Here is a 71465-nt window from a genome sequence, read left to right as displayed (position 1 = left end):
AAACATTCAGTTCATCAATGTTATCCTATATCCTTTTCTACAAAACTTAGCAAATTTTCAGCAGAAATTCTACAGATTTCTGTGAAATTTCTGCAGAAACTGCATATTTGCTACAAAAATCTTCCAACACAATGTAGGATTTTGCACAAATTCTACAGCTTTCTTAAAATTAGAAAAAAATCTAAAATTCTCGCAAATTACGATAATTGGGCAGAACGCTGGCGAAAAATGTTGAATTGGATACGTAATCTGCAGGAGCTTTAGATATACAGTAAAACCTGTAAAGTTGACCACCTTTGTAAGTTGACCACTTGTCTAAGTTGACCGCTTTTGTCAGATACGGAATTAGTCCCATGTTATATAATGAAGGAAAACCTCTGTAACTTGACCACCTCTCTATCTTGACCACCTGTCTATCTTGACCACTAATGAACACCAAATTTGGTTTGGAGCATTGTAAAAAACCCTTTGTAAGTTGACCACTTGGTTTATTTTTTAAAATTTTACTTAGCAAATTGTTTTATTTTATTATTTTTTTTATAGCTTTCCAAGAACATTTTTGATACCAGACCAGCGTTTTACTAATTAAATGAAACAGTAGCATAACTAAACCTCCTTTTGAGTTTAACCACATGGGAAAACTATTAAGAACCCTTTTATTCTCCAAACTTGTTTTTCTTTATGAAAACATGTGTCAATAGGAAAGTACAAAGTATTTTTTTTCCAGTTGTAAAAATTTTGTGACAACAATGGAATTGTGCTAAAGAGTAAAGTTACTTGCATTGCAGTATTTCTGGTGCAAGGGATTAAGAGATACGAAATTTTCATTCTCAACTGCTTTTTTGAACTATGAGAGTCCAGCTTGTTGCTCTTTGTGTTATAGTTTTACATAAAATGGCTTCAAAAAGAAAGTTAGTTGAACTCGAGATTGATAAAAAGTATGAAATATTAAAACTAAGTGAAAAGGGAGAAAGCGAGAGAAAATTAGCTGACACATATGGAATTTCTAAAACTAGTTTCTAGTAAGTGCGCCAAATTCAATAAGGAGTTATTTTGTTGAAAAGTAGATCATCATGGAGTTATAAATGTATATGAGAAAAAATTTGCAATTTTTGAGAAGCTATGCATATTTAGGAACTATTAATATCAAATGAGTAACTTTTCATAAACAATAAGATTTTTTTTTTGATCAATTTACTGAAATTTTAAATTTGCATGACACATTATACGTCATTCTGGGAAAATAATCTCTAAAAATATTTGAATAACATTTTAAAATATTGTTTCAAAGTAATGCTAAACAATGAAAGTGAGTTAAACAGAAAGAGTAAGTGTCAATCAATCAAAAACTGAATAGATGGTGCAAGAAATGACAAAAAAAAAATCATTACCCTCTCCATAAGTTGACCACCTGTCTAAGTTGACCACCAAAGGACTGCACCGCAAGTGGTCAACTTACACAGGTTTCACTGTACTTTGAACTTAAAGAAATCTGCAGAATTAGTGCAAATTTCTATCTTGAGTTGAATGATATTTGTAGCAAATCTGCAGGTTTTTGCAGAAATTTCATATTCTAAATCTGAAAAGATTCTGATTTTTCTAGCGTTTTTGGTTCCCTTTTTCCTTATTTTACCAATGGATCTTTATCCACTGCAATTTCCTCCATAAACGTATGTTTTGGAAACATGCCAGCATTGAAACACGTCCATCGCCGAAAATTGCGTATCTTGTTTGAGATTTCAATCCTTTTACAGCCTGAAAATATTTCAAATAATTAGGAAGTTTTGAAGTGTTTTCTTATATGTTACTCTAACTCGACTCATTTTATTTATTATTTCAGTAATTTATTTATTTATTAACATTATTTTTATTAGTCCTTCATGCCAAGTAAAAATGAACCGAAAAATGTGGTTTGACACCTAGGTTCCGATTTTTATAAAATTTTGTATCTTTGTTTTTTCTATGTATTTTAGAAAGCATATGAAGCACATATTTTTGGAGAATCACAATCGGTTTAGGTTCCACAGAAAAGCATAGCAACACAAAGTTTTAAAACTGAAAGAAAAAAAAACCCTGCTGTATGAAACAATTTTGATTTAGGGCCCCCGATTTGTGCAAAATGTCACGTCGGTAAGATAAATAAATACCTTTGTGCTGAACAGTAAAGTAAAAAAAACAATGTCAGAAAAGCACAAATTCGCAGATTATTGCAGACACGTGTTTCGGTGTTACAGGGAACGCCTTTTTCAATGCAAAAAGGAATGAACTTATGGATGCTTTTCTCGGATGTCTTTTCATTCATAAGCTCATTCCTTTTTTCATTGAAAAAGGCATTCCCTGTAACACTGAAACACGTGTCTGCAGTAATCTGCGAATTTGTGCTTTTTGTCAACTCTTGTTCCATTTATACGCGAAACCTAATATGCACCTTTCACTTATGCGCGATAAAAAAATTCAAGTTTTAGTTAAATTGCATATTCACGCTTTGCTTATCGGAAGATTTGTAACCTTCTTTTTGTGTCTCTTGGAATGCATTCACACGCCTTTATTCCATTGTTCAGATTCTTCCAAGAACGCGTTTTGTTTCGCACATGTGTGCAATTGAGAGTGGAATCAGTCTTGTGATTGACATCAAGAGGGTTACATAAGAACGGGTTATATACGAAAAGGTTGACGTCACTAAAAGTTCTGGTCAATCAATGAGCATTTACGAGGATCAAGGACCTTTTGCATCCTCGTAGACTACAGCTTTAATCACGTGACATTTATTAGGTTTTAAGGAATTCGCTTACGTACTGTACAATGTATAAAAATGACAAATGTACAATTTCAAATTTTACATTTTTATTAAATTACAATACATAAATGGAAATTATGTGCGTATTTATTCATTAGTATTACTAGTGTACTATTAGTATTACTATAACCGATGTTAACTGATTTAAGCTTATGTTTAGGTTTTTCACTTATTCACAAATCTCACTTGTGCGCGAAAATTTCGTTGGCACCTTTAGTCACGCATAAGTGAAAGGTCACTGTACCTGCAGAACAATTTTGGTCAAATGATTTTACTTTGCAGAACATTGTCAAGTGTTCTGCTTTGGGGCACACGATGTTTTTCACCTTTAGTTTAACCCTCATGTACCCAGCAATTGACAAGAATTTTTTTGTAGTTCCATCTCATTAACTCTTTTGCTGAAGCCATTGAAAAGAGTGTTTCAAATCAGGCCCTAGCAAATCAATCGACCCTCTTTAATGCCCTATCGTTGGTCGTGTTTTACAGACGACAAGTTCATTTCTAACGAACTGTCCACAAGGCGAGGTTGTCTTAAAACATTTCAAAGTACTTTAGCTTTAATGACCGGTATTGCTTATTGCACAGGTTGATACAAGGGCGCCCATATAGTGGGCAAGGGGGGGCTCAAGCCCCCCCCCTTAGAAATTAGTGTTCATAATGAAAATATGGTCAACTTAGTGCAAAAATAAGTCAGAAACTTGTGATTTTTTTTCCTGGAGCATGTTATCAGTTGGCATTGTAACGAGCTGGAGCCTTAACCGATAGATTACATTAAAATTCCTTATGGAAAATGTTTAGACCCAATTATGGCGGTATAAGGGGAATGGCACTTTAAAGGGTGGGCACTAAATCGGGGTTTGACTGTAGTTATAACTGTAACTGTTTTAATTCTAATCTTTCAGAATTTGACTTTCTTCAAAAGTAGAATTACTGTCCAATAAAAAATACTTTAACCCTTTCTGCTTTAATTATGAAATAACAAAAATGTATGACGGTTTGAATGCAATACTTATGCATGAAAATGTCCTTCCCAAACATTTTCAGCCTCACAGAACTATACTAGGCTGAAACCTAGCAAAAAAAGTACTTCCCAGCGTAATGTCTGAATTTAGGGTAAAATTCAACATTTTGCTTTAAAAATTGGATAAGTTTATCCATGTTAACTTTTTTTTGTCATAATTTCTGTAAATTGTTAAATACTTTCAATTTTACAAACGTCGCAGCTTGAAGTATTACTTTCATTTGAGTCAAGCGTGCCAACCAATAAGAGCTCACAGAAATTTGATGATTGATTGCTAATTTGTCAAGTATGTAGCTAGAAAGTGCAGGAGCTCCCTGATGGGAAGTCACTGTTGCAAATTACTGAAAGCTTAAAGTATCATATCAGTTTCACGAAAATGTTAACAAAATATTTTATTCCTATGTATCTTAAGCTTCTATTGCAAAAACTTTTGTGGTTCTTCAAGTATCTATTTCTGGATTAATAACTATTTTAATATGATGCTAGCTCATATGTTCTGAAACCTGTCATTCTAATTTTTTAGGATTTGTAATGCTCGTCTCCCATTGCAATAGAGGCAAGCTTTCAGTTGCAACTTTTGATTTTTGAAAAAAATTTATTCATATAAATAACATAAAGCCTAGATGGCATTAGTTTCTGAATTTAAAATTTTTTATTATTGACACAGAAAATGAAATTGGTAGCCTCATTTTTAAAAAGTGTGATTTGCTTTTATTTATAAACAATGCCTGTTAAATATAAGAAAATTTCTAAAAGTATATTTTACTACATTTTATTTGTCTGAAAAGTTTCACACAGCTGCATTGCTATACAAACATTTTGTCTACCACTTACACTTTTACAATTAGAAACATTATTGCAGTACTTTATTCAACTTCTCATTGCAATTTCAATACATTTAATACACATCACAGTAGAAAAATACTAATATTTTGGAAGATATTTTTTTACTTAAAATTTACACATAAAAAGCTTAATTACAATTTTTATACATCTAACCAGATACTGCTGAAAATAATTGCAGCAATTTGCAATACTGAATGCATAGTTGATAACATTTTCGTGCTAATTACTTCTATTGTTACTTTTTGAATTAGAAATATCTATCAATTCACTTTGAAATGCTATTTTTTATTCATTTCAAGAAGTATATTTTATCTTGATCAAAACATGTAAGATAATATAAAAGTATCACACAAGATTTCTATATAAATATTCTGTTCTAAGTTTTTTGTTTTCCAGATCTAAAGTTTTTCTTAGTGAATTATGGCTATTTAAATCAATTCATAGTAAAAATTTCAAAAGCTCAAATTTTTACGGTGTCCCTGAATCAGAAACATTGAAAGATATTAAAATCACACTAACTTGAAACTTCTGTTGTCAACTCACGCTAACCCCCAAGACTTTGGTTCAGCTTTCTGAGAAGTTTCATGTTTCAATTCTGAAGCTTATAACAGGTTGAATACATTCAATTAGTATAAATATTTATCTTAACAATCAAAATTTCCTTTTTTTAAACCTAATTTTATTTTATAAATTATTGGGACATTTTCAAAAATTCACATTTTTACGGATTTTTCAGGAAATAAAAGACTAATTGCTTTGTAACTTTTCTCACATAAAAGGTATGACCAGCTGTCATTTTCCAATAAAAATTATATCACCCTTGCATTTCAGGGATCAGTTGCATATTGCGGAAAACAAAACAGTTTTTTGATCATCATTCATCATAAATAGCTGAGAATAAGCTCTAAAATTTCAGAACATAGTTAGCTTACTAGGTACAATTATTTTACAAACTTTCGAGACAGTACCACTGATATTCACGAAGATATGAGCAGACGAAAACATGAGAGAATGTTTTCGGCTCATAACACGCAATGTTTTTCATCAAAGCGTACCAAACTTTCAGAAAACTTGACAGCATACAAGAGAAGTGTAATACTAAAATTTGAAATTAAAATGTTCAAAATTTGATATAACATGGACATATAAAGCATTTAATTTTTCATTGTGCATAAGCGAAAGCTAGCAATTTACCACTTTCATAATCTAAAACCAAACTAGATTCCTCAACTTAAAAAAGAAATCCAGTCCAATACCTTAAAAATTCAGAAAGTTATCAGCGATCTAATGAGGCGAATTTCAACAATTCTTGGACAGGCAACGAGTCATGAGGGATTGTTCGCAAATAATCTGTTTCTATCATGAATCACACTGAACGGTTGGAAGCAAATGTTGCAAACTTGTGAGTGACCTTCAAGACTCATCGCCTATCCAAGAATTGTTGAAATTCGGCTCATTAGACCGCTGATAACTTTCTGAATTTTTAAGATATTGAACAGAAGTTTTTTTTGTAAGTTGAGGAATCTAGTTAGGATTTAGATTCTCAGCTATTTACAATGAATGATGATCAAAAAACTTTGTTTTCTTCAATTTGTTACTGACTCCCGAAACACGAGCGTGCTGTAACTTTTATTGGAAAAAGACAGCTGGATCAAACTTCTTATGCGACAAATATTACAAAGCAATCGGTCTTTTATTTCCTGAAAAATCCTTAAAAATGTGAATTTTTGAAAGTGTCCTAATACTTTTGGTCATATAGTGTAAAATTAACCCTGAAGTCATTTTCAGTACAACAGAGATTTAGTGCAGTCGTTTCTTTTTCTTTTTTTTTCATTCATGATTGATTAAACAAAATTTCATGTTATGAAAGCATTTTTATTGGCAACACAACCAGTAGCGTAACTAGGGGTTGGCAGGAGTGGCTCTTGCCAGGGGCGCAACAGCCAGGGGAGTGGCATTTTGACTGATTAAAAAAAAATTTTAAAAGTTTTTTTTTTTTTTGATCATATAGAATTTGAAAAATGCTTTAAAAAATTTTTTTAAACTCGCAAGAAAAGAGCTGGAGGGGGTATTACACATTCATAACATCTACTGAGAAGGAACATTAGGCATCAATGAAAACAATTCTAAAAAAGAAAATAAGCAAAAAAAAATTACAATGCTGCCTCCTATTTGTCAAATCGATTAATCAAAATGTTCCAAAAAAAATTTTTTTTTTTTTTTGAGGTCACAGTGACCTATGGTGACTTCCCATGTGGGCAAACCTGGGGTAGGAGGGGGTGCAATTTCTTCAGTTCGCCAGGGGCGCTAGACCCCATAGTTACGCTACTGAACACGACTGAACATAAAAACTTTTTGCCAATAATTTTGAAGTTTTGCATCCTACTAAAGATTAAAATTGCAATTAATGTTAACAATGACCAACTTTCACAGTAATCTGTACTTCAGTTTAGCATGCAAAAGTAGATTCTAGAGAATTGTGAATGACAGGTTTGTGGATTTGAGATAGTTGACTGTACAATAACTTGATATGAAGTTTAAAAAAAAAAAAAAAAAAAAAAAAAAACACACAAAGCTGAAAATAATTTTCTCAAATTCACCATTTGTCACATTGAACTTCATTCACTAAGCTTCTTTAATTATGAAAATGAAGTTGTTTTTGAGAATCAAATGCTTGTAGTCGGCTGTGCCACTATCTGTAACTTTCTATGCATTTTTTTTTCTTCTTTCAATCTCTTGCTTTATTTAATTATTATGGAATAATAAATAAGCTCATTATTATTTTTGCAAAACAGTATAGTAAATGCCATACGCCACCAAAAGTAATAAGCTCAAAATAACAACTGAATTGAAAATATCGAAAAGCTGCAGCTCTAAGCCCGCTAAAATACAATCAATTGTCAGTGTATTTTCTTAGCATAATTTTTTAACAAGTTAAGCAATAAGACCACTTTTCAAAAGAGTTGTGTAACATCATCACCTAAAATTTTTATTTTCAAATTTTCCAGTTTTGTGCAATGAGACCTATGGTTATAAACCTATTTTGTTCGACCGTCTTGCCAACATGTGTAAATAAGGTTTGGTTGAAAACCCCGCAAAAAGCATTAAAATATTTACTCAACCAGACCTACAAACTATAACAAAAGTCTGAATTTAATATATACGTTGAAGTACATCTGATGTCCGTCTTTTTGATCTTGATGATTAGACCGTCTTTAAGCTTAACATGTTAGTGTAAATACAGTCAGAACAATTACATGAACTAAATTCTTAGCCTACCGAGTTACAAGCTGCTTCAAATTTTTTTCACACTGAGAAGTAATATACATAATGCAAACATGTTTCAATGTAACACTGAAAGAATTGCCTCCCCCCCCCCCCAAAGGAGAAAATAGATTGCACAAATTGACAAATTAATCCAACCTATACTGCCTCCCTAAGCAAGACAGATGCATCTTAAAATTGTTAACTTTTGCCTAGGATGATCTTGCTTAGAAGTTCTTTCATATCCTTTTAATAACTAAAGCTCTTAAATATAGTAGTTGACTTTTACATCAGAAATATTGTTCTTCAGCTAGATCTAATATGTCAGGATTGAAACTCTTTCCCGGACTATCCTGGAATTCTAGGTTGCTTTACTGGACAAATCCCAGATTTTTTCTTTGACGAACCCCATAACCAAGGTTACCAGATTTAAGAGCAGTAAATACGGGACAGGCTTCTAGAAGTGAAAAGGGGGGGGGGGGATATTTTTGAGACGTCGCTGTAAATTCAATCTCTACAAAGCAAAATTTAGCCTCTCAAAGTATAAAAAATCGTTTTCATTGCGAATGACAATGCATGCGCAGAGATATATTTCCAATATTAGTCAATGAGCAAAGAAGAAGCAACCATTTAGCTCCTCATGGTCCTCTGCAAAAACAAAAACATACAAACGAAATCAAAACGAAAACAATTTTTGCGTTTGCTGCCACATAATTTTATTATTGCTCATTATATTTTATTTTCTGTTTTACTTTATTTTTTCCCTTAAAATAATGTCTCGTTCTGTAAAATATTGTTATCAGTTAGAATACGGGACTTTAGCCGTCCCGTAAGGAAGTTCCCCGGGACGCGGGACAATTTTTCAAAATACGGGACTGTCCCTTGAAATCCGGGACGTCTGGCAACCCTGCCCATAACTGTTGTAAAAAAAAAAACTTCTAAATATTTTGCCATAACTTGTTAACAGATATCCAAAGTGGGCATACTTTCAATAAAGCAACATATAACGTATTATTCTTTTCCAGTAGTAACTGATCAGAATGTTTTCTACTTTAGTTCAAAACATGAATAACCAAATACTCTATTTTAGAAGGTAGTGAGAAACAACTGTTTTCTTGGACACTTTCAAATATGGCCTTGTTCTCACTTTTCAAGGTTTTGGAGCATAGTTAAGTTCTACCCCAGAATTTGTATATTGTAAGCCTTATATCCTTAGGTATAAGTAAAGTTTTAAGAAAAATTGAGATATGCCCTTCTTGCTTAAAGAGGCAGTATAATAATCTTTTTGTAAAGTGGATATGCCTTGAAACCCTCTAAATTATTACTCTAATATAAATAATGCACAGCTTACATGAATTTATTTCATTAGTTGAAAAAATTGCTGATCAGCTGACGAAAAGTACAATTGCATCAAAACTGTACACAATGTTTTCTCTTAATCTGTCGACATTCTTTTCTTTTTTTACACTGCAATAAAAATACATTGACACTCTGTCATCTTTTTTTCTTGAAAAAATAAAATGAATAACTAATTAAAAATAAATATCACACTTAACTTCGTTTCTGTGCTTCTTTTTTTGTTCATCGAGCTCCAAGCTGTTGATCGTAGTTAATTTATTAATGTCAGATAAAAATCAGCTTTGAATCCAGAATTGAAGCTTAAGGCAAAATACTAAACTATCTACTCACAAGAGTAAAAAAAACTCTGGAAAACTCATGCTTGCTACAAAAAATGTTTTCCAGGTTGGCATCTCTTTATATAGAAGTTCAACTACGAAGGACTCAAGAATTTAGTACAATACCTTATAAAGCACTGGAATGAAAGATTGCATTTCATAGATCACAATATTACAGAGCATTTCATAAATCAATTTTAAAATGTAAAAAGTTTCAAAGCCTAAATTGTGCAACTTAATAATACTTATCACTGAACAATGAATACATTATCAAACGCAAATCCCATTATCCTGTGCTTTCTTTTTGTCCCTAATGTGTAATATATAGTTAGAGTGATTTACTATATAAGAATTTGCAGTTTCTGGAGAATTTTGCTTCACAAATATCCTACTATATTAATTTGCAATGATTCAATATATAGGGTCTAAGTTGGCCTCCATCCCTGTTAAATAGGACAATGACTGACCTTTCATGCAATATCAATAACGTAAAACCTTTGAATTGCATTTAACATTTCACACTATTCTTAAGAAATCAAATTTTGATATTGTGCCATGGGTGCAAGTTGTAAGCTCAGTTCAAGACTGGAAATATCCTAAATAATGCATTTGATGAAAATAATCTGCAATGCTTTGCTAAAAACAGCGAGTGAGAGTTCATCCTAACATCTTGATGGACCTTTTTTTTTTTTCATTTATTTTTGCAATTGCCTGAAGATAGCCGTCAAGCGTTGACATGCTTCGGAATGCAGTCATTTTTGGGCAGCCATCAAATCAATCCTCTGACCATGTGATTGATTTACCTTGGAAAAAATATTTAGTCCTGCTTTTGCCTTCCAACTAGAGATGGTCGGGGTAATTCTGGGTCAGTATATTTTCTAGTATTTTAGATGCTTTTCATATTTATTTTTACGTGAATAGTATACTGCCGTGCTAAGCGCAAAAGTCGTATCTGCAGCTGAGGTCAAACCGAAAAACTGCTATTTAAAGTTTTACGCCTCCATGTATTTGATCCAGATTTCACTTTTTTAGATTTTTTTAAAAAATAGTTCCAATTCACAAATGACAATAAAACATTGCATAGGGGTAAAACATGTTATAAAAAACCACCTCATGACAATAACTCAATTTTGACAAAAAGTGTGGATACCACTTTTGTGCTTAGCACGGCAGTATAAGTATTAACTTCAATTTATCCTTTTCTATGACAAACTCTCTCTTAAAAAAAAATTTTAATGCTTCAAGTGCAACATTAGATATTTTATCATCTTCAATCGCTGCTTAAGTATCATGCCCTTTTGGCTAGCAAATCAATTTCAGCTTTGAAGATAATTTATGTCAGCATGCAAGTATGGCACACATCAAGAAGCAAAATAAGCAACAAATTAATGCAAATCTCTTTAGTACCAAATAAGGAGACAAATTCGATAGTTATAACGAATCAGACTTGCTTGTCTATCTTGTAACTGCAAGAGAAATCAAATTCACAAATGTAGTCAATGTCTATCTTGTAACTGCAAGAGAAATCAAATTCATAAATGTAGTCAGTGAGAAAAACCCTGTCTGTAAAAAAATAAAAGTACCTGAACAAGGTGATATAGACACAGCATTTAAATGCAAAATGAGCTTATTTTATATTTGTTTATGACAACAACAAAAAGAGGGAAGAATTTGCAATAACACAATTGCAAAAGCAATCCTGTTTTAAAAAAGTTAAAAAATGTGCTATAAACGAATTCATTTTGTACTTGAAAATCAGATGTACAGGTAGTTATCAAAATAATGGAAACACTCTGTGACAAGTGAATTGGGAATCGCTACTCTGCCGTAAATGTTTTGTTAATAAAGGTGCCTTTTGGCTGTAATCACTCACACTGGTGAATCCAGATGGTGATTGAGTTCTATGGTCACCTTTGCTGCAGTTGTTCGATTTTTAGACATTACAATCCGCCTCAATACCCGTCGGTTTCTTTAACTGAGCATCTCTTTCATTCCACTATTTTTCTTTGCTGAGCTTGTCTTATCGCGCTAAGTGTAGGCTGTCATGACTTAATATACTATACCTCTAGAAACGCTAAAAAGTTGAGATGTTTCAGTTACACTTGCTCCAGCTAGACGCGCTCCAACAATTTGTCCTCTTTTAAAATTTGAGAGGTCCGACATTTCAGGTGCTGTCCACCCTGTACTACCAGAATATGTATATTCCTATTCATGAAAAAACCAGATATCTAGTTTCATTCTTTATTACTTACGAAGCACATTCAAAAACGTCACTTTTATTCACAGGCATTTCCATTATTTTGATAACTACCTGTACTTTGTTGTGTATGATGATAAGCAACATATTCTACAATGGGAAAGTAACTTAAATTTTGGACAAAGAAAAAGCAGAAATGAATTTTCGGGAACAAAGTGTCGGAAATTTTAATTTTGTTCAAGCGAGACATTTCTAGAAGTAATTTGAAAATAAGTGCACTTTTTCCAGTCTAGTTAATTGAAATTGAAAAGAAAATTTCTTGCAGTTGATAGAAACATGAATGATGAAGGTAGCATACAACTATTAAAGAAATTTCTTCATCAAATTGTGGGCTTAGAGCAAAAAGGAATAGCCAATTGTAGTCGACTAGTAAGAGTAACATCAAATTATTTCAAGTATAATGTGTTATTTCTTAAACATAAAACTTTTTGTCATTAAAAAGTCTCTTAGTGGGCTAAGAAATGATAATTTAGAATAGTTAGTTACTTTTGACATGGATTACTTTTAAAAAAAGGGCTGACCCATATATGCCCCATTTGAGACCCATAATTGTCCCGATACGGGGTAATTCCTGGTCATTCATTTCATTTAAATAAAATGAATAATAATGTAATTTTAGGTAAAGGGATTCGGATTATTTGAATAATTTCTGAATTGTGTAAGCTTACTCCATGCCAAATTAAATCATTTTACTTTTATACTTAAGAAAATATTAAGATGTTATAGTATTTTGACCCATAATTGCCCCATCTGACCTATTAATAAATTTTATTTCTGTACTATCATGTACCACATGCTGGTTTTTTAATGATGAATTTCTGAAAATGAAATTGTGCTTAAGGATGCATTTACTGATCACACTACCCTACTTTCATGGCAACTTAAATGACTAATTTTGTGCTCTCATATTTTGTTAAAAAGGCCAAACATAAAATATCTGTGTGTATTGGAGAAGGACCTTCTGTGCAAAGTAATATTGAAACCACTAGGTGGAAATGCTAAACCAATCAGTTCGTCCTGTGCCTTTGGGGGGGATCAGAACCAATTCTTCAAATAAAGTTATCAAAATTTTATATTCCACATGGAATTTTTTTACAAGCTCTTACACCAGAAAACATGTTGTGTTACTCGTGTAGCTGGTGATTTACCAGTGTAGTAAATAAGTTAATTTCTAGCTCACACCATTAAAATGCCATATTGAAATGTACTTACAGTGCCATCAAGATCTTAAACAATTATGTCAGTTGATCACCCACTATATGAGTTATCATATTGACATTTAAATGTTTAGTAATCAAATTAAATTATTTTTTTATCCTCACACATGCTAACTGTAAAGTAATAATCATCTTTAACACATGCTTCTACATAAATAAATTAGATTAAACCAATGGTGATTATTATCAATTTCAGTAAATAATTTAAAATTTTCTACATCTCTTATGATTACAAAATAAATAACTTACATCAACTAGTACATTGATTGGACACACAAAAAACTAATCAAAATAATAGAAGTTTGTTCGCATTTATAAAGCAATTACATCCTTGGAAACGGGATGTATACATGCATTTTTAAATTGAAACTTAAGTTTTATTTCAGATCCTAGAATGTTATTGTTAAAACTTTATTTCAGATTGTTTCTTTCCAGACTGAGATATATGAATAGTCATGCAATGATAGATATTTAAATATATTTTCTAAAAGTCTTAGGTAAATTCTGGTAAATTCATATTCTGTTTAAAAGAGAAATTTTCAATAGCTGTGAAATATTAAATAATAAAATATGTATAATTTTTTTTTTAAATAATATTTTTTAGCTCTTTTTTCAACCAATAAATAATATGTATTAAAAAAAAATATTAATGTATCTGACACTCTACTGAGCATTTTGATTATTAAAACAAATTAGTATCTAGAAATCTTGAATTGGTTTTAGGAAAGACCGGGGTAAATCAAATTAGTCGACTTTTACGAGCTAACTCAAATGTTAATGCATGTAGACATCTTGTAACAAAGAAAAAACACTCGCTTAAATCTAATTAAAGATGGGCAAGTCAAGCATTTTCCGAAGCAATTGTCGTGGAGTGTGATGTCGACTTCGCCAGACTGATGGCACTGGAGCGGCCGGAAGATTGAGCAGAGGTACGACAGGATGACCCCCGAGAAGGAAATTTGGATGATCTAGATGAAGCTCTGGACAAGACTGCTGAGGACCTGCGCTCATAATCACGAAGTAAATGCACGCGATTCAGGTCACGAGAAGACTTTGTAGATTCCAGTCTTTTCAACAAGGCCTAAAAGTATGCAAACAAGCTAGATTATTTTTCAAATAAAAAGTAAGAACCTATCAAAATTACCTTCAAGGAAGCAAGAAAGAAATACTTTTCTGCAGAAATGTAAAAGAAAATATTACAATGTGAAATTGCACCAATTTGCTTGCAACTGAGTATAGTTCTCTGCAGTAATACTGATAAACAAATATATTACTGCAGTGAACAATTCAGAATTGGTAAAATATAGATAAACTAACTTCTAAAAAAAATAATTTGCAGCTCTCTGCAAATTTAAATATCACATCTGTGATATTTTCTTTTACAACAAAACAGGGTTTGTAATTTAAAAAGAAAAAAAAAGAAAAAATATTGATTAAAAAGCTTTTTTTTTAAAATTTAAATTGGATTCTTTTTGTTTTAAAAAATAGACTAACCTTGTTCAGAATAATAAGCTTTAAAGTAGATCACTTCAAAAAAAAAAAAAAAAAAAAATACAGCACTATTTTTTCAAACAAAACCTTGTTCTTTTGCTAACGTTACGATTCTGATGTTGCAATATCATTAAAAATATAATTTATAAAATATTTGTAATCAATAATTTATTAATTTGGTGATATATTTATGTCTCATAATGGTCCTTAAATGTTTGTTTTTAGACGAGAACCAGAAGCCCTTTTGAATCTTTCTAATATGTATTGAATCTAAACTGTAAATAGTAGTAGTTTTCCTTTAGCTCTGAATTAAAATACTAAAACTGAACCACCCCGAACTCGTTAATTTAGTCTTAACATTAAATGATTAAGAACTTAGGACTGCAATAATATGCAAAAATATTTTTTAATTTTTCATGGGGTAACTAATTTTTAATAAAAAGTATTGCATATACACTATATGACCAAAAGTATTGGGACACTTTCAAATATTCACAGATTTCTCGAGAAATAAAACACCAATTGCTCTGTAATTTTTTTCACATAAAAGGTACACCCCAGTAGTCATTTTCCAATAAAAATTAAATCTAATTTTCATTTGGGAGGCCAGCAACAAATTGAGGAAACCAAACAAGGTTTTTGATCATTTTTCATTGTAAAGTTTAGCCAACAGTGCAGCATTGCTAGCAACATAGCCAATAAGATGCTTGGGTTTATCAATAGATCTATTTCAAATAAATCTAAAGAAGTTCTTCTGCCCTTATATAGAAGTTTGGTAAGACCCCATTTGGAGTATGCTATTCAGTTTTGGTCTCCTTATCTTAAGAAAGACATTAATGTATTGGAAAGGGTTCAAAGGCGGGCTACAAGGCTAATAATTGGACTTTCCCACTTAGATTATGATTCCAGGCTTAGAAGGCTAAAAATGTACAGTCTTGAGCAAAGAAGAGACCGAGGGGACAAGATTCAGCTGTTTAAATTTATTAAAACGAAAGATGTTACGGGGCTAAAGTTTAGCACTGAAAACAGGACAAGGGTGTAATGCTGACATTACATATTACTTATTTTTGGCCTCCCGAGCAGTAAAAATATGCGTGTGACACAAATGTGTTTGCAGATGAAAATTTAATACATCAGCATTTTATTTTGTGATTTTTTTTAAAGCAATATTATAGTTTTTTATGTATAAAAAAACAAGATCATTTTAGTTTTGAAAAAGTACAAGTATGTCAAAAGTATGTTTTTAATTATGTCAATAAGTTTTTTTAAATAATCTGTTAGTATACAAATCGTATTCAGAGATAATACAAATACTCACCAAAAAGGAATGAATGAATATTTCGCAGCAGAAAATTTCACACAGAACAATATGTTTCCATTTCAAACATTCTTTTTTTGGGGGGAGGGGGGACTAAAATTTAAGATAACAGAAAAATACCCTTGTATTTTGGTTCAGTAGGCTTTGTACTGTGTACTACTTAGAAAGCAATTAGAAAGTTCACCAATCAGAAACAGATGCGAAAAGATTGCTTCACAATTACTAGCAATGCGTCAAAATTAGCTAAGCCTAATTTCCACGTGCAAACGAAAAATGGACATAAAGAGCTGAAACGCTACGAAAATGGCCTAGTCATACGATGTTTGTGGCTCAATTCAATATTCTATTTAAAAAATTTTCATTTTGGTGAAGGTGCCGTTTTTGTTACATTATTTTCGTTAATCTTCCGATTTTGCAAGTGCCATTTTGGGGAAGTGATAGTTATAAATGGGGTAAAATCGACCTGTATTGGACCTTGAAATTGTTAACTGTTAACTAGAGCAGCAAATGAGTTTTGAAACGATAATTTTGCAAACTTAGCAATTTCATTTTTTTTTTAAATTTTTTTATTTATATAATTTTTTAGAATTTTTTGCGGGTTAATTCAACCGTCTTCGCTGGCCACGTTTGACCCACGGGCCATAGGTTGTGCATTCCTTAGACTCTAATGAATTCAAGCACTATGTTTGCTTTCAAAACTTTATGAGTCACTTCAAAATAAATGCTCTTTCCAAGCCCTTTACAAGGATTATCAAGAGCATATGAACCCAGCTTCTTTTCTGCAAGAAAAAAGAAAAAGAACAGCCTGAAATATTTCACTAAACTTCATATTTTTTTGGTCAGCATCATCGTCAAGAACCGTGTATTTTCAAATCAAGAACCGTTTGCGTTTGCACTCTGACTTTTCAGACAAGAAACGGAGCAGTTCACCTGTATCTGATCTTTTCTGACAATTAGTACCCCTTCTATTTTTCCTGGAACTGGCGCCCCCTGGTCTTACAGATCAAAATAATATAGGCAGACTACCTACCACCTTCCCTCTCTTATTGTTGATTCTCAGAAACTCAAGGATGGGGAGGAATCAAACAATACCCCCCCCCCCCCCGCCATCGCGGACGAAGACCTTCCCTCACCCTTTCAAACCCATCCTCAGTAGAAGGAAGAAATCTATCTTTTGTTTCCAACTGATAAGTCTGTTAGAATTCTGAGAATCTCATCCCCTCTTTGCCTAGGTGTTTGCATCTCCTTTTATTCATGGGGTCATTTTCAGGGTGAAATTCTAGGGACAATGGCAAGACATGAGCATTTTTGCAGACGATCGCTGGACAAATAAAACTGCCCCGATATCGCGGGGGGTCCAAATGATGCTTGAGGGATCTTTTAAAAAACACAAGACCCATATTTTATTTTTTAAAAGGGCGGGGCGCATTTTGCGATCTAAAAGAAGGGCCGATATGGAAAAGGGCAAGGCGCTGCGCCCTTCAAAAATGGCCTAGCGGGAACACTAGTAAAATCACATTATGAAAATAGGCGGCCGGCTGTCACAGAAGCAGATGAAATTGGATTCCAAAACTTAGATTTGTTTTTGATATCGTTCAATTTACATGCAATATTACTAAATTACTCAATATTTCTAGCGCTCTTTTAGCTATTGTTATTTTCTTACTACCCAAGACATTTTTCCATGACTTGAAATAAATTTCCATGATTTTTAATAAAAATATTAATTTGACTTTTCCAGGTCTGAAATTTGTTTACTTTTTTTTCCCAGGATTTCCCCATGACCTGTACGAACCCTGTAAATATCATTTATACTTAAATGCCATTTGAAAGTATGTAAATTTTCATATAAAATGTATATATTTATGAAAGAAACATTAATTTTAAAATTGATGCATTATAATAAAAACATAAGAAAAAAAAGTTTTTTGAGGAAGCAGAATGACTTAAGATTGCACTGATTTAAAATATTGGATACATATCTAAATATCCAATATATATCAAAATATCGGATATTTTCAATATTTTTGAAAATATCATGATATTTTCAAACCCTGATTTCAACAGCCCCCTCGGGAGAAAACCACAAAACTCATCAAATTTTCCAGAATAGAACGTACCAAATTTTCAAGCTCAATTTGTCTTTGATGTCTTTGCCTGTTGACAGCAGACGAAGATATGACTCGCACAGAATGTGGACGTGTTTTCGGTCTGTTCTGCTGAGCTACTATTTTTTTCAAAAGATTACGGTTATCGTTATCGATTCGACGCACCTCCTCGTTCGAAAATGACAAGTTCTTACGACACTTTGCGTTCTGCGTAATGACGGAAGGGGTGGCTTCGGAGCACATCACACCCACATTCTGTCCCATCTCCAGTCGTTTCACCGCATTCAAAAGTTCCATCACATCGAGAGAATTGCATTTCTCGCATTCCTTGTGGGACTCCTCTGCAAACTTAACGGATCCATTTTTCTGAAGATTAGAGTCGACCAATGTAGATGACGAAGGCGATGGGTCATTAAAATCAGGGTTTGGAGAGCAATTTCGAAACGGGGATATTACGGGGCTGACATCAGTAAGAGAGTCCGTTCCTTCATCGAGATCGAAAGAATCTTCACTCGCAGACAGATCTGAGTCAGACTCGGACATACTAGACAATGAGCTGTCGTCAGAAACATCACACTTGTCTAGAAACATTTTATTTCGCAAATAAGGGCTAGGAATACGCTTTGCTCGACTACTAGTACGAGGGCTCGTTCTGCCACATTTGCTTTCCTTATAGTTAAAAGGAGTGGGGATTACAGTCTCTATTGTTTTTTGCACGACTCCAGTGGCATCATCACAGGAAACGGTTATCATGGGCTTCTTAAAGTTCAAACTTGAACATGATTCATTAATATTAGGGTCAAATTCTGAAAGTTCTCTTTCTGATTCAGGCAACCGGTCAACGTCCGTATTTTTCTTCTCTGAGTACGCATTTCTATCGCTATCAGAGCTAAGAGCATTGCTTTGCAAGCCCGCAGATGTTTTGTTGGTGTTGTCACTTTCTTCAAAAAAATCGAAATCTATTTCACCTTGAACATCTATATCCGCCTGTGAAGCTCCAAGGCCAACTCTGAGAGACATTTTATCACTAAATGAGATTGAACATCGATGTAAGCTGCAAATAATAAACTTCTGTGGTAGTTTCTTTCGTGAAAAGCCAAAATTTTCTTTTCAAAACAAACACTTTAACATCATTGTTATTGACCCTGGATGGACGCCTTCAAAAGTGTTGCCGAAATGCTTTTTCTTTTTCTGAAAAAATGTTAATACGGCTGCGCCTGTGTATCACCACTAAAGTCCATTTTTATGAAGATCTGAGGTGAATAAACCGTACAAGGGTGTGAAAATATAATTTCTTGTAATATTCATATTATAATAATGCATTTGATATTTTTTCTACGAAATGCGATGAGGTTTTGATTTTTGCAGACCCTTAAGTTTTATTTTGGTAAAAGACTTTGGCAGCAAGTCTTTCACATGTGCGCATAATTCGGGGAAGCAATGTTAAAGACCAAAAAAAATCCAAAATAATTTATTTTCCTTAATCAAAAGAAACTAAAAGACTGTGAAATTAATTTTTAGTAAACAGTATGGATCGACAAAGTGGTTACTTGAATGTTTTCCCCTCGGTTGATCCTGGCATGATGCAATGTAAGCTATGTTTTAAATGAATTTAAATCTATGTGTTGATTATAAATACGTTTTACCCCTTCTCCATTATGTGTTGTGATTGTTATGCACATAAAAAGAAATGCTTCTGCACCAAAGTAAAGATTGTTCACTATTGAGGAGAGAAAACTATGACCTAAAACAACTTGAATTGAATTTTGTACTTGGTAGTTGTGCAATTACAGCTCTTAGTAGTTACATAACATATAAATATCCATTAACCATTATTGGTCGCTTGTCCATATTGCATGAATCAGCGTTGTGCTGAATAACTTTTTACACAGGCACCTAGATCAACAATTTTTTCAACTTACTTTCGCAGAAATTAAGTTGCGGTTCTTTAAATAACCATAGTGCATATGAGTCACTGTTATTTATTATTTCCCTGATGCTGTTTAATGTTGTCTAGGTTTTAAAATGCTACAATTTTAAAAGTTTCATTTAAAGATATTTTAATCTTTAAAATTAGTTTTTTTTTTTTTTTTTCAAAACTTAAATTTTTAATTATACATGATGTGCAATATGTATTGCATCAGAATCGTTCCTTTAATTTTCAGCAACTCTTATTCAAGAAAAGACCAAAATTTTTGATTATCTAATTTTGTTGATAGATATCTTAACACTAGAACGCCAAGAGATGTCATTTCGACACCTCAGTATTTTAAAACTTTTGCAAAATGTGAAATTCCCTTGGGATCCAGACGAATTTTCGTGACATTTATTTGATATGTAATAAAAACTCGCACACAAAGTTAAGAGAAATTAGCTTTTTAAAAATTGATTTTATGGGTGAATTTACCTAGAACGCCGTTGTGGTGTCAATTTGACACTGCAATAATTTTATCTCCAATATATTGAATTTATTTTTTTTAAACAGCAGTTCTATAATAATCGTCAGAGTATTAAAGGTCATCAATGCCTGTAAGCAAATTTTAGTTTTTCACACCTGCTTATCACTGATAGTTTCTGATGCCAGGCAATTCCATGGTGTCGGACGTAAAAAATGAAGAAAAATTTCTCAGTTTTTAATTTCATTTACCAAATATAAATGGATCCAAAATAATTAAATTTATTTTCAAGATACTTACCACATCCCACTGAATAAAAAATCACATTGGTTTTTCAAAATAGATCTCCGTAGTATAAATTTAAAAAAAATTAAAGAGTTTGTCTTGGATGTAAACACACAAATATTAAAATTGACGGTTCACTTAAAAATTACTAAAAGGCTGTGAATTGGGGGGGGGCATTTAGGTTTTAATTTTAAAAGCAACTAAATTTTTAAGAATACTTATGATTGAAGCATGTTTCAGCAGGGGTCGATCCAGCGCCAAAATGGGGCTGCTTTGCGGCCCCTTCACAAAATTCCGCGTCGTAAAGGCAGCCCCTTCACAAAAATTTATAAAAAGGCAACCTTTTCACAATATTTTTTAACCGCAAATGTGTACGCATCTACGCGGGAGCCTCTTCCACCTTCCCCCATCTTATCTTTTTGCTTGCTGCGTGAGGTGTTTTTGCTTGAGAGCGTCAGAGGGGGGACGGGAGAGGGACACTTGTGATTGGTAGCTTGTTTTCAGGAAAATCCTAAATTTTACTTTGATTATGCAATCCTTATATATTATTTCTGTAGCCTGTTTTTGGTTTCTACGCCAAATTTCCCTCAATTCTTGATCGATTTCTTTGATTTACGGCTTGTTTTATAGCTTATGATGCTGGCTACTGACGAAAAATAGACCCAAGGTCTGAAAATTGTTTCTTTTAGCCGAAAAACCTGTTTTAAAGAACTAGAATGAGGTTTTCAGTCAAACTTATAACTTTAATTTGCGCTATGACCAACAGAGCTGAGTAGCTTGATCGGCAGAGCGTTCTCTTCTTAACCAGGAGATTACGTGTTCGGGCCCACGTCCGAACAATCTGCAACAAAAAAATTAGAGAAATATCGCGCATTACATGAATACTGAATTAAATGAATAACAACTATGAGGGAATAGAATAAATGAGAAGGAAATGCTCCTTGCTGATATGAAAACATTCAGTGATTTTGTGCTAAATTACTTCGAAATTGCACGTTTTTTTTTTTTTTTTTTTTTGAAGCTTTGGCTCTGGAAAGAAAATTAAAGCATAATGTAAGCGAAAATATAAGTAACAGGTTTAAGATTTCAGACTACAATAGAATTGTTTTTTGTTCAGAAAAAAAATAATAAATCGTATATTGAAATACATATTCTTTTAATGAGTTTTTGACTCTTTGTACAAATAAATAAAATACTACCTCAATTTGAAGGCTAAAATATATATTTTTTCTTCTTTTTGCTAAAAAACAAATAGCTTATCACATTTTTACTACATTCGAAAGCATAGTTCAATTTATTTTGTATTTTAACCGTGCTGTTAAATGATGAACACGTGCTGCCATCTAAGTTATAACGGTTTAAGCAGCCTGCGATAACAAATTGTAAAAATTTTCAAAAATAAAAACATTTGGCTCTCCTCTGATATGCCCCCCTCTTGGCGAGATTTTAATTTTTCGCTCGATACGAAAATCGCCAATAAGGCGATAACTTGGCAACCCTGGTTTTGCAACTTGAACGCTGGAAAGTAGTTTCTCGAAGTCTGTCTTTTTGCACGTGTCTGTGTGGTAGGAGGTAGGTGCTCATATGTTCCGCTTTTAGAGTATTCTTTTTCTTGTTGTTTTTTAATGTTAATTTAGTTGAATTTTCTATTTTAATTATGAGTTCGGTTTGTGATGTTGTCCAAAAGTATCAATTGAAATTTTTGAATGAATCTTCTTTTTCTTTTTCGTCAGGTCGTCCAACGTTTGGACGTACCGGAGTCCTAAATAGATTTTTTATATTTAAACTAATTGAAAATAAAGAGGTTTTTTTAGAATTTTTAAGGGAAATTGGTTTACTTAAGAATGAAATGTTATGTTCTAGATGTAATTCTGTTATGAAAATTAAAAAAACTAAAAAATGTTCAGATGGGTTAATTTTTTTTGTAGAAAGGTTATTGGGGATGTTGTTTGTGGAAAAGAAGCAACGATCAGGAGTGGGTCATGGTTTAGTTCTAGCAAGTTGAAAATAGAGGAGATTTTTTTGATAACATATGAGATTTTAATTGGGACCAAAACTGCTGATATTGAAAGTCAATATTTTTTTTCATCACAAACTTTAGCCGATTGGCGAAATTATATTAATGAAGAAATATTAAATTACATTGAATCAAAATCCGAACAAATAGGGGGGGTTGGAAAAGTTATTGAAGTTGATGAATCTAAATTTGGGAAAAGAAAATATAATCGGGGACATGCAGTTGAGGGACAATGGGTTTTTGGGGGGGTTGAACGGGATTCGGGGAAAACTTTTTTGGTTGCTGTTGGGGATAGGGGTAGGGAAACTATTTTTGGCAATTAAGCAGTGGATACTACCAGGCACGACGGTGCACTCCGATTGTTGGAGGGCATATGATACATTGGGGGAGGAGGGGTATGAGCATTTAACAGTCAACCATAAACTTAATTTTGTAGATCCAGAAACTAAATGTCACACTAACACAATTGAATCCACATGGAGACACGTTAAAAGTACTCGACCAACATATAATAGATTAGGGGATTTTAAATTTTATTTAGCTTATTATTTATACAAAAAAAATTGTGAATACAAAAATGAGGATATGTTTGTAAAGTTTTTGGAAATAATTCGCGAAATTAATTGGGTGGAGTACAAAATACAAGTAAAATAAGGTTGTTTTTTTTTGGAATTTTTTTTGTCAAAACAAACATAATTTAAATATTTTTGTAAAGTAATGATAATAAAAAATGGGATAATTTCCCTAAGAGCGGAACATATGTGCACTGCCTCACGTGAGGAAGTAAAAGAAAAGTAAAAAAGGTAAGTGAACATATTTTGAATTATTGTGTTTTTAGTGTGTTTCTGGTAGTTTGTATTTTGGTCTGGTTGGCATTTTTGTAGCACAAAAATGGTGTTAATTTCACATAAAATCTGTGACTTTATTGTATACTGAACGGAGGAGATCTGTGACTTATATCCGACTGTGATGTATATTAAAAGTCGGAGGGATAACGGACCGAGCGGCAGTGAGGTCCTGGCGAGCCCGAGGTCTCATAGTACTTTCGTAATGAGACCGAGGCAGGGCCGGCGAGCCGAGGTCTCATTACGAAAGTACTATGAGACCGAGGGCTCGTATCCCGGAGAAACAACGGAAAAAAATTAATGCATTAATTTCATTAAATAATTAATGACATAATTTGAATTTTTCCTGTTGGCGCTAAAAAAGCATCGCTAAGAACGATGTATGACATATGACGTCATACATAGTTTTCTTGGCGACGCTTTTTTGGCGCCAACAGGAAAAAGTCGCCAAGAGGGGGGTATATCAGATTTGTTCCAAACATTTTTCTTCAATATCTTATCTCATATATTAATCCCCTCTCATTTTAAAACTTATCAGGCTGGCTGGCCAATGACGAAAAAAAGAATTACGGTCGAAAATTCAAGTTTTCGAAATCGCCTCTTGCTGTTTCAAAACCTTGATGCTGCCTGTAGTTCTTATGCATTTTTTAAAGCAAAGTTCTAATGCAGTTTTCCATTTTTTACGTCGCTTTCGGCAAAAAAAAAAAGCCTTTGTGTGTGTTCATATTTTAATAAAGCTTAACAGCACTGGACTTAGTTGTTCGGTTTAATTGATAAGTTTTTTCGGTAGAGCGTTCGGCTATAAACTATCTGAACTTCGGGCAAGCTTGAGCTGTCCGACATAATATCAAATTTATATTAGTATTAGGCATTACATGTGCTCATAACATACACACCTAATAAAATAAATGCAGTAGGAATGCTACTTGGTGTTTCGACTCCTTTATGCAGGCTACAGTTATCATTCGGATAAGTTGATTGTTAATCGAACTGTGTTCTTTGACTACATCCAGACCACTCAACATAATGTAAGCATAAAAAAGTATTAGGTTTACCTAAAGAAATCTTTTTTGTGCAGAAAAACATTTTTATTGTATGCTAAAATGTAGATGTTTCTAATAGCAGTGTTCGACCTTTTGTACAAATGAAAAAATACTACGCCCGATTAAAACTACGAGTTTCACTCAGTAAACCTTTAATTTTTTATTCGCGCGAATACGATATAAAGCATTAAAAGTATTATCAACTTCATTAGCAAGAAATTATTTTCTCCTCTGCTTTCTGCTTACTTCTCTAGAATGTTTGTTTCAATCGCTACGTGAGATCTTCGTCATTCTTTATTCAAATTCCATGCTTTACGAATAATTTTAAATCGTATCATGCTGGTTAATGACAAAACATAGAAGCATGATCTTATTATTATTATTTTTTTTTTTTTTGGGAAAAAGCTTTTTTGCTGTTTTTTACTACGCATTCCTTCAATGAATAGCTTTCGAAAAGGAAGGCGCAATTGCTAGATTTGTTGGGGTGTCGGGCTGTTACTCAGAATGGCGCCAATGCGAATACGTGCCAATAAATATCTCTTTAATGTTTCTTTTTTTCCCGTCAGATGCTGACATGTGCAGGACTGTATTTGCCACAACCTGTTTTTTCACATACACAATTATTGCTTTTTCACGAGTCACTACTCAGCCACACTTTTAATGACATTTATGTTTGCATTGAAAATATGTACGATTAAAAGGGGAGCTATGATCAAATTATCACAACGTTGTATTTAACGAGGTTTTGTTACTGATGTCTTTAAATTACATGCCTTCTCTTCTGCGCTTACTTTTTTTTCGGTTCTTCTTCATAATGTTCTTCCTTTGAAATTCTTAAAAAGCGAAATGCCTTATGAAACGATTTGAAGCACAGTGCGGAGTTCCGCACGGGTCGACTAGTATATATTTAGTATTAATTTGTGTTGAGTTTCAAAATCCAATTCTAAAATAACTTTACTTAAAATAAAATTATTTTACATGCTGTTTTTATATTTTTATTTGTTTTGAAGATCTTGATTTCCTTACATCGGCCATGGTAAATGAATTTTTCGCATTTTTGATGTTTACTGTACCTTGTTAAGAGGCAAACAAATAAAATTTCTTATATATTTATTAACATCATTAAATTGCAAAGTTTTAAACGAAATACCTACTCTGTAAGAACATCAAAAGTCAAAAAATTAAACGCTGAATGCTGGTGCAGTATTATTTTGGGTTTTAATTACTTTTAAGTTTTTCAAACACATACATGGAATCTTTAATGAATATTTCACCTCTGTGTTAAGAAATATGTGATATCTTTGAGTCTGTTCATATTGTATTTATTAGGAGTTATCATTACGTTCAGCAGCATGTGCAATTTTCATTGCTCTTAAAGTATTTGAGAGGGGCAAACAGGAAATCTGTTGTGAGACTTTCACCTTAAGAAAGTGTGCCTTGCATATGTATATTTGTAAAAAGCAATAAATGTAATGTATGTGTCAAATCACGAATAAAATGTTAAGGGTCTTACTTCCCCCCTCCCCCAGCGCATTTTCTCTTGACAGCTTTCAGGTATTCTTCAAGAACTTGCAATCACCCCTGAAACCTGTCTAGGGCTTTTCTATAACGATACGACAGCTAAAAATGCTTTAATATAATCTTTTCCAAGAAAAAAATCACGAGAAGATCTTTTTTACAAAAATAAAGAAAATTCACAAAAATATTTTGCTTTTTCACAAAAATAACGAAATTTCACAAAAATATTTTGCCTTTTCACAAAATGGGGACCCAAAAAATAAAACCTGGATCAACCCCTGTTCAGTTTTCAAATGATATTACAATGAATAAAATTATTTAAAAATATTTTTCCCTTGTTGTCGGACGTAAATTTTTGGTGTTGGACGTAAATTGTTCATATTAGATGTAAACTATTGCTCTTAAATGTAAATACATAACAATGATTACAGTTATAAAAATGTAAATTATGGGTTACATATAACCTACTGTAACAAAATTTTCAAAGTAAATTCAAAAGAAGGGTTGGTTAGGGGAAGGGGGTCACCCTCCTAAAACTGAAATATGCATATGGTTTTTATACTTTTTTCACATTGATCATGTGAATGAATAAAATATTATTAATACTGTTTTAGAGGAGGGGTCCCACTTATCCCCTAAATTTTTGCTTTAAGGGCTAAGTAAGGCTTTAAGGGCTCTTCACTATCCAGTAAGTGGGTCCCTCCATAATGGTGAGGATTTGAAAATCAAAGCATTTATTACTGAAATAAAAGACAACTACGATGACTTAGTAGGAATTGATAGTTCAGCTACAAAGACTGCTAAAGCTGGTGATTAGTTATTTGTGAAACTACTTGAAAGAAAACCATTAAGATTTATGTAGGTCTAATGTTAGAAATTGATGATACTAATTAAAAAATACTGTTGATTTTACAAGAACAAATAGAAATAATGACTTTTATTGACATGGTGCAGATGATGTTGGAATAATTACGGATGATGAAGCGATAACGGTTCTTCCTTAGGCAACTTTACATAGATGCAATGATTTAGTGTTTCCAATTTCTTTTTCAACTTCTTATAGTTTTGGCTAATGCCAAAATTGATCTTAATCAACTGTATTACGTTCATTCAACACACCTTTATATGTAAAATGTATACCTACATGCTTTCAATAAATTTCACAAATGAAATTGTTTTCTTTTTTGTTTTAAAATTTTCCGTGATACAGATTTAAAAGACAGTAAATATCTTATAAATGGATGCATTTGCAAAAAATTAATTCACACTAAAAGTTTATACTTTATCATGAAAGACTCCCTTATCCCATTTTTAGATATGCTTCAATTAAATTTAAATTAAAGAGCAGTAACCCACTTACCCTTACTAGGGATCACGCTATGGATTTCGAATTGTTCGCCAGTAAATGAGCCAAATTTTAAAAGTGTTTTGTTACAATTTTTTGAGGATAAGGGCAGGGGTTTATCCAGGAATTTTTGTCCGTTTTTAGGAATTTGGTGAGAAAAAAAAAGCAAATTAAGTTGTGTTTCCACAAAACATATGTAATTTTTCAAAGGGAAAAATGGCTAAAAACAACTTCAAGTGATATTTATCATTCTTTAATAAATTTGAGAGTAGAAATAAAAGCTTTTAACGATGTAAAGACTGCATTCCTATTTTACTCCAATGTTTCAGACATTGAACACAATGAAACAAACGCGCCATTCAACAAGGCATCTGCCAACACTTTCTACTCGGTAGCCACGCTGCTCACTCGACATCCAATCAGCAAGAGGCGCAAGTACAGTGGCGCAAAGAGGCGATAGGAAAACGTCATCCTTCCTCGGATCCGAATCCGATGGACGATAACGAGATGCTAACGCGCGTGCACGCACCTCAATCTGCTCAGAGTGTCCGAGGATAAAACAACTTTCAGTGACTGCTGGTATGGGAGTTTTGTGAAAGGTTCGTTTTTAGGGGTCAAAATTTTTTGAAGGGTCCGTTTTTAGGGGTCCAAATTTTCTGAACGAACCTACTTTTTATCTTATTGACATCTGAAGGGAGATTTTTTTTCCTATGTGTATATTTTAGAGAATTTTCTGTTCGCCAAATTCGAATTTTCTTCGCCGATTTTACGATTTTATCGCATTTGGCGCATTGGCAAATGCTTAACGTGGTCCCTGCCTTACTATGGGAGAAGTGGGACACCCATTAGATTTTTTTTTAAATATAACCGTTAAGAACATTTTAAGCATTAATTTAGAAAATAATGATGAATTTTTGTTTATTAATAATGTCCAAGATAAAATAAGACAATAAGTTTAAAAAAAATTTCTTTTAAAACTTTTGTATAAGGTTTCAAAAAAAAACTTCTCAAAAGAGGTTTCCACTTACCCCAACCAACCCAGTATGAATATACAGTAGATTCACTAAGTTGTTTTTTATGCCTGTTTCACTTTAACTTTGAAATTAAAGGCAAAAAAGAGGAGAAACATAGTTAAAAACATATGCTATTTCAGGAATGTAAGTGTTGGACGTGAAAAAAACAGAATTTCTTTGAGTCACCAAATATGTTTTGAAAATACTCAAGATGTCGACCTTACTTTAACCTCCTGTAGCTTATTTATAACAAAAGTCGTCAAATTTTAGACAGGCATTTCAAAATATACATTTTTTTACCTTTAAAATGATACCTTATTTGTTTAAAAATTTTAATTTTGAAAATTTGATCATCTGGTTGACCTTATCATGGAATTGCCCTGCCATGTGAGTGCTCATGTGATATGATTTATCAATTGCACCGGGCTTTTGGATTTTCATTTTTGCTGAGATGATGCGCTTGCATATGTGTTGGCAGCTCTTGGATTATTTATGATGCTTTTTATTCGAGCATTTTATATTATTATAGTTTGAAAATTTAAAAATGTGCGCAGAAAATCTATCAATAATTCGCAAAAAAAAAGAAAAGGAATGAACATGAATTTCAAAAATGTCAGGTTAAAAAATGTAGTGGAAATATGGCGACCAAAATATGTTTATCCTATAAAAGAGGCAAAGGAATAGCATGTGGAAAGTGCACCAAACATATAAATTATCTCTGTGTTTAATGTATGTGGGTAAGTTTTTCTGAAAAATATTCTGCATGATTATTTTTTTCCCTATTGATATAATAATTCATCTATCAATAAACTTGATGTCATTTTATTATTTTATTACCATTCATAAATTAAAAAGATATTAAAACGAAAATTGCATTTATTTTTTTCGAATATTTCATTTAGTTTTGACCAGTGTATGACACCAGTCAGCGTTCTAGGGGAAGAAAACGTTCCGGCGTTCTAGAGTTAAGCTGTGTCTATGATCAGCAAATAATTCAGAGTAGACGATGCAATTTGCATTGTTCAAGGAACATGTGTTTTTTGGTTGAGAGAGCGAATTAAATTATTCTTTGTGCTACAGTTGCTGAGCACTGTATTCAGATTATAAGCCATTTTTTAAAGTCTTAAATTAATTTTTCAACAGAGGTGAAGCCAATGCAAAACCACTCTTCTTTGATCAGCACAAGGTTAGGTTGCTTTAAAATTGCTCCATGTGGGGAGAAGTTCCGGTTAGAACAGTTTTGTTTTTCATGCCATATCTCCCAAACTCCGATGTTGCAGACCACCACAGTCATCAATGATCGCTTGATTGAGCATTCGCCACAGTTTTTTTTTTTTTTTTGTTATAAAATGTCGCAATTTTATTTTTCACTGAAAATCAGGATTTTTCCTTAATTCATAGTTGAGTTAACATTTTTTTACCGTGAAACAGCTATCCTTTGGTATTGTTCTGCAGAATGGTTTTATTACTGACTTTTTTTCCCTTCCCCCCCCCCCCCCCTTAGTGCAAAATCTTTCTGCACAAACTCTCTCATTCCGCGACAATGTCGCCTTATCGGCAGCTTTCTGCCACAGGGGGGCATCCCTAAAGAAATCCTTATGCAAGGGATGGGATGTGTAAGTGAGTTGCAGCCCAGAGCCGAAAAATTTTGTTACACATTTAAATCTCCATTAATCCTAAAGGTAGCCACTGTGAAAATTTATAAATATAGCTATTGGATGAAATAATGTATATTTTGAAGTTTGGTCATAATATTTTCATTAGCATTAAAGTATCGTGCATTATGTGTGTGGGTCGTTCCACGTCAAATCAACCACAAAAATGGGATTTTAACACCCACCGTCTCGGAATTTGATCAAACTTGGTATACTTCATCCCTTTATGGTTACAAGCAACCCCCTAATTTTTTTTCTTTCAGTATCAATGCGTTTTGATTTTACAGCCTTTTGAAATTTGGCGATTTTACATTTTTTGTCATTTTCCAGACACTCAAACTGAGATGTTGTTGTTTACGAAAAAAATTATTTCTTGGTAACTAATGCTATAATCTTTTTGAAAATTTTTACTCAAAATAGGAAGACTTTGAACATGTTGATAAAAAATATTTCAATAATCTTAGTTTGCACAAATTTTTTTTAAAAAATTAGAAAATTGAAAATTTTGAATTTTTTTTTCAAAAAAAGATGTTGGCAAAAAACTGAATTTCAACAAAAGGGTCAGTTTTAAAAATCATGATTTTTTTAAAAAATGATCATGAATATGTACTCTAACTTATCCAATGAAAAACATTAGGGGACTTTAAGGGATTCTGCCCCCCCCCTCCCGATTCTGGAAAAAAAGCATAAAACATCATACAATCTCTTCCATATTCTTAAAAACAGAATTGTCAACAATTATGACAAAAATTCAAATATAATGTGTTGAATATAGAATTCAAATATAAAAAAAAATATACTTAAGCTTCTATTTTATTTGAAATAGTTTAAAATTTGTCAAATCAACCACAAAAATGGGATTTCAACACCTACCATCTAGATTTTGATGAAACTTGGTATACTTCCTTATTTTGTGGTTAAAAGCAATCCCCTAGTTTCTTTTGTTTCAATCTCAATGTATTTTAATTTTATAGACTTTTGAAATTTTTCGATTTTGCATTTTTTTGTCATTTTCAAAGATACTAACTGAGCTGTTGTTAATGGGGGAAAAATGTTTCTCAGCAACTAATGATATTACCTTCTTGAAAATTTTCATAAAAAATGTTAAGACTTTAAATATTTTTATAAAAAATATTATAATAATCTTAGTTTATACAAAGAATTTTTTAAAAATCAGAAAGTTAAACATTTCGATTTTTTTTTTGGTCAAAAAAACCATTGTTGAAATTCTAAATTTTTAACATCAGGGTCAGTTTTAAAAATCATGATTTAAAGAAAAAATGATCATGAGTATGTGCTTTAACTTTTCCTATGAAAAAAGTTATGGGTCTTTTAGGGATTCTGTCCTCTCCGCCCTAGAAACAACAAAAGCATCATAGAGAAAAGTTTTTCCATGTCTTTGAAACAAGAGTTCCCAGCAATTATTTAAAAAATTTAAATATGAAGTGTGTTAAATATTGAACTCAAACATATAAATTTAATATTCAAGCTATTTTTTTATTTGAAATAGTTAAAAATTATTACAATTATATTAAATATAGACACTCTGAAAATAAGATATCATGAAATTCAAAAGTTGCAAACAACAATATCTGCATATGGATTACTGCATTTTAGTCCAGACAAGTTAAAACAAAAGTAAAGTCTTAACACCAATTCATAATCATGCAGTTTCTAGTACTTTCAGGATCCACCCCCCCCCCCTACGTTTGAGAAAAATTGCTATCGTGGAACTGCTTTTCCATTATAGTTTTACTGCTATACAATGACAAATTCATCCTTTTAATTTCTTGAAATTACATTTAACACCCCTTAAAAAATAATGGCCTGATTGTTTAGTAATAATATGACTAAATAAAGTAAATTACCTTTCCCCCTCCCCTCAAAGCAAATGAAGAAATAAATTAGTATTTATGCACCTCTCGTATTCAATGGATTTTTATATTTTTTAATGACAATTGGAAAACAAATTATTATTTGCATGGAATTTTTTTTGTCCAGATTCCCCCCCCCCCCCAGTTTAATGACATAACTCGCAACTTTTCCTCAACTTACTGGGGTTCCACAATTTTGTATCACTTATGCTTATTAATGCTTAACATTCACATTATAAAAATTAATTCCAGTAAATGAATTTTCTATTATTTTTGTTTTCTTTCTTTTTAAAAACAATAATAGATTTGAATATCTTGTGAGGAATAAATACATAATTGTTGAAAAGAGATAAAAGCTTCTTGTTAGTGAGGTCTGCTAAAAAAAAAAAGTCCTGCTCATACTTGCTTAGAAAACAAGTAATGGTGCCTTCTTTCTCTACATGTCTCCCATGGAGTACATTTTATCCTACCCTATCAAAATTGCACTAACAGCACAGAGTGGTTGCTGACTCCCCTGGATAAAAGATAGAATTCTCAGAAAGAACTTTTCTAAAATTTTGAGAAAAGGTCAATATGAAAGAATGAATTGAACTAGAATAACTAGAGTAACAGAATAGTTGACTTATAGGAGTTCTAGCAAAATGTGTGTCAAGCTAGAAAGCTTTTCAACCATTGAAGTTAGCATTGGGCAGACCCTAAGAAAAATAAATGTCGAGTTACCTGGATTATCAGTGTGTCCAGTTACTGAAGTTTCACTGTATTTAAACTGGAATATATATAAGGTTTATAAATCATTTGTAGAAAATAAAAAGTGGCTTAAAAGAACATACTGCCCTTGATAAAACTAATGCAGCAGTTGAAAGAGGGATCAAGAAAAAGAAAGTGTATTTTAAATAAAAAGTAGTTACCAATCTCACAGTCATAATATAAACAACTAACTATAAACGTAAACCATACAGCTTGCTGATCAGCCGTCATCTAATACCAGCTGTTCCTTTTTGGGGGCTAGTAAAGCAACCAAAGTTAGGGAGGTGACAGGCAAATATATTAAAAAGAAAACAAAACATCTAAAAAAAATTACTAATGAAGTGTAAAATAAAAATACCTGTCATTTGTACAAATGCCAGGTTATTAGGATCCATTTATGATCATAGAAACACTCAAGATAACAAAACACACTTTTAGGGTCAAATGAGATCATGGGCGCCCATATGCAAAGTCGCAAGGGGGGCTCAAATATTTTCCCGTGGTTTAGCTGGATATTTTCCCTGTAGAAAACAATTTCAGGACAGATTAGAGTCATTAAAATTAGACATTTTTAATAACTTATTCATTAAAAGGGGTGGAGAAGAAATATTTTTACATTTGTGCAAAGAAAAAAGTACTAAAAGCAAGGAAGTTCTAATTTGAAAAGGGGGGCTCGAGCCCCCCCCCCCTTGCCCCCCTATATGGGCGTCCTTGAATGAGATTGTTGCAAAGCTTTAATTATAAACATTTTGGGCAATGGTAACCATTTTAAACTCATACCCAATAAATTGCTATGTTAAACCAAATCCAAGTTTCAGTTTGATATTGCATTCGATTAATGAATCAAGTTAAAAGCTCTGAGCTGGTATTTATAAGATTTTTAATACTTTGTATAAACTGCCTAATTATAAATTAGAATTAAATAAAAAGTTTTAATTTCTATGTTGCCCTAAGTTTAACAATAATTTTTAGCATGCATAAATTGTTATAGGAAAATTTCGAATTTTGCGATATCTTATTTTTATTGTTTATTATTAATTAATTTAATTAATTATTTACAATTCAAAAAATCTTGAGTATTTAAATGTTTACATTTAAGTTCAAACACCAATGTATTTCAATATTGAAATTTTCTTTAATGCAATTATTAACTTAGCTTGTAATATTGTGATCAACTTTTTTTCATTAATCAAAATAAGGGGCAGGGGGGCAGAATCCCTCAAAGTCCCCTAAAGATTTTCATTTTATATGTTAGCACACATGTTAATGATCATTAAAAAAAATATATAAATTATTTTAATTTAGACCCTCATGCCAAAATTTTAAAATTTTGACTATCATTTTTTTATTGAAAATATTAAAAAATTTTCAGTTTGTTAATTTTTTTTAATTGCTGAATATAAATTTAGATTTTTGACATATTTTTTTCTGAAATACTTGAAATCTTAATATTTAATATAAAAAATTTCCAATTTTTTTTATCTTTAGTTATTGAGAAATAATTTTTTTTGCAAACAGCTGCTGTTCATTCTCAGAGAACTGTAAATGACAACTAACGCAAAATCGCAAAACTTTGAAGGGTCAAAAAATAAAAACTATTTTTAATAGAGAAGAAATACTTTAGGAGGTTACTTAGGACTATGAAAAGTAGAAGTATACAAAGTTTCATTGGAATCTGAGATGGTGGGTGTTGGGGTGTGGTTGAACTGACATGGAATGACCCGTGTCCAAGTTATTTCTATACGATTGCTTATTGCTTTCATTTGACTGTTTCTGGCGTCGTATCATTTTATTTTCTCACCGCCACCCTCTGCACCATCACCGTCGACCGGCTCCTCACGATGCTGCTCCTATAGCGAAAGCCGTCTCCAGGTTGCGTCCATGTCCTACACACACGCGCATACATACACAACTACACACGCATACACACACACACAAACACATATGCCTACACAAACATACATATACCCCCCACACACACATTCATACACACAACTACCCACACACTTATGCCAGCACACAGACACATACATCCTACACACAAACACACACGCCTACATACACACACTCGTGATTGCGAAAAACATAATTTGAATTCAGGATGTAAAAAATTCAATTTTTTTTTTTTTTTTTTTTTTGTCCATTGAAACAAGATAAGAGGGTGGGAGTAATTAAATTTTAACTTTCGAAAAATACCCTATAGTTAATGGCCACCCTACTACAGAGTGATAAAGAAATGCTTGGGGGTTGCAACCAAAAGTTTGGGAGTCCCTACCTTGGTGCACCCAACCGTGTCCCTGGTCAGGTAAAGAGGAAAGGAACATGCGCTGTTTGTCATGGTGGTCTCGCTACTAGTCATTTTCCTTCCCAATAGAAACGTCTTTGCAAGATAGTTACTGGTCTACGAGTATTTGATGTTGTGAACATGCAGATGTTGAATAATGGGCTAAAATGTTGAATGAGAGACATTTTTGCTTTTCCAACACCAAAATGAAGTTCAGTTAGCAGCATGTACTCTGAAAAAATTTCATGGTGCTTTGCCTAGGTCTCGGTTCTTATTTTTCTTGATTAATATATATCATAGTTTCATTTTATCTTGTAAAAATTTCAATTCACTTTAATTTGGTTAATCTAATTCAAGTAACATTATTTTTCAGATGGCTCAAATAGTGGCGTTCAAAGCATATCACCATACTTAAACGTTGATCCAGCATTTTTAAATCAGGTTTGTATGATTACTTTAAATATCCTTAAACTGAAATAAATTATTTATAGTAATTTAGAGGACTAAAAATTCTCTTCTATTAAGGGCTAATATTAGGACTAAAAATTCGCATCTTTGCAAATGCTTTAAGCCTGCAATTTTCGTCACACACTACTCGTTCCTACACCATTTGAGGTTTTCGCAGATCAATTTGAGCGAAAAGAGGGTGCTACAAGTCAAAGTTTTATTACTGTAACTAGTGATTGCAATACCGGTATGCCAAATATAGGGTATTTCAAGCTATTTTGCAATTTCTCAATACTGGTATTTTCCGAGGTTAAATACCAGTATTTTCAGTATTTACTGAAAATAATAATTAGTTTTAATTAAAGAGTTTTCCGTTTAACTCATTACATTAGATATCAACTATTATTTTTAATGTACATTTTGTTTTCCATGATACAGAATCAAAATCAATCAATTGATGTAACAATTTGGCTTTAAAAGCACAAACTAATAGAATATTACTGAATAAAAGTTAATGAAAATATTGCAAAATGATATTTTCATTTCTAGATGGTGAGGTGAATCGGACTTTCGTGCTTTTATTTACGCTATGTTTTTTTCCCCTCATATCCTTGATATCTCACTTTTCTTTTTGTGAAAGTTAATTTCAAGTGTAATTTCTAATGTATTTGTCCTGTGAATAATTTATTCAACTATCCATTGGAGTAATACTTTTGTATATATAATATGAATATATATATTTCTCGACTGTACAAAATTTTGGCCACAACTTCTCTTGTTTGTATAACAAATGGTAAATTGTTGTCACCTGCAGGGCCGTATACGGGGGGGGGGGGGGGGGGGTCTTAGGGTTCACTCACCCATCCAAAAAAACAAGTTTTATTTGACATTTAAATGTTCATTTATATTTAAAAATTTGCAAATTCTTCCTCAAAGCTCCGCATGAAAGTTTTTAAACCCTCCTCAAAATTATTTTCTGGTTAAAGCCCAGGTCACTGGCATAGGTTTGTTATTCTGTCACACTATTTAGTTTTATACTATGCAAGATACTGTTTAGAAATTACGTACAGTGGATTCCACTAAATGGGACCACATTGTGATTGGACCACTTCGGTCCTGAAAACCGGCTGGTCCGATTAAGCAAACAGGACCTGTGTACAGGGTTCGTATGGGTCATGGAAATCCTGGAAAGTCATGGAAAAAAAATAATTAAGTTTCAGACCTGGAAAAGTCATGGAAAATTAATATTTTCATTAAAAGGCATGGCAATTTATTCAAAGAATGAAAAAATGTCTTGAGCAGTAAAAAAGTAACAATAGCTAAAAGAGGGCTAGAAATATTGAGTGGTTTAATAATATTGCATATAACTTGAACAATCTCAAAAACAAATTTGAGTTTTGGAATCCTATTTCATCCGCTTCTGTAACAGTCACTCGTCTTTTTTTTTTTTTTTTTTTTTTTTTGTTATGTGATTTTACTACTGGGGCATCACTAATTTTGAATTCACCATTATTTTCAGGAATTTTATATTCTGTAGTAGCGAACTTGCACGTTTTTTATCTTGCCCCCCCCCCCCCCCCCCCCAAATTTAATAGCACCCGAGTTCGTTTCAACTATTTGTAAAAAAATTCAATATTAAATTTATAAGAGTTTTTTGTTGAATGGCTTTAGAAAATCAAGACTTAAGTCAGGCAGTAGAACATAGAAATAGGGGAATTCTAATGCTCTTAAAACATTGGTGCCTAACAAACAACTTGCAAAACTGATCCTTGTGGCTGAATTTACTGAAAAACGTGCCTTTACTTTAATGAACGAATATAGGTATACTGTCACGTTACATCGGTGATTAAATGCACTATTGACACCAAAGGGCAATGATTTTATGAAGTGAATTCATTATTGGAAACTTAGTAATGACTCATTCAATTTTTGTTCCATTCATTACTATTCTTCCCTATTTATTAAATATTTGTTAGACATTTAAACATCAGTGTTTTGCATTCACTATATTTCTATTTTACTTGAATTTATATGATAAAGACAAATGAGAATAATTTATTAGTTTTTTGCAGTGTGCACTGATGTTTTTTCAATCACAAGAAAGTGCTCCAATGAGGTAGTGGCACTTACGTAAAAGTTTTTCTAATGCCCATTTCCGAAAAAGTTGGCAAGTTTTACATTAAATAGTACTATTCTCTTCGTATAACAAGGTCATGAAAATTTTTATGAAGTCATGAGAAAGTCATGGAAATTTTTTATCCAAATTGAGTATGAACCCTGTCTGTAGCTTGACCAAACATGCTATACACAAAACTTAATGCCATTATGATATTTGTGAGCCCCATTTATGGTGAGCATACTGAGAAAAAAAAAGACTGTTTGCAAAAATTTTCATTAAAAAATAAATTAAAATAAAATGAAGAATCTTTGTACTCGTTTAGCAATGTATTTAGACCGATATGGTTTTAGTTACATTCCTTCCAGTCAGTATCGATTAGCTTCAATAACCCGAAGTACAAAAAAATGTGAGGTGAGAAATAAGTTCTAAAAAGTACTAATCATTTATTAAAAATTCCAATAAATTACGTATTTTACAACTTTATTTTTGAAAAAACAATGCATGTTATTAACCGTGCTAACTGCACTAAAGAAATTTGAAACTTCATTGAATTTTTTTCGCCTCTGCTGGAACAGTGCCGCCAAAAAATGGTAGTTAGCCATTTTTTTCAGGAATTTTGGTGTTCCTGATTGAAGGTTACAAGGAGCCAGGGCTGCAGAGTCGGAGGAAAAAATTACCTGCTCTGACGCCAGTAAATTTGGAGCCTTCGACTCTGACTCCTTGAGCCCCAAATCAGTCCGACTCTGACTCCACAAGCACTAGCAGAATTGCTAACTTTGAAGGAAGGATTGACGCCTGATTCCGACTTAGACTCTTAAAATTTTAAACCTTCGACTCCGACCCCTTTACCCTAAAATCAGTCAGACTCCAACTCCGCAACCCTGCAAGGAACCATTATTAATTTTTATTGCACTAAATATTAAGTTCATTAACCCACTTGAAACTCGCTTGAGACAGATAATTTTTAGTTTTTTTTTTAACCAATTTGTTCTCATGTTCTTTGGTACAATTAAACGGACTTACGGTCCCAATAAGCGAAAAGTATTAGGCTTGTCTAATGGAATTTGTTTTGGTTCTTTAAGATTTTGTCCAAATAATCGACTGATCCGATTAAGCGGTGGTCCAATTAAGCGGATTCCACTGTGGTACCTTTGAAATTTGCATAGAGTTAAGGCATAATCAACTGGAACCATGTGGAGCGTCATGTTGCTTAGTGGTTCTCTATCATTTTTTGCAGTCACCTGAATGGATATTTCCTGAAGGAGCATCGAGACTGCGTGGTAGATTTGAATTAGCATTTTCACAAATTGGCGGAGCTATCATGACAGGTAAGCATCATTTGTTTGTACATTTAGTTATCTTTTGCAGTTTTACCAGAATTCCGTCCATATTTACAATTTATTTGAAATGACTCCCGAAATTTTCACGTGCTTTCAGTGGTCTGTAAATATCAGAAAATTAAATGATATTTAGAGCAGAGGTTTCCAAACTTCAGACCTCCACGGACCCCCTCTGGAGAAGTTACAAACTTGTGCAAATAAATGATTTGACACAGTTAAAATTATTTATTCATTGTTCTGTATATTTTTCTGTGCCCTTGTCTGGTTTTCATTTCTTACATTATTACTTTGAGTTATGTAAGTAATGGCATTATGTATGACATTAGTTCCAAATGAACTTTTGAAGTTAGTGAGCAAAACACTGTTAGCCTAGTTTAAGTGTGTTAATTTTGCCTATGAGTTGTATTTTTATGGTGTATAAGGATTTTAATTATTAATTGGTTTGGGCAAACCTACCCTGGCAGCGTCATAATACTGTAATTAGGATCCACAATGCTGCCTGCTTACGTTTTCCTCAACTATAGGGAGCCAGTGCCTTCTGCTCGCTACCAGTCACCAGTTCCCGGAAACTGCAAGAAGTTTCATTCATCACAATCAATGCATTATTAAAGCTTTAAATATAATACTAAAAAAGTATGCTTACCGTTAATACAGAAAAAACATCAACTAATTCCATTTGCTCCAGTGCTACAACTTGCTCACTGCTCTTGCTCATTAAGGTGTATCGAAAAAACTTTTTTTCGAAATTCAATTTGTCAAGTTGATAAAAAGATACCCTTACCAACCCACTTCTTACATAAAGAATTTTGTCGAAATCAAAAAATATTTAGGTGTCCCCGCACGAGGCCTAAAGTTTATAATTTTCTTCAAAAATCAATTTTTTTTTGAAAATTTTTTGAACAACAGAAAAAATTTTAAAAAAAATTTCAAGTTGAAAATTGTGAGTAATAAAGCCGGGAATTATCGTTCGTCAAAGAAAAGGTTCTGCTCTCGTGTGCATTTAGGTTCCCACATCGTATGCAAAAATAGGGATGTTTTAAAAGTTCAAGTTAGAACTTTCATTATAAATGTGCATTAGCTTTTATTTTATTTATTTATTTATTTTGCAAATGTTAGCTTAAAAATTTCTTTGCTAATAAAGAATTTTTGATACATTTCTTGATGTTTAAAAGATAAAAATCATTTGAATTTATTTTCTGATTATATTGTAAGATTAGTTTTGTAAAGTTCAAAAAAAAAAAAAAAAAACTAAAGGTTATAAAATCATTTATAATTTTATTATGGTGGTATTATGAATGTGGTATTATTCATCCTAAATAATTTTCAAGATACCACCCAGCTTAATAATATCAAAAATTGATTTTTTGAAGAAAATTATGAACTTTAAGCCTCGTTCGAACCTAAATTTATTTTGATTCGGGTAAAAATTTGTTTGTAATATGTGGGTCAGTAGATGCAACTTTTTATCAACTTGACAAATTGAATTTCGAAAAGAAGTTTTTTCGATACACCCTATTGCTCATCACCAGTGGTAGATACAAGAGGAGGGGGGTCGAGGCATGACCCCCCCCCCCCCCCCCAAAAACCATGGGGAAAATTTTGAATGTTTGCTTGAAAAAATGAAAAAAATCTCGAAATCATGAGAAAAAGTAAATGTCTTTTTGAATTCAATTTTTTTGGGCATTACATGAAGTGGTGGATACGAAGAAAGGGGGGGTCATGGGAGTCGTGAACCCCCCTCCCCCAACCGTTATCTGTGACAACACTTTTTAATTTGTTATAAGTTTCATTGCATTTGAGTAGTGAAAATGACTGCTTGAAAAATATAGAAAAGAAAACCTGACCGAAACTACAAGAGAGAGTAAATAATTTTATTAATTGTTATAGCACATGAGAATGGTTTGCTGTAACTGTGATGATCTTAAAGGGACATTTTTGCACTAGCGATTTTTTTAACTTTTGCTTCTATTTCGAAATAATTACAAAAAAATTTTGCTTTTTAGGTTTTTGTAACCTTATTACATAAAATGCTTTTACTTTACTTAGAACTTTCAGACACTCAACAATCTGGAAAATTTACGCATCAGAAATTCTGTATTTCCTGCTTTTTTTGGGCAGTTGGAACTTTGTGTTGTGCTTCAATTATTTTTGGTTCTATTTAAATATTATTAGATGGTCTCTTTTAATTCTATCAGAGCTAGTTTGAATTTTGTATTGCATACTTATCTGCGATTTTTCCAGCAATTTTTTCTAAAAAGAATAAAATCTCTTTTTTTTAAATGCCTCCATAACCAGAAACATTTTTCGTTCAAATCGTTCTACACTAAAAGAAACACATTAATTAGCAATATGAAATAATGCTCTCAAAGAAAAGGGGGTATCGGGGGTTTTCCCTTGGAATTTTTCCAAAATTATAGTTTTTAAATGCAGCAGTAATAGACAATCTCACAGATATCAGTAGGAGGAGAGGTTCGAGGGTCCTCCTCTCAAAAATGATCCAAAAGTTGAAGGCTTTAAAACTCAACAGTTGGCCATTTTTGGTAACGTTTGGGAAAAGAATAGTGTCCAGGGATTCTTTCCAGCTATTTTTCAAAATAGAGTTCCAAAACGGCTTTTAGGAAATCTTCAACGATGTTAGGGGGATTGGGGTTCTCCTGGAAATTTTTTCCTCAAAATAGCTCTACAAATGCAATTCTAGACGACCTTGGTGATGTTAGGAGAAGGAAAGTTTCATGGACTGTCCCCTCAAAAATATTTCGAAATCAAAATCTCCAAAGCACGATTGTGAACTTTTTGGAACTGTTAAGGAAAATTATTGTGTTTAGAGACTCCCCAGCAGTTTTTTGAAACACAATTTCCAAAATTCAGTTTCCAATGATCTTAAAGATGATGTAATGGGGAAAGTGTGCGTGGATTATCCTCCGAAAATGTTCAAAATTAGCTCTAAAGCGCAATTCTGGATGGTTTGATGATGTTAGGGGAAAGGGGAGCAGGACTGTCATTTCTTGTAGGAAGGGAGGGGTGAAAGTGTATGTACTCAATGAATTTTATAGGAAAAAAGCATCAAAATACATGCAAGTTGCAAAATAACCATACGTTTTTAAATTAAAGGATGGGAGTGTCAATTGATCCCCGTGATCCGTGATTGCCCAAATGATGAGTCTAGAGGGTAGTTTCAAGGGCCTCTCAGTAGAAATTTTTCTAAATTGAAGTCCTTAAAATGTGACTGTCGGCCCTTTTTAGTAACATTAGAGAATGAGATGGTGTTCAGAAACTTTCCGGAATTTTTTGACATTTATTTCCTAAAACAATATTTAGGTGATCTATAATGATGCTGTTGGTGGTGGGGGGGGGGGGAACGCAAAGGGGATTTTTTTAACATATTGTTTAGAGGAAAATTGTATTTTATTTTTATTTTAGGAAAAAAAGTTTTGAAATTTTTTTTTCCTCCTGTGCAATTTTTGTTTGGACATGCAGTTTGGGGGGGGGGGGTATAGTCACTGCCTGAGGATCATGCTACGTCTTCAAATAGCATAGAGACAATAGAAAGTAAACACACCACTAGTGACCAGTGCTTCAGTAGTGGCCACTTCGAGGTATATATTTGAAAAAACAGGATTCCAGCTCCTCCATTGGATTTAAAAGGGCAGGAGATAATACCTCCTGCACATTTGATGCACTTTTGAATCTATTGGGAGAGATGGAATCCTCTTTTTTCAAATATACACCTTGAAGTGGCTACGCTACTTAAGCACTGGCCACTACTGGTGTTTTACCTTACAGCCCCATAAAAATTATAACAATACAGTGAAACCTGTGTAAGTTGACCACCTTCGGTGAACTACTTTAGTGGTCAACTTAAACAGGTGGTCAATTTAAAGAGGTTGATTTATATGATAAAGGCTGATTCCGTGCATGAAAAAAAGCGGTCAACTTACACAGGTGGTCAACTTCACAGGTTTTACTGTAATACAATTTATTTGAAATTGCTGTGAGAATTTTTGAAATAAAATCAATTTTGACCTGTAGTAAGATTTGTTTAATTAATTATTAAAATTTGTTTATTTTCATTAATGCTTTAGCTTGAGAATTTTTAGATAAACTGAATTATTATTATTTCTGACAATAAAACTTCCTTTCTTATATCATAGTGAGTTAATTACTCATTCAAGAAATGTATGAACGTAATGAAGTATTATTCTTACAACTGTATAGTTTTGATATCATTTCAACAGGGGTCGAAGTAGTCCTATATATCCTATATTTCCTATATTTTCAAAAAAAGCATCAAAACCGTCCTATATTTCCTATATTTTTCAAAAATGTCCTATATTTCCTATATTCTAGTTTTTTACCCTATATATCTTTTAAAAAGAACAGTAAATAAGCTTTCTGACATCGGATTTTTCGCTTAAAGTACGTGCCCAAACAAATCTCAAATTGAAGAACGAAACTGGCGAAATCCTGCAACAGCTTGCATTGCTTTCGCTCATTAGCTACATCAATGTGACGTCACTATAGTCAGGGGTGATTGTGAGTTCATCAAAAAATACCTGAAAGTTTCAAAGCGAGAACGGGGGGGGGGGGGGGTAATATTTGGCCCCTATTACTTAAGTGCACTTATGCCATAGTATTAAATAGTTCAATAGTCAGAGTCAAAATAGTGTGTGTACATTTGATTAAAATTTTAATGGGTTACAAAGTTACTTTTGAGCTGGTGTTATACAAAATTATCTTGACATTTGTCCATCTTAAGGGATTAGGTGTCCATCTTAAGGCTCTTGCAGGTATATTTAATGAGTATTATATAATTTTTAAAAAAATTGCGGAGATAGGGAGATAAAAGCATAACAAAAAAAATAAATAATTCCGGTATTTTCAGACATAAAAATACCGGAAATACATCCGAAAATACCGGAAATTCGGTAAAATACCGGAACACAATCACCCCTGACTATAGTGTGGAGTTTCGAGAACTAAGTCTGAAGTGATTTTAGAATTTTGCGTTGGGGGGGGTGGGCAACAGCTGTTTGTTTTGTTTTCCATCATGGTTTTCGTTTTCGTTGGTATATTTTTGTGTTCAGTGCATTTTCTGATCGGAATGTTCAAATATTCTTTTTGCAATCTTTCCCTTTTGTAAATTTTGGGATCGTTAAAAGTTAGTTCCTTTTGATGTTAAAAAGTAGTTTGTTGAAATAAGTGGAATTATAATGGCAAAATTGCATTGCTTAACAAAATTTCGTGTGGAGTGGTTGGACCAAGAGGACATTATTGGTACAAATTTTGGTACATGGTGCACTAAAGGAAAATATGATTTTACTGCTTTTTGCCATTTTTGCAACAGTTCAGTGCCTATAAGCAATACTAGATTTTCGCGATTGAGGCAGCATGCTAAAACATTCAAGCATAAACAAAACTCTGAAAAACGTCAGAAGGATCCTTCTCAAGCTCTGTTTGTTCTTATTACAAGTGGTAAAGGGTTCAGTTTAGTTATAAAATCAAAGAATAGTGGAATTTGTACTTGGGTCATGAGTGAGGAAGAAATAATAAAATTTGTTCCAATTTTGTTTAGTTATTTAGTCTATAAAGTGCACTGTTTTTTCAAAAAATATTCTTTCATATGCTGGAAAGTCATTTCAGATGTAAGTTTTAATTTTGTTTGAGTTTTTTTTTAAACATAATCATTGATAAGAATAACTAAATAATATATGATAAGTATTATTTCTTTTCTCATAGCAAAATTATTCGTATTATGTGTCCTATATTTGTCCGATATTTTTTGTGAAAAATGTCCTATATGTGACAAGTCGATCACTTCTACCCCTGTTTCAAAATACATTTGAATCAATAAAATTCTGTCATTTTATTTCTGATAGGTTTGACTTGATCAAATGTGTCGATTTGATTTACCTCTAAATAGAAAATTTTTAATGCTTGATTTTTATTATTATTATTATTATTATTATTTTGTATAGTAGAAAGTTTTCACAAATGCTGGGAAAGAAATACTTTTTCAGTCTAAAGTTTGCAAAAAAGAAAAAAAAATTAATAGGGCTACAAGAAGTAAGAGCTTGCCAAGAACTTTAAATATCTGAAGGAGATACAAATGAAACCTTTATGCTATAGTTTTGTTGATGTATTTCATATTGCATCGGGTAAATCATGGCTTAACATTTGTTAATGATCATTTCCATTTCTCAAACATAACAAGTAACCGGTCTTATCAGACCTTCTTATGAAATTAAAATTGTTCTTGTAGGAGCTGTAATTGGAGGTGTACAAGGCTTTCACAGTGGCTGGAAGCAAATGGCTTCGATGGAACAAACCCTCAGTGTCAAAAGAACTCAGTAAGTGCAGGAATTCTGATGCATGGTTTTAGTATATTCTCCCAATGAGTCATCATTCCTTGTCAAATCATCAAACGGTTTAGGAAAAACTGTCGCAGAACTGGACGAAACTTGGTACATGAAGAGATTTAACCTAGTTATGAATGGAAAGGCTTTAAAAAAATGTTTTTCACCTCATTAAAAAGTTATAATTTATTATTTTTTCAAATTTTCATTAAAAAATGCTAAACTTTGAGAGGGTTAATCCTCATTTGCTCAGAAACTATAAAAGATACAAGCTTAAAATTGGTTTTGTTTTATACCTCTTTTAATGTGCTTTAATTTGATGTGCAACTTGATAAAATCAAAAAAAATTATTTAATTAAATTTTAAATTTTTTAAAAATGGAAAAGTTTTAAATTCCAAAAACAATTTATGAAATTACTTTGTTATCCTTTCACATCTTGCCGAGTTTCATAAGAGGATCTTAATGGGATCAGATGATACAGAGATCACAAGTTTCACTTTTATGTCCAAATTTCCGCATTTTGGACAAATAGCTTTCTGACAGATCGATCAAATATTATTCTAAGTTATAAAAATCAGCACAGGAAACTATAAATAAACTGCTAATAGTAATCTAAATGACTTACTTACATAAAAATTGAATGAAGTTATTATAATAATTGAAGAAAAAATAATAAATTTAAAAAAAAAATAACTTATTTTTTAGAAAAAGAGAACATTTTTTAGAAAGAAGCATTGTCTGACAATTATCAGAATTTTTTAGTCTCTAAGCTGCGAAATCTTGACTATCTTGTTCTTTTCCTTAGCTGGTAGAGTATATGTCCGGTTAGTTGGCGTGATGGGATTTACTTTGCAAATAATGTCCGAACAAAGTATCCAAAGAATGTCTGACACTAATGGATATGAAAATGAAGAAGGTTCTGGTGGAGGGGGAAAATGACTCTCACTTCATTATCTTAATTTTTGGCCAAATTTTAACTTAGCCACCATTTTTTAGCATATAAGGTTATAAAACATCCATTTAGATGAAAATCCATAAGAACCTTTTCTCCAGTTGAGATGACAGAACATTTGGTTGATTATGGAGAAAATTAAAATGCGTTGGCACTCCCTTGCTCCAAAACTTAGGGGAATAAAGGCATGCAGTTTTTGGGTACCTGATATTGGCACTGCTTTCTGGAAACCATGAGAGAGCTGTTCTGCATTTTCTATATATTCATCTTGGCAGGGGACTTGCAAAAATTATTGGGGGGGGGGTAAACATCACCAGGATCTAATAGTATGTAATCCCATAAGGCCTCCTTGTCCGTCCCCCTCTTTCCAAAACAAATCATATTTTTTTACCTTGAAAATGCCAGTTTACATATTTTTCTAGTGTGTATAATTTATATAAACCAGCAATATGTGCCCGGTAGCAGAAACTGCGAGACGCGAGACGTGCGTCGCAGATTTTTCAGCAGCCTGCAGATAATTTTACCAAAAAACAAAAAGAAAGAAAAAATTAATAAATAAAAGAAAAAAAAGAAATACACCTTGGCAAAAAGATCGTTCGGAGTTCGTTTTTTCACCGGAAAAGCGATGGATGCTTCAGCATTTCATCTAGAAACATAGTCGCCATATTTGGTTATTCATAAGATCGAAGTAGATAAGATGCTTAAGTGCCTACATTTTCCAAAACAAAGGACAATTGGATATTTCATTTAACTACAAACTAAAAAAATGACGTAAAATGTGCAGCTTTTTTTTGCTTTGGATTTTTTAAAATAGTTTTCTTGAGAAATGAAAAATTTTATATTTAAAATTTCACCTTATCCTCATTGTTTTGGACTCAAAAGCGCTAAAAACTTTTCAACTTAAGTTTAGTCTCATGAGGGTTTTTATTTTTAAATTATTTTTAGCAACAAATTCAGTAATTAAGATCTTAGTTTTTGGCGTAGTCGCCATGTTTGGTCATTCCCAAGCTACGTTTTCATAAACGGAATTAGATGTTTATTGCAATTCATGCTGTTGAAAATTGTGCAAAATGTGCCATTTTGTTCGGATAATTCTTAATTGTTTTGAAAAGTGCAAAACTTTATCTTTACAATATTATCCTATATTCATTGTTTTAGAGGCATATGTGCTAAAATCTGACTATTTCAATCTACTTAATTTCTACTTGAATCTCTCTCTATTACTACTTTACAAATTAAAAAATCTATTTATAATCAATGAATTTTTCGCGTAGACGCCATGTTTGGTCATTCGCACTTGCCTAAGTTCCCAAAAAAAGAATTGGATCAAGTTTTGATCTGTTTACTTCAATACAAACTATTGAAGGTAACAAGAAAAAATGTACAAGAAATCATGTGTTTTTTGATTATTTTTATGAAACATGAATTATTATCTGCAGAATTGTATTTGATCCTCATTGCTTTGGGAACTCTGCAATAAACTAAAACATTCATCTAAAATGCAGTTTCCTGCCAATTTCTCATTCACTAATTTATTTATTCATTTTTTGAAAAAAAAAATTCAAAAATCTATTTTAACTTGAATTTTCCACATTTAAATAAATATGAATTGAATAATTGTTTTTCATAGTGTGCAGAGTTCTATTTATTTTTATGGAAGTAGTGAATCCCCCCCCCCCCCACACCTTTTTAAACTTTAAAACTCGGCGACGGTGGGGGCTACCAAGTTTTTCGTGTCTAGTGGCCACTGGCCAGTTGGAACATATCTGAATCTTGACCTTTCAAGGGACTTGTGTATTTTATGAAAACAGAACTAATAATAATGCTGCAGATTATTTTCAACTGCCCAAAATAGTGTCGCAGACTGGCTAGAAAGTTTCTGCTACTGGGAATATGTGACATGGCATTTTCAATTAGTATAAAAAATTTCTGTTTCAATCAACTCATGTCACTTATCTTAAAGGACATTTTTACAATTCTATTTTGTGGGGAACCATTAATACAAAATACAAATACAAATGTGACGACCAGCAACAGGCTCTGGGCCCAGTTGGGCTGGTCCTAGTCGATTAATTAGTCCTCAATGAAGATCAATGGCCCTCTTAAAGCTATCCACTCCCTTGCTCATTACCGCCTCTTCCGGTAAGCTATTCCAATTAATAAGAGTCGTTGCTAGACTTATATAAGAGAATTTGACTTGCATGGCTGGGCAGAACAGAAAATTTTTCTTGCGGTAGACTTTCACTCATCTTAGTAATGGCCCTGGGCCGTCACAAGGTTTGTGTGATTTTGACTGCTCTTCAAGAGTGTAAATACAGAAAGAGGGACAGCAGAGTTGACTTTTGATTAAGGATGGGGCCATTACTAAATCATGAGTACACAAATCAGGAAAAATACCTCTTACACATTATGTGCGGAGAAAGCGAATTAAAGGGCTTGCTGCTAAACAAGGGTGAAAATTTTCGAAAAAAAGTTTGAAAACCAATTAATACCATTTTCGATTATATAAGGGAAAAAGGGCTCTCCCGTAAAGGATTTTGAGAAGTGATGTTCTTGAAAACGCACACGCGCACAACGGCATTCCGTCTGTGATGATGTGAAGGGAAGAAATGGGATTCGGAATTTTCCTTTAGAATGTTTGCAATAAAAAATCCAAAATACATAATATCAGACTATCTTTGCTGATGTAAAGGAGAGGCGAAGTTTAGGGGGGAATTTCCATTTTCCATGGAAATGTTTCGAAACATTAAGGTTAAAAATAGAATTTTCAAGGCATTTTGGTAATGATGGGGCTCAGAGACTGCACTCACTTTTTTCACACTGAATTTCCAAAACCGCATATTTTAGACGATCATAAGATGTAAGGTGATGGGAACTAGGGGATTCTCTCAGTAAAATTTGAAATCTCAGGTTTAAAAACTTTAGCTTTGGTTACGGTTTGGAAGAATGAGATTCAAAGCTTTTCCCAGAATTTTTTCGAAATTGTAGTTCGTTCTGAAAAAGCAACTACAGACCAACTTTTAGTAATGTTAGAGAGAGTGGAGGTTCAAAGGCTTGCCTCCTGAAAATGTTTTAAAATTAAAATCCTACTATAGGCTATGTTTGAAAACGTCAGGGGAAGAGGTGGAGCGTGGAGCTCCCTCAAGCAACACTTTCGAAATTTGAAGGTCTGAAAGTACGATTTTGGGCCGCCTTTGATGACGTTAGGAGAATAACTAGAGTTCGGGGCTCTCCTCTCGAAATTTTTAGAGATTGAAGTTCTTAAAACACAATTTCACAAACGCTGTAGGAAAGGGGCTTTGGTTACTTTTGCCTGAAATTTGACCCTTTTTTATGTATAATTTTAAATGTAGGACATCTCACAAAAGGTAGGGCATTCCTCCCTCCCTAATTCCACCCCCAAGATATGGCCCTAAAGCCATGCAGTGGGCATACATTGCTTGTGGCTGTAAATCTAAAACCAACTTTTAAGGTACACCAAACTCCCCTCTCATTTTTGACACACTATCATAGCAGTCCTCTTAAATACTAAAAATGCTAGTCTAAGTGGACAAGAACATCTTTTAGCATATTAAATAGTCTTTTCCTTAATGTTTAGAATTTCCTAAAAACCTACAAATTCCTCAACTTTTACAATCCCTATTGGCATTTGTTAAGTAAAAATTTATCTTTAAATATAGCACTCTTCAAGCAAAAGCACTTGTCACTTTCCCTAAAAAATGGCACACACAAATACAAATTATTGGGGGGAATTCCCCCCCTCCCCCAAGACCAATGGATTGGGAACTAGTGCATTTGGGTGTCATAACTGAAGTTCAAGGCCTTTGAAAGGTCAGGTTTTACCCACTGGTACAGTTGCATAGGTGTCGTAAATTGGTTTTCGTATGGCCTTTGAAGACTTACCCTTGCTGCTTCTCTTTTGAGTGTACCTCTCACGCCATCACATGGGCTTTTATCGTGAGCAGTGGCAGAAAAATGCCACTCAGCCTTAATACCAAAATCTCTTTCATGGCAGCATAGATTTAAAAACTTCTTTTTATTTTTGTTCTGTGCATCTGATCCATCAGAGAAATAAAAAAAAAATTCTGATCCACTCACAAATTTTGATTTTTAAAAATTATTAGCTTTTGATAAAATATGTGGACAGCTACTGTGCTGTGCTCAAGACATTCCAAGATGATTATGAAGCTATGGATTAGAGTTTTGTTTTCATTTTAAGAAGTATACAGTAAAAAGGTGAATTGTGGCTTGGTTTCTGTTTCAGTGTACTTCATCTTGTAAAACAAAGCTATAGTTTTCGGAAAAGTCACAAGCTACTGCCACCTCAAACAAACCCAGGGGGTCCTGTAACAAACCATTGGGTCTCATTCTCAATAGCCAGCCCCCAGCCTGTTTCATTTTGTTAGCTACCCCTTTCACCCCCTTTGCTAACTGTTTGAGTTCTAAATTTGTAATGTATTATTTTAAGTTCACATCCTCAGAAAAAATATTTTCTTTTATTTTCCTTTCTTCCTTTTTTCTTGCTTTGCTTTTTTATTATTTTTTTTCCTTCAATACAATGAGATTTAAATGATGAATATTTTAATAAATTAGTTATTTTGCAGGAACAAAACAAATGTAAGAAGAAACTTCATTTTCAGTAAAAAAAATTGCATGAAATAGTGAACATGTATGAAGCAGATTTAATTACAATATTCTAACATATGACATTTTGAATTATTTCACCTTTTTTTCTTTCTTTTGTAGATAAAAAAATTAACTGTTCAGAACACTAACTCATATTTTCTCAGATATGTGAAGCTTGTCCCCCCTGTATCAACTGATCTCATTAATATCCTATTATGGAAATTGTTAAGATGTGAGAGGATAACACAAAGGAATTTTGTGAAGTTTTTCAAAATTTTAGAATTGTCTGTTTTTGAAAAATTTTAATTTAAAAATTAAATTAAATTATTATTTATTTATTTATTTATTTATTTGTATTTATTTTTTTTTTAATTTTTTATTTATTTATTTTTTGTATTTATTTTTTTTATTTATATTTTTATTTATTTATTTATTATTATATCAAGTTTTAAATTAAAGCAAATTAACGGAGCTTTAAAACCAGACCAATTTTAAGTCTATATCTTCTATAGTTTCCGAGAAAATGAGGAATGTAGCATATCTCAAAATGTAGCATTTTTTAATGAAAATTTAAATAATTATTCATCAATAACTTTTGAATGAGGAGTAAGAATTTTTTTTTTTTTTCTGTTCATTTCATTTTCATTCATAAATAGCTCAAATCTCTTCATGTACCAAGTTTCAGCCTGTGAAACGGCTGTGACGGTCCATCCTAAAATAGTTCCAAATTGCATTGATTTGACATAATATGACCCCAATTAAATATATATTCAATTGAAATGTTGTTAAAATTTCAAAAGCTACTAATCAACTGAATTTGGAAAGTTTTTTTTTTTTAAATTATTATTGTACTTTAAACAATGCCAGTTAACTTAAAAAGTTTTGCAAGAAGCTGAAATGTTTAATTAACTCATATGATCACCAAGGCATCCATCCTATTACTAAAATTAAATAAAAGTAATAAATACTTCTATGAAACAGCCAATGCCAGTAAAAATTGTATAATACTGAAAGATGAGTATATAATGTAAAATTAAGGTACAAATATTTTTTGTAAGATCTTCCTTAAGTGATTTTTAATATATTTTTTCATTGTAAGTTAATTGTTTTTAATTAATTTATTTTTGCTTGCATCTAAAAAATTTTGGCTTTATCCCTGGGGGAAAAAACTCCATTCTGTGAGCAAAACTTTAAAACTAACAACATCTGATTGATGAAGCAGAATGATCCTGCTGCAGTAGAGATGAAGAAGAAAAAAAGCAGTATGACCTTGAATCTCTTTCAAAAAGAAAACTATTTGAGGCTTGAGAATGAGAAAAATATTGAGCTTGCAAGCTTTCAAAGTTTTGAAAAAAGTTATAAAAATTAACCTCAGATTCGCCTGCACAGTTTACCAAGGATTTTTTCAAGAGGAGGGTTTGATTTGATTTAAATTTAGACTTGAATAATGATTTTATTCAATATGATTTAAAATTAGTAAATAATGTAAAGACAATAGAAGAATATCTATTGTTATTTTTTGAATGATACTTTCCTTCTGACATTATTCATTGTTGCTACTCAAACACTGCAACTCAGAGAATTTCAAAGCTATTACACGTTTACTTTCACAGAACTGTCTTTTCTCCAGCCTCAGCACAAACCACTTTTTTTTTTCACAGTTGATTACATTTCATTTTTTTTTTTTTTTTTAAACATTAGTCACTATTTTCACTAGTTAAAAGTATCTTGCTTGTGGTGGTACTGATAAAGCACATTTGTGACAGTAAAAATATCCTTGTTCTTTGCCAGAATCTCCTTAAATAAATTACATCCTAAATATCTCTCAATATTCTTTGAACTATTTTAATTCTGTTTACATTGTTGATGCAGCTTTTGCTGTGCGAAATTTTCTGTATCCTTTAGAAAAGTATGATTTCTTTCATTTCAACTTTTTTATTGAATGTTGTTACAAAGTAAAATAGTCTAAATTTTTGTTTTTTATTTTCTTGAAAACTTTAGGTGGAAGATGTAGATTCCCTGATTATTTAGAGGTGGGCTTTCAAATGTTTTAAAATTTAAGCCCTAAATTGCATTTTATTGTTGTTGCTCATGACTGGATTGAGGGCATTCCTGGGACATTTCAGCTGTTGGAATCTTCTTATCTCATAAATCGATAGGCTTCTATTGCACTCAGATTGCACTAACGATGACGAATCAATAATTCTTTTTTGAAGTTAAAGGATGAATTAAAAATACAAGTTTTTTCAGAAATCCACCCATTTAGAAATCTTCCCACATTTAAGGCGAATCTGTTTCTGAATGGAAAAATAATGTTTAATGTAAGGACTTATATATTATAAAAGAAAAATTCTCAGTATAAATATAATCTTATTGTGATGTTTTTAATGTACTGTATGCAGAACTGAAATGATTTTTGTTGGTGTTTGTGGTTTGCTCCTGAGAATTTTCATTGTAATTAAGTTTCTTTATTCATATTTAAATAGGAATTAAGTTAAAAAGTATTAAGTTTAAAAAGTGGAATATTAAGTAGGTTGAAAATAATGAAAGGCAAAAGGTTTTATCCTGAAAAATATTTTAGTAGAGGAAAGGATTTTTTGCAATTGAATAAATATTTTTACTGAATGAATGATGTTTCATGATATTTATGAAAGAATTATTTTAAAATCATAATTTATGAACTCGATCAATTATACCTTCTTCATTAAGAGTAAAATTTTCCCTAATTAGTTTTGAATGCAGTGCACGCGGGTTAATTGAGTCAACCACCTTAATGAATCAAATTATCAAAAACAACAAAATCCAGCTTTTTTGAATTAGCCGCTTTATTGATCCAGCCACTTTATGGAATCAAAACTGTTTAGAACAAACGTGATTCATATAAGCGGCAGCTACTGTATCACCACTTGGTAATTAAATTTCATTTATGACTTTTTTTTCTTTAATTACATTTAGTTCCTTTCTGCAGTATGAAACTTCTAAAACTTTTTACAATTTTTAACTAATTTATTTATTTTTACTTTTCATTTATTTGTTTTTGAGAATTGAAAATTTTATACTTCGTTGTGTTAATTTTTTGTGATTTATTTTCTTTTTACTTACAGATTGTTGAATCATGTATTAAAAAGGGGTGCAGGAGTGGCTAATACACTTGGTGTTGTTGGTAAGTTGGATCAAGTTTGTTCCATGGTAGTACAGTGAAACTTCGGTAACTCAACATGCAGATAACTCAACTACCTCGGTAATTCGACATCTATTTTCTTACGGTTGGCCCAATACTATTTCAGTGGGTGAAAACCTCTCTAATATGACACAAATTTAAAGAAACCCCTATAAGTTGACATCCAATTGCTATTGTTGTTCAATTTTTGCTACAACCTTCTTTCATGTTGACTTCTCAGAATTTTATGCTCCGATTTCTTGGTCAGTCAATCTTTTTCTGGAAAACTCTTTTAGAGAATTCAATCCTTTATCCAGGACCAGGAGAGTTGGTGACCACACTTTTTGTTAGTGTTTTTGCAATTCTAAAAGGCTAGGAAAAATGTACCTTTGGAAGTCCTCTGGAGAAAGAAGGCACTATGACATGTTTTACTTATGCTGCTCAGCAGGACTTTTTATCTTTAACAGACCTGACTGACAAAAAGCTGTTTCACTTTTTTTGAAAAATTATTGATTCATTCCTCAGGAGGTATTCAAATAATATTAGTGATTTTATTATGCACTCATCAAAAAAAGGAAACAAAAAGAAAATTTATTTACTGGGATCAATTTTTATTATGTGAATGTTAACATTAGTAAGTAGGTGAAATTTAGGAATTAAAATAATGGAATCTCAGTAAGTTGAAAATTGCTGTATTAATCGCATTACATATTTTTATAACTTAGTAACTAATGTTAATATATATATACAATCGATTCTGGTTTATAGGACCACTTTAAGACTGGACCATTTTGGTCCTAATAACCAGCTGGTCCGATTAAGCGAACAGGACCTGTGAAGCTTGACCGAACATGCTATACATAAAACATTTAAATGCTCTTATAATTATTGTGAGCCTCATATGTATGGTGAGCATACAAAGAAGAAAAATCGCTGTTTACGAAATTTTTCCATTCAGAAATAAATTGAAATAAAGATAATCATATGTTTACACTCGTTCAGCAAAGTGTTTCATTGTTAGCAACTTTCATAATAATTTTCTTCCTTTTGTTTTGACAGGATTAATGTACAGTGGCTTTGGGGTAATATTTTCCTATGCCAGGGGAATGGACGATGAATTGAACACAGTCGCTGCAGGAACAGCTACGGGTTTGCTATACAAGTCTACAGGTTTGTAAATTTAAGTTAAGCATCTGTACCCTGTAAAAAAAGAGCAAAAAAGTAAACATAAAAAGTTACTCTTTTATCCTCAACATTTGCTGTTCCCTTGCCAATGAGAGATTTTGTTAGTTTTGAGAAAAAATTAGGTAGCCGATTTGTTCTTTAACATTTGATTATGCTTCAGCCAAAATTTTTTCACAAGTAAATTTCAGTCAAAAAAGCTCACTCTTTCTCTTCTGTGAGTTTTTTTTTTTTTTTTTTTTTCAAATGTGATAAAATCACATTTGAGTGAAATTATAAAAATCAAAAAAGTTATATCCATTCAAGAAATTACTCAAGGTGCACTATTTCCATCTTCCCAGCTCAAAGTAGTCAATGGTGCTTTCAAATGTCACCTGAAACCATTCTTTGATGTTTTTGCTAACTAAAATAATTGAATAAGTAAATTTAGAATGTCCTGAAATATCTTAAATTTATCAATTTGTCCTGAAATTAGAAAAAGTGTGCTTTTTATTCTAGTTTAAAAGTTTTGTTTTCTTCCTGTATAGAACTGTAGACGAAAAGAAAATATTAAAAATTTGCTTAGTGTATTGATTTTTACACTTCTAAAACCACTAACTAAAAAACTATATATAGCAGAGTTAAGAACTCCTAATTTGGTGGGACACTACAGTTTTTTAACCGAATCTGCCACTAAAGATTATTTTTCCCATTTTTGTTAATTATTCTTCATGAGTTACTACATTATTTGATGCAATTCACTCCCTTCCTGCGTTAATCAATATTTACCTTTAAATTTGCATCGTGAATTAGGTGTCAAATTCTGTAGGTCAAAGAAATTGACAATAATTTAAAACCATCAATCTTCTTCCTTTTTCTTTTTTCATTGCTTTTTATCTTGCTCGACATTGAAAATGCAACACCAAGAAGAAGTGTTCAGAAATTTATGTAAATTTTAGAGTAGACGTACATCACTGAAATGCGCAGCTATCCGACGCACGTGAAGTAAGATATAAGGGAAGGAACTTGCAGAATGGGCAATATTCGTGTCGTTATTTCTGACTGGAGAATTATTGAAGAAATTCTGTTTTTGTCTTGGAGGATACGTGTAACATGAGAGAATGCCAGGCCGCCATCAACGAAGGCACTTCCAGCAGATAGACGATTTTACGAGGGGTATGGTGATCGAACTGAGAAGGTGAGGTTGGTCCGTACGTCAAATCGCAGCTGATACCCACATGGATACGAGCGCGGTGCATCGGCTGTGCCGAAGATTGTTGGAACAACGAAATGTGGCAAGATTGAGGGTGCCGGGGCAGCCAGAGTGACGTCAGAACACGTGGATCGACGCATCCACCGACAAGCTGTAGCAGACCCACAAGTCGCTTGTTTCTCAATTCTGCAGCAGGTGCAAGATACCCTGAATGTTCTTGTGTCAACCAGAACCATATTCCGTCGTTTGGTCACACATGGTCTGCGATCACGGCGTCCGCTAAGAAGACTGCCATTGACCCCACAACATAGACAGCAACGTTTAGTATGGTGCCGGACTAGAACGACGTGGATGACAGAATGGCGAAATGTCATGTTCTCAGATGAATCCCGCTTCTGTTCATCCAGTGATAGTAGCCGCATACGTGTGTGGCGTCGACGTGGAGACAGATTTAATCCGGCAGTATCTGTGGAACGTCCCACTGCACAACAACATGGCATAATGGTTTGGGGCACAATTGCGTACACTTCCGAATCACCCTTTGTTCGTATTCAGGGCCCTATGACGGCCCAACAATACTTGGATAATGTGCTGCGGCTGGTGGCAATCCCTTACCTTCAAAGGCTACCTAATGCAATTTTTCAGCAGGATAACGCCCGACCACACAGTGCTCAAATCTGCCAACATGCTCTCCAAGGCACACAGGTGCTTCCCTGGCCACCATATTCTCCTGACCTGTCACCAATTGAACATGTATGGGATGTGATTGGACCCCATTTGCAGACTCTGTCCTTACCTCGTTCAGAAGACGAACTGTGGCAAATGGTTGAAAGGGAATGGAGAGCCATCCCTCTGGACACCATCCGCACCCTTATTGACTCTATACCTAGACGTGTTTCTTCGTGTATCGCTGTCCGCAGTGGTCCTACATCCTACTGAGCCGACTCCGTTCTCGCTCTGTATTCTGCCCATCATTTTGAAATTAATCATTTATTATTCCTTGCTGTCTCTGTCTTTTTTTCAAATTTCATCACTTTCTGACCACTCCTTGGTGTTGCATTTTCAATGTCGAGCAGTGTACTTCCCAATACTAGAATCTGCCAAAATAAACTAGACGAATAGAAAGCAATTTTTTTTAAAAAATGAAATATGTATTTAGCTATAAACTTCCTAATATTTTTTGGTTTGGAACAGGCTTGGAGTAATCGCCGATTACGTAATCGTAATCTGTTGATGGGATACTGCCGTAATCGAAATCATAATCAGGATTTTCATGCGTAATCGTAACTGTAATCTAAGTAAAATAATCCATAATTTCCCCTTGTAATGATGTAATCTTGACTTTCTAAAAATGAAAAAATGTAAAGCGTCCTTTTACTAATGTGTGGGAAGATTACATAGTTCAATAGTAACATAGAAAACGACTTCTTTCTTTAAACGTCTATTCAGTGCTCGTCCCCACTCGTTCCTGTTTGCAAACGAGAGTCTTAAATCGAGCCCTATCTTAAGTGTTTAGTACAATTAGTATCCTGTGGGCATCTGCTTTGACAGGAACATTTCAGGGCTTCTTGGGAATGTCTTCCCAAATCCTTACAATTGGTCATTCATCAGTTTCCCCTTCATCTGTCAATGTTAGGCAATCAAGCAAAGCACATTGCCGCCTCAAAATCGAATTTTAGCAGAAAAAGTACAATGATATCAAAAGTATAAGTAAGTTTCGCGCAACAAAAAGCTTTTGGTTTTTTTTTATACTTTCATGAGAAAATAGCGAATGAGTGAAAAAAGATTTTGTCAAAAGAAAACCGAATTCGCATTTGCGTTTCAGTGATTCCTTAAACACTCTTGCTTTTACACGTATTGCATTTATTTTTTGCTACATGCCATCTAATCTAAATCCTGGTAAATAAGTTTTTTTTTTTTTTTTTTTTTTTTTGTATGTTTTCAAAATAATTGCTCGCATAAAACGTTTGCATTAATAGATTTTATAAAATTTGTTTACGTTTTATTGTATTGAAGGAATTACACAAATTTTGAAATTTAATTACCTTTTTATGCCACATTTTTAAAGTGAGAAAAATTGCACCTCACTGCTACATTAAAACTGTGATGTATAAATATTATTATAAAATACTCATTTATGAAAAAAAAAAAAGCTGTATGACTAAAAAGTGGAAATCATAGCAAAACATGTTATGCCCAATCTTATTTTTTATTAGTGTTAAATTGAAAACTTTTCGCACTTGTAAGAGTGCAATTTCTTTAGTAAGTGATTGATTCAAGAATGAAATCAAAGCATATGCAAATAGCTTATCAAATGATCATAAAATTGATCCTGCAAAGAGTTGTAGGGGTCTAACACTCATATGTATCCTTTTGCTAAAAATTTATACTACCCAAGTATTTTTTTAATTTCTGCGTCATCTGCTCTAGTCCAACGATTGTTTAGCATTGCTGAAAATTTTTTCACTTCTCAAACAATGAGAAAAGGAGAAAAAAAAAACAGACATCTTTGAAGTATTAATGACACTTAAATGTATTTAGTTTCTTTTTTTTTTTTAATTTTCAATTGTTTAGTTCCATATCTTTTATTTACACTTTCTGCGTATTTTATTACATTGCAGTTTTTCTGCATATAGAACCATACGAGATTTTTTTTTTTTTTTAAGTTACTGCGTATTAAATTAACTGATAATATACTAAATAATTGAGAATACAATGCTGAAATATACCACACAATTTTCAGAATTTTTAAGCTCTAAAATGTTGAGCTGTTTAGCAGTAAATTATTGCCCTTAACCAAGACCTAAGGCAGAACTACTGCAATGGCAAAATAATAATGAACAGCTTAGTAAAAAACAATATGCACTGTGTAAACATTTGATGAAGTGTGTGCCTATACCTGTATACAATGTACAGCCATTTGTAGCATTGTGTAATGTACGCAATTTGAATTTTCTAGATGTATCTATCATATACTGCTTTTTTTCCTGCAAAGGCGTAATAATACAAAATAAAAATCTTTAAGTTAATACTACATGGTAGTTGCAATTATCTCTTTAATATTAAATCAAAAATCATAATTTTCAACTATCACGTTGTTGGTGCAAATGAGTGATATATATATACATTATAAAATAAGTCTGTAATCGTATTCAAAATCATAATCGGCATACTATAATCGTAATCGATTACATTTTCTACATAATCGGATAGTTGCTGTAATCGTAATTACGTTTTGACAGAGGATTATAATCGTAATCCCCCTTTTTTTGGTGCCAGTAATCATAATCGTAATCGATTACATTCCCTCGTAATTGACTCCAAGCCTGGTTTGGAATCATGTATTTATACATATGTTTGTTTCTTATATGTGTATATTCATACTAAATACTGAGAGGTTATTCTTGGCCCCCTCCCCCAGAAAAACTTTGAAATGACTGGAATGATTGAAGGACAAGATGGTGCCCATAGTATATTCAATTTGCCTGTAGAATGATTTGCACCACAATAATGTATCTGTTTTCAACGTAAGCCTTTACCTTGCATTTTTTATTTTATTTATTTTTTCTTCCACAGGTGGATTAAAGAAATGTGCCCGAGGTGGTGCAATAGGTTTTGGTTTAACAGCTCTGTATAGTTTGTGGAGCAGCAAAGACAGACTAAGACAAATGCTAGACTTATAGATTAAAGAAATTAAATTAATTTGTAGATGGACTGTTTTGTAATTTGCTTCCCAAGTTCTGGGAACTGACGCATTGTAATTTAGATCCACAACAAACATGCTGACTTAAGATGGTTTTCTTACGTTCAATTTTATTTATTACAATAAAACCTGAGTCTTTATGTTTTACAATTGCATTTGTCATTAAAAGAAATTTCAAATCATGTATATTTAGCTGATGTAAAAAAAACTGGTTTAACACATTAAAGATTTTACTTGTTTTATGATGTAAACTGTTTTTCATTTATTGTTTTTCATTAACTTTCAATCTAGCAGCACTAAGCTTTTTAAACAGCTGGTGTGGTTTCTTTGTGCTCTGTCAGTATCTGCTTGAACTGAATGAATCCAGGGAGGTAATTTTTCTTTCATCATTTGAATGCCAAGTAAGAATAATTTTGTTGAATAAATGCAAAAATATTGTGCAATAAATTTGTATAATTGCTACTCCAGTATTATTTTCATCTTCTGCCAACTGTAGCATTTAATATTTTACTACTTTCGCTTGAAATTAAAGATATTAGTTATGAAACCTGGCCCTACTTTTCAAAGTCATAAAGTTACAACAATGTCCTTGGCTGCTGTGAGTTTTGTAATGCAGAACTGTTCTTGAAATTTAGGAGATACTTATCTCAAAACTTTATCATTAAATATTTACTTATACCTTAAAATAGTTCCTTCATAAAAATAAAAATAAAAATTGAATTTAAATGCATGTATTTTAAGTAATTTTTGCCTGAGAAGTAAGTTTAGTATTTCAGTAAAATTCATGAAAAGTACCATAAGTTAGTCCTCAGTTCAGAAGGAGATATGTAAGCAAAATAGCGCAGACCTGCAAGTGTTAAAACGCTTCAACAACATTCATTATTTTAACCACCCTACATTTCGGCAATTCTAGAGTAGCATGTTAAACGGATGATATATCTTGTTATGAATTTTAAGGTAAGTATTTTTAGTTGAATTCCTCCCAGAAAGCTCAGTTTAACATAATATTTCAAAATATTAAACATATTTGGTTGTCTATATGTGTTGTATAGTTTTGCTTATGATTTTAAAAAAAAATTGAAACTTCTTTGAAAAAGCAGAAGATTTTCATTCCTGTTATTATTTTAGCAATGCTAGCAAAGACAATTTAAAGGAAAATGTTCGCTCTCGTAATAAAACACATATCTATAATTCAGCAAATTTTTATTAAATAAACTATGCAACATATAAAAGAATGAAAAGAACGTCTAAAAGAAACTACATAGCACCAATGAAAAACAGTGTAAAACTTTTACTTTCACTCAACCAATTAGAATTCTTTCTTTTTAATTCATACATCGTCAACTGATGCTTAATAGTGAAAATGCTTAACAAAGCAACAACAGTAGAAAAACAGTATACATTTTCTTAAAAAGATGCAAAATATGAACACAGCAGTGGTAAAAACTTTATACAACACACAGGTACAGAATCACTCGTCAACAGACACCAGAAAACATGACAGTTTGTGCATTTATTCCAACAGCATTCTACACACTACAATAGTCCAGTTCCTTCCTAATCTGATTAGGCTGTTTAGTGTTTTATGTCTGCATAGTAAGAGATCACGCAATCAATGCAACAGCTGCTATATAAATAATTCACACAAAAACCTCAATTTTTCTGCTTTATTTCAGCTGCAATTGGATAGTACCAACACTTACTACCCAATTTCAGTTGAAACAAGCTAGAACAAAAGTTGAGGGTCTTTTATTAGTATTTGACCATCCAGGGAAGACGGTACGGACATCTTGTGCAATACTTGAAGAGTCGGTTTCCTGTGATTTAAGGGCAAAGTCAGATTGTTCAGAGGTAATAATTAATCTGATGTTTGGGATATTTCAGAACTGTAACACACCCTAGTCAGCGCCCATGAAAGACCGTCTCGCTAGAAAAAATATCAATTCTTAAAAAGAGGTAGCAATTGACAACCTTAAAATTAAAAACATATGATATATGAGGATGCCAAAACATGTATCAGAATTAGTTGTTTAACCAATTTTTCCTTTAACAAAATACATGACACCCTACAGTCAGGAAAGATTACAATCTATACTATATCAGTTTTAATTACTATTAAAGCACAGTTAGCAGCACAAACTTGCATTCATTGGCTCACATTTTTCTGCTTTGAAAATGGGGTTTCTTGTAACCTCTGAACAGGTGTTTGCAATTCTTGCCAATTTGTGCATGTTATAACATTGTTTAATTTTATTTTTAATGGGGAGGTCCTGGGTTTGAATTCAGAGTTAAGCATGAATGTTCTTTCCATCTCTCTTGTTCTCGTCCTTAGTGTGAATGTGTTGTTATGCTGTGAATGGTTGCCTACCCTATAAACGGGTCCTTATGGCATGTATGTACTGTGGAAGTCGGACCTCAAACTATAGTTGAAAAAGTGAAGCAGCGCTCCCCAAATTGCCAGCCTAACTGGCACAAAACAACAAATATTTCTTAAAGCTGTTTACATTTATTAAGCAACCCCCTCCTTCATCTCTACATAGTATAAAATGAAGTCCCCAAAAAGCGTCTGTGTGTTTGAACTCGGAAAACTCGAGAACTACCCGGCCGATTTTGCTGAATTTTTTAGTTTGTTCCTTTAAGTCCTGAGAAGGTTTGCAGACCAGTTCGAAAACAATTCGATGAATAGTTCTTATTTTATTCCAATTCAGGCCCAATTTTCACATTAATTCCCCAATACGGGGGTGAAAAATTACTTGCAAATAATATTATAATATATCGTTGGAAAGGGAAGCATTTTCCGCGTTCTACGCAATTTGTTCCAATGCTCTAACTTAATTGTGGAGGGATTTTTTACGTTTTTAGCTCAAAATTTTTTAGGCTTAGCTAAAATTTAGGCACTACTTTCTTCGTTAAATCCATCTATAAAAAGTGAAGGAATTGTCCCACAGTTTTCTTTTTGACAGCAATGGATAGAGCTGTTTTTTTACTCCAGATCTAACTCGACCTAAGGTCAAAAGTTTAATCCTCTATCTCCATTAGAAAAAAAGTTACAAGCGAATTAAATGAAGTTCAAAAATCTGTTCTCTATTCAAGTTTTTAACCATTTTATTTTGCGTTTCCACGGTAACGCTTTTTGAATCCATTGTTTATTTTCATCTTTCTAATTTTCAATTCTTAAACTTATTTTGTGTTTCCATGGTTATGCCTTTTAAATCCATCTTTCTCATTTTATTTTAATTCCTTGAAAGTATTTTAGTATCTGTTGTCATTGTTTGGCGAGAAAATTTTGCATGATGGTTTTTTTTCTTTGATTTAATCCTGGTTATTGAACATACTTCACTTGATGCAATGTTTTTTTTTCAAGGTAGACCAGGCAAAGCCGGGCAACGCAGCTAGTACAGTATAAAACTTATAGATGCACAGCACAAGGCACTGCAATGTATCGCAAAATAATAACAATGATTCTCTTACTATATGAAATAGGTTTTGAATTGTGTTGTTTTTCCTTCCTATCTGCTTGTTCCTTCCTATAAAGCAGCACCTTAGACCAAAAAAAAGAATCAACCTTAAAGTCTTAAGTTTAAAATCACCAAAATGAGTTTGATGTCAACCTCCCCAGAACCTAATACATTCAGCCTTGCTACTACTTATACAGTCAAACCCTGTTAACACGAACTCGCTAAGCACGAAGCAAATGCCACTCCCCGTTCAGATAAAGATACAAATTAGTGTTAAATCAATCTCTTAACACGAAGAGGATTTAGACGAATTCCCGCATAAGATGAAGTAAATTTTAAGGTCTTGAAGAAAAAATTAAAACCCCATCCTTTTGCCTGAAATTACTTTTGAAAGTTGAAAGGTATGTACTTGAACATAAGTGGCATGGATGGCAGCAAGAAAATTTCTCTCCTTGTTGTAGGAAAATCGTGAAAATCTTGTTGCTTCTAGAAAAAACGAGATTTAACTGTAAACTATGCTTACAGTAAAAAAGCTTGGATGAACAGTGAAATCTTTACCAAGTGACTGATAGACCTACATTTAGAATTTCATCGTGAAAAAAGAGAAATTTGTCTGATTTGTGTGTTTCTTATTTAAATTATAAATATAAATGCTTGTGTGTACATTTTTGTACAAATGTACTTTGGTTCCTATATTTTCTGAGTCGCAAAAACAAAAAGACTCGTCTGCTTACACAAAATCCGGTAAGCGTGGAAATCGGATTTCACGAAATATTTTGGCGTCCCCTTGGAGTTTGTATTAAAGAGGTTTGACTGTATGAAATAGTAGTGCACTAGTAACGGTTGTTTGTGGGTTGCAACACCTCCCCCCCCTCACACACACACACACAAATAAATAAATAATTTTAGAAAATCCAGTTGTGCCCCTGCTTGGAGGTTTTTGGTACTACATTCAGTTGCATGGGAGACAAATGTATGACACTGCAAATATACATTTTACTTTAATTATTATTATTACCATTTTCCCTCTATCGGTTTAATTGGCACAGTAGTTCTCAGCAAATTAGCTCTAGCACTCTTTTCTACAGTGATATTGAAGATGAACAGAACTCTGACTATTTAAGCATGAATAAAATTCTGGAACATATGGATGCCCCTCTTTTAAGAAATAAAGCTTTGCTTATTAGATATAAGATTAACATTTTGTCACATTAAAAATAGGCAATAATTGAATTCAATAGTCCGATAAGATTAAATTCTATAGGGTGCTAAATTTTCCTTTTTAGAACGAGGTCAATTCTACTTTCCTGGATAGACGAATAACAATGAATGCACATGAATTCACATGAAAACCTCAAACAAAAATAAAATAAATGTAAAATAACCTCTCAGCTTCATAATTGATATAAAAGCAGTAAGGATAAATATGGTTTTCTTGTAGTAGGCAATCTAATTGTGTTGTTAGTCATTTGATTCCCAGATGGTATCACTGAAAAGACGTCAAAATAAACTTTTCTCCTTCACTCCCTACCTTTTAATTTCCATGCACAGTTGTTTCATTGTGCAGAAGAAGCATATTTTTCCCTTACTGCAATTCAAGCCTGGAGAAAAAATATTGAAATTTATTTATTTTGTGGCACTATCTAGGGACTAACTAATTAACTGCACAGGTAGACTGCCTACTACATGAATAAAGAAGGTTTTCTTTGCATATGTTCTCCACCTTTAACAATTTACGCAACAATAAACTTGGAAGTATAAACACAACCAACCATCTGTTGAAAAAATGCTCTACATGACCACACGAAGTTTCTGTCTTTAAGTTAAAATTGTGCCAAAATGTGATACTTGATTTTGAGCAGAATAACAATAATCATTTCATGCCTTGTGACTTTGGTAGTTATGAGTAAGGGCCGTCGAAGTGTCCCTTTAAGGCTTCTTTGGCAGCTACTATCAAAGGATGAAGACTGTCAAGTGGTTGAGCAAGCTTCAGGAAAGGATGCTGAGGAGGGAAAAAAATAGATAAATGGAAACTCTTTCATTATGAATATAGTATTATGATTTCTAATGAACAAACATATTTCATACACTCATTCATTATGCATAAAATTAAGGTTGCTTGACATAATATACAAGTTTTCACGAAGTTTCAAGACTGGTCTGAGAATACAAAATTTATTAATCATTTTTTGTACAGAAGAATAAGTCTTCAAAATATGAACCTTGAAAAACGCTGGCAACACAAAGCTGCCAGCGTTTTTTCCACTGTTAATAGGCTCCCTGGAAGTCTGCAGTCCAAGGTTGTTAAGGAACCTTGTCAAAGCTACCTAGACCGCCCAAATGGTGTGAGATTGCTTCCCTTTTAGGTCTCATATAATCCAGGGGAACACAAAAATAGTCGCTGGGAGTAAGCAGGCTTAGATAAAACCAGGGATCAAAGTCGTCCTATATTTCCTATAAATCCTATATTTTTCAAAAAAGGTCAAAAACCGTCCTATATTTCCTATAAATCCTATATTTCAAAAAAAAATCCTATATTTTTGGTACTCCGGCCGAATTTTTTCTTGATTTCTCTGCTTTACGTGCAGATCGGCAAGCGCCCACCGCCATTGGACGCTTGCCGATCACATGTTCGTTAATACGTTGTAAACGTGACTCAGTGCGAGTGGGCGTGGTTTGCGCGGTAAGAGTGCCTACGCTCCTTTTTTCCCCACTGCAAAAGAGGACTTTTTTTTTCCTACGGCGTTTGGGGTCACGGACTGGTCGGAAGCTGAGTATTGGGTTTGCTCTCGCTTTACAGTTGTGAGGTGACGTCAGAGAAACCAGTCGGGGCGATCCTCGGAAGATGAATTGCCCGCGCTATTATTGTTGCTGTTGAAAGATTATTTTTTCCAACGAGATCTGTGGCAACGTTTGCGTCGCCAATGTTTTTGTTCATTCCGCGTGTTGGTTGAAGAGTATTCGTAAGGTAAATGTTCGACAATCGGCGTCAGCTTCGCTCAGCGACAATTCGCTCTGCTTAAGCACGTGTCTCTACTTTAAAATTGTTATTGTTTTTTCGTTATATTCTACTTTTGTTGTTATTAAGTTTTTGTTTTCCTGAAATAATTTATTTACTGAAACATCAATATGCCGAAGCGTCTTACTCGCTTTCGCGAGGATTGGTTGGACATGCGAGATAACAATGGAGCAACAATTAGCGAATGGTGCATCAAAGGAAAAGATGAATATTCTGCCTACTGTTCTCTTTGCAAAATTTCCTTAAAAATCGGAAACAGTGGAAAAGTTCTGATATTGCAGCATTCCAGTACCACAAATCACAAAAAATTATATATTAGCAGAAAGGACACTTCCCAAGCACGTTTTGTATTTTCTGAGGGCAAAGGCATGAGCTTAAATTGTGCAGCGTCTACATCTTCTGCAACACCATGGACACTCAATCCTGAAGATTTAGTGTACAAATCTGAGATTATTTGGATACTCCATGCAGTTCTCAATAATTATTCTTTCGTGTCTCACAATGCAATTAAAAGTGTGTTTACCACCATTTTTCCAGATTCAAAATTGTGCACTGGTATGACTTTATCTTCTACTAAAGTGTCATATTCAATTTCCCATGGACTTGCACCATATTTTTTTAAGCAGATCACCAATGAATTCCTTAAAGAAAATCCTTACTTTACAATCATGTTTGATGAGACTTTGAATGAGCAAAATCTTAAACAACTAGATGTGTACATCAGATTTTGGAGTTCTCGAAATGGCGAAATAGCAGAAAAGTACCTTGGTACTGAACTGTTAGGCCATGCCACCGCTTTAAATATTTTCGCTGCTATTCAGTCTATTCTTCAATCCAGAGAAATTAATATGAAACGTTTAATAATGCTTGGGTCAGATGGACCAAATGTCAACAAATCTGTCTTTCAGTTAGTTGATAAGGAAGTGAAAACTGAAAGAGGACATGGACTAGTGAATGTTGGAACTTGCAATTTACATATAATCCATAATGCTTTTGGAAAAGGACTTGCAATCGAAGATTTTGCAAATTTCATTGACTTTTTGCAAAACATCCATGCTTGGTTTGCAAAGTTTCCATCTAGAAAAGAAGATTTACAAAAACAAATTGAGTGTTTTGATTGTGAATACTCCAAGGTGTTGAGGTTTGTAAGCAACCGTTGGCTCTCTGTGGTTCCAGTATGCGAGCGGATGATGCAGCTGTTGCCAGCTTTGAAAGAATACTTCCTTGAAGATCTTCCAAAACAAAAAAGTTCATTATTGAAACTTGATAGGTATGCAAGCATCAAGAAAATTTTGACAAATCCTTTATTGGAATGCTATTTGCATTTCCTAATTAGTGTTGGGTCATTATTTGACGATATTCTAAAGTTCCTTCAGCAAAAGAATACTCTTATTCACCTTTTGCATGATGAGTTGTGTAAACTTTTATTAAAAGTTATGCGCCGCTTCATCAAAGAAGAAGCACTTAAAGAGAAAACTGGTGAAAAATTGCTGGATGTAGATCCAAAAAAAGATTGTCTACCCTTAAAAGCAATAGATGTGGGAAACAATGCTCGAAAAGCATGGCATGCAGTCGGAAATAAAACAAAAGATGTGTTTCTCCTTGATGCTAAAAGCTTTTATGTCGTTGTTTTTGACCATCTTTCCAAAAATCTGCCAATAAAAAATAAATTGTTGCACTCCTTGCAAGTGTTGCATCCTATCATTAGGAAAGAATCAATTATGCAAACATTGCCAGTTATCAGGAAACTTTGTAACATGTTACCCCTAGTGATATCTGGAGATTGTGTTGACAAAGTTACTGATGAATGGCGCATATACATTAATGACGACGATATTCCTGAGAATGTCGCAGATAACTCCATTGATAAGTATTGGGGCGTCATCTTTAACCTAAAAAATGAAAATGAAAAGCTACGTTACCCAAATTTGACAAAACTCGTAAAAGCTGTCCTCACTTTCTCTCATGGTCAAGCTTCTGTAGAGAGAGGTTTTTCGGTTAACAAGAGAATAGTTACTACTGACAAACCAAACATGAGCTTAGACACAATTGTTGGTCTCAGAGTAATAAAAGACTCAGTAAAACACCCTGTGGAAAACTTTGATGTTAATAAAGAAGTGATTCAATTTTACAAAGCGGCACACTCAAAATATAAGGACCAAAAAGAAAAAGAAAATCTGGAAGAAGTAAGAAGAAACAAAAACGTACAACCTGTATTGAATGATGTAACAAAAAAATCTTCTGGAGATGAACTGAAAGGATTTAAAGAAATCATTAGTTCAGCTCAGTCCATGATAGATGAAGGGAATACTAAATTAAAATTAGGACTCAAACGTAAATGCATGACAGACATTGAGGCAGGGCAAGCATTAATAGATGCTGGTAATAAAAAATTAAAGGCTGCTCAGAAAGAGTCAAGCAGTTCTGTGTAATTTGCTAGTTCAATTTAAATTGAAATAAAGTGTCTTTTTCCGTAATATTATTTCTTATTGTGTGCGTAAGAAATTTAAATTTTTGTGTTGTGATAGTAAAAAAAAATGGGGTATGCAAATTTATGTACATATATTTTTCCATCAATGGCACTAAAATGCAACTTTTTAATGATGAGTTTGCAAACTTTAATCATTATATATATATATTTTTTTAGTGTCCTATAAATCCTATATTTTTTCAAAATGTGTCCTATATTTTTTCTGAAAATGTCCTATATTTTCTCATTTGGTCGCTTTGATCCCTGTAAAACGGAAAGCTTTCTGCAAACACACATCCTAACTGGAAAATTTTCTGAAAATAATAATTTTGCCTAATTCACCCTTAATTTATATTAAAATATGAAAAAGGCAGGGAAAAAAAGATTTTTTTTTTTTCAATAACACATAGTTTACGCTTACTTTTCACTAACTGAAGAAAATTGCCTTGGCCATTATTTTTTGCCCAATACCAATCACATGATCATTATTATTATTTATATTTTATAGTGAAAAAATTAATGTAGATTTGATAAAACATGAGCTACCTGCTTTTTACTTGAACATTTTATGAAGATATTTGATTTTGTAAACAAATCAACAAAAACTACTATTTATTTAAAATTAAGTACTTCTGCAAAAATAAATATCGTATTTTCCTGCATATTATCTGTTAAAAAAAAATTATTAATGAGGTGCGGATTATATGCTGCCGCCAACTGATCTACTTTTTTCTCTCTCTCTCAAGGCCAATGCACTGAAACTCACAGCAGGATTCACCAATAGAGACCATTCTGTAGACTGTAAAGTTGTTTCTTTTACGCAGCTTGAATTTTCCATTTACGCATTCAGGCTGTGTAAAATAAAAAAAACATACATTCATAATAGAAGCAGTCTCCTCTTGCTGCCGTTTACTCCTTTGTTTAAGTAATTAGCGTACTATAATCACAATTTCAAGAAGAAATCATTTTTTTTTTAGATCAATTTTGCATAAGATTTGGAAGAAACAGAAATAAAGTGTGGGATTTTTTTTTTTTTTAATAATGTCAGTAGTTTTTAAAAAAATTTCTGCAGAACCAAAAATTTTTGCGAATGCCGTTCATGCGTTTGTCTATATCATGCAAGACTGGGAGTAAGTCAGGGCTGTAGGGGGCTTGTGGTAGTTTTGCCACTTTGAGCTTAGGCAAAACTGAAGTGGAAGCGATTTGACACGATTTGAGTGATCCAGGTAGCTTCAACAAGGTTCCTTCACAGTCTTGAGTCTGAAGACTTCCAATGAGCCTATGAACAATGGAAAAACTCTGGCAAGGGGGTGTCGATAACCAAGGGTCATATTACAAAGTATTTTAGTTCGCTGTACAGAAATGTTCCGACATATTTTGTAGATTCTCAGACCAGTCTTGAAACTTTGTAAACACACCTTGAAAATATACAAATAGCTGCCTGCGGTGACCAGATGGCTCACCTTCTTATGCTATTGGCTTTTCTATGCCAGTAGCGGCTGTTCGGCTTGTTTTGCAAAACACAAAAAAGATAGTGCATAAGTTATTGAGTCCTGAAAACTCGACAATCAATAACCTGGTTGGATCCCGAGAACTCAGCAATAACCGGGGCAGTTTGAAAATACCCCTCCTCAAGCTAAGATTGAGAATGGGGTCGATGACTGAAAGAGTACTCGCTCATGCACGCAAAATGTGTTGCATATGTATAACAAGATGTTCTTGATGTTTGGACTCAGTTGCATGATAGGGAATTAATTGGCTTGGGCTAATAATCTACATGGAGTAAGCATGGCTGTACCTTGTACTGCAAGAAAAAATTAGTGTGGGGATCCCACACTTCTTATAGGAAATTACAACATGACCTGGCAACAAATGAAACCAGAGGACTTCTGGCAAACTTCATCTTATTTTTGAATGAATGTAAATATCATGCATGTCAAAGCTGAAATGAAAGTGTCAAGTAAAACATATGCAAAACATTTAAAGTTATATCAGTCATTAATGCCTTCATTTTTACCTTCAAGAGGGAAGATGCAGAGTATCTTTTATCTACATCTACTTCCAGGCACTTGTCTAAAAAATCCTGAAAAGTTGAAGACAATTTCTCTTTGTCCTTGATATCAGGTCGTCCATTAGTAGCAATTAAGTACAATGCCTAGAAAAGTTAAAGAAAAAAAAACGTACTTTGATATTGCAAATACACTAAAGAAAATAAAAGAATCTAATTTTACAGTATTATCTATAATTCTCTTACTTTTTAACAAATAATTATTTTTAAAAATTTCCATGATCATGAACATTGATCAGCACTAATAAGAGATCTTATCAACACTTGTTTTTTATATGTACACTTTTTTTTTTCGAGTGAACTAACCTAAAAGTGAAGGGGGGAGGAAATTAATGAAGAGTAAGATCCTTATCAGCAT

The 71465-nt window shown here is 32.8% G+C and overlaps 3 protein-coding genes across 3 annotated transcripts in view; 1 reads left to right on the top strand and 2 right to left on the bottom strand.

Annotated features, from left to right (window-relative positions):
* Nucleotides 1-13919: 13919 nt before the first annotated feature.
* Nucleotides 13920-19015, bottom strand: LOC129234312 (cilia- and flagella-associated protein 97-like). The gene is made up of 2 exons (XM_054868306.1): nt 18008-19015; nt 13920-14159 (listed from the first exon to the last, which is right to left on the bottom strand). Exons 1-2 carry the CDS (start codon nt 19013-19015, stop codon nt 13920-13922), a joined length of 1248 nt encoding a protein of 415 aa, XP_054724281.1.
* A 389-nt stretch (nt 19016-19404) lies between these two features.
* On the top strand, nt 19405-60332 carry LOC129234474 (mitochondrial import inner membrane translocase subunit Tim23-like). The gene is made up of 7 exons (XM_054868474.1): nt 19405-19585; nt 35391-35458; nt 38821-38911; nt 45183-45270; nt 53960-54018; nt 55075-55185; nt 59966-60332. Exons 1-7 carry the CDS (start codon nt 19525-19527, stop codon nt 60070-60072), a joined length of 585 nt encoding a protein of 194 aa, XP_054724449.1. The 5' UTR covers nt 19405-19524; the 3' UTR covers nt 60073-60332.
* A 5005-nt stretch (nt 60333-65337) lies between these two features.
* Nucleotides 65338-71465, bottom strand: part of LOC129234473 (serine/threonine-protein kinase PAK 2-like) — a 42185-nt gene continuing 36057 nt past the window's right edge. Inside the window, exons 13-14 of the mRNA XM_054868473.1 lie at nt 71057-71194; nt 65338-65552 (exon numbers count right to left, since the gene is read on the bottom strand). Of these exons, the coding sequence (XP_054724448.1) occupies nt 65451-65552; nt 71057-71194 (240 nt within the window). The 3' untranslated portion in view covers nt 65338-65450. The remainder of the gene's footprint in view (nt 65553-71056; nt 71195-71465) is intronic.

Source organism: Uloborus diversus, chromosome 1, assembly GCF_026930045.1.
Source record: "Uloborus diversus isolate 005 chromosome 1, Udiv.v.3.1, whole genome shotgun sequence".
In the NCBI taxonomy this organism is placed as follows: domain Eukaryota; kingdom Metazoa; phylum Arthropoda; class Arachnida; order Araneae; family Uloboridae; genus Uloborus; species Uloborus diversus.
The sequence above is the reverse complement of the archived record's forward strand: the minus strand, read 5'-3'. Positions and strand labels throughout refer to the sequence as shown.

Bases quoted from the DNA above. Each gene is read 5' to 3' on its own strand.
- LOC129234312 (XM_054868306.1), bottom strand. From the start codon at position 19,015: ATGTCTCTCAGAGTTGGCCTTGGAGCTTCACAGGCGGATATAGATGTT. The intron at 14,160-18,007 runs GTACGTTCTATT...GCATACTTTTAG, and splicing joins AAATTGAGCTTGAAAATTTG to GCCTTGTTGAAAAGACTGGA.
- LOC129234474 (XM_054868474.1), top strand. From the start codon at position 19,525: ATGGATCGACAAAGTGGTTACTTGAATGTTTTCCCCTCGGTTGATCCT. The intron at 35,459-38,820 runs GTTTGTATGATT...CATTTTTTGCAG, and splicing joins ATCCAGCATTTTTAAATCAG to TCACCTGAATGGATATTTCC. The intron at 55,186-59,965 runs GTTTGTAAATTT...TTTCTTCCACAG, and splicing joins TTTGCTATACAAGTCTACAG to GTGGATTAAAGAAATGTGCC.